The 66792-nt window shown below is 35.3% G+C and overlaps 1 protein-coding gene across 1 annotated transcript; it reads left to right on the forward strand.

The window, feature by feature from the left end:
* Positions 1-53229: 53229 nt before the first annotated feature.
* Positions 53230-54456, forward strand: LOC130859194 (melanoma antigen preferentially expressed in tumors-like). Its single transcript, XM_057746496.1, has one exon. The coding sequence runs from the start codon at positions 53230-53232 to the stop codon at positions 54454-54456; it is 1227 nt and encodes a 408-aa protein (XP_057602479.1).
* Positions 54457-66792: the final 12336 nt, after the last annotated feature.

Raw genomic sequence — 66792 nt, forward strand, 5'->3', positions numbered from 1 at the left:
CCTTCATGTAAAGTTTATGATAATCTTGTCTATATCTATAAAAATCTTGTCAGGGTTTTAATAGAAATTTCACTAATTCTGTATAACAATTTGGGAAGAATTGACATTTTTACTATGTTGAATCTTCCAATACATGGACATGATATGACTCTCCACTAATTTACATCTTTTATATTTTCATAGCGTTTTGAAGTTTTTAGTATAAAAGTCCTGCATATGTTTTGTTAGACTTACATTATTGCATTTTTAAGCAGTTATAGCTGGTATGATATTTTCAATTTCAGTGTCAGTTGTTACAGAAATAAAATTGATTTCTCTTGTATTCTTGCAATGTTGCTGAAGTTACTTAGCTCCAGGTATGTTTTTCGTTTGTTTGTTTTGTAAAATCATTGGAATTTTTTTGCATAGATAATGTCATTTAAAAATAGAGTTTTATTTCTTCTTTTGTGTTCTGTGTGCTTCTTATTTTCTTTTCCTGCCTTAATATGCAAGACAGAAATTCTAGCAATATGTCAAAAGTAACACAGTGGACATCCATGCCTTTTTCTCAGTCTCAAGGGGGAGAATTCAGTCTTTCACCATTAATTATGTTGATAACTGTAGGTTTTTATGGGTGCTCTTTATTAAATTTAGGACGTTTTCCTCTATTCCTATATTTTGGAGTGTTTTTAATCATTCATGAGTTTTTGAAATGTTTCAGATGCATTTTCTGTGTCAATTCATATGATCATGTTATTTTTCTTCTCAGCCTGTTAATATGGTGTTTTATATTGGTTTCTTTACGAGTGTTGAACAAGTCTTGGAATAAAATATCTATTGAGATAAACTCAATATTGTCATAATATATTATCTTTTTTCTATTGATATATTGCTGGATTTATTTTGTTAATATTTCATCATAGCTTATTACATCTGTGTTTTATATGGGATTGTCTTGTAATTTTCCTTTTAAAAATTTATTGGATGTTAGATATTTCTATCAAGGTTATGCTGACCTTATAAAACGTGTTGGAAACTATTCCATCTATTTCTAGTCTCTGGAAGAATCTGTGCATGTTTGTTGTTATTTCTTCCTGATGTGTTTGGCAGAATTCACTGGTGAATTATTTTCAGTCTTGGTAATTTGTGTTCTTTAGGAATTTGCCATTTTATCTCAATTTTCATTGCTTTAAAGTTGATCATGATAAATTTGTATATCTTTTTAATGTTTGCAGTGTTAGTAGTGATGCTACTGTTTTCAGGCTTGGCTATTTAAAATATCCTTCTCTCTCTCTGTTTTTCTCTCTCTCTCCCTCTTTGTTTATCAGTTATAAGGGATTTATTAATTGTATTAGCCTTTTTGAAGAGCTAAATTTTGGTTTTGTAGATTCATTGTATTGTATATATATTCTTTCTTTTATTATTTTTTCTTGCTACTTTATTTGAATTTATTTGATGTTGATACAATTTTTTGAAAAGGATTTTTAGATAATTGTTTTCTGCCTTTAAAAAAAATGTAGTAAGCTAACTTAAGGCTAAAATTTCTCTGTAAGCACAGCTGTGCTCCATCTCACATGTTGAGATATATAATTGTTTTATTCATGTTGAGTTTAATATATTTTCTAATTTTCATGGAATTCATTTTATGACACATATTTCTCTATTTAGAAATGTGTTCCTTAATTTCCAAACACATGGGGATTTTCAGATAATTTTTTTGTTTTAATTGATTTCTAGATTAATTCCACTTTGATTTGGGAATTAACTATGCATCATTTGAATCCTATAATTTGTTGAGATGGCTTTATTGCTAGTAAATGATCAATTTTGCTAAGTACTTCATGGTTACTTGTAAAAAAAATTTATTTTGCAGTTATTAGGTGGAGTATTTTTATATGTTAAGCCAAGCCTAGAGCTCTGCTGTCCAGATCTTGTATATGATTACTACCTTATTAATCTTCTTATTCTATCCATTGCTAAAAGATGTTTATTAAAGTCTCCCAATTTTTGAAAGTTGAATGATTTTTTTCTTTTAGTTTTGTTCATTTTTTCTTGAAGTATTTTAATCTTGATAGCATGTGTGCTTACATTTAAAATTATTCTGTTTTTGTTGGATGACACTTTTTTAATGAAATGTCCCTTTTATTCTATTAATTATTCTTGTCAAAGTATTTTTTGACATTCATTTAGCAGCTTCTTTTTGACTATTTACATGGTATCCACACTTGGTATCCATCCTTTCAATTTCACCATTTTAATCTTTATGTGAACTGTGTATTTTATAAACAATGTATAGACTAGTTTAACAAATTTATTTTATGGAAAAGCATACAAATTACCAATATCAAGAATAAATGCAGAAATATTACCATAGATCTTACAGACACTTAAATATGATGAGGACAAACTAACTTATGTCAATAAATTAGATAGCTTAGATGCCATACACATATGACTTGAAAGACACAAATTGCCAAAGCACACTCAAGAAGAAATAGATAATAGCATCACATTTCTAACGGAATTTGAATTATAATAAATAACACTCTGGTAATAAATGGTTTAATTTTCTTCTTCTATTGAATATTTTAGGAAAAAAAATAATTCCAGTTTACACAAACATAGGAGAAGAGTAGGCAGAAAAACTTTGAAATTAATTTTTATGCAGCCAGCATCATACTGACACCAAACCTAAAGAAGCCTTCTAAGATTTCTTTTTTATTTTAAATATGTGTACTTTAATTTCAAAAATTTGAGGAATTCATAGACATCTAATTGTTTCCATTTTATGTTTAGTTTGTTTATAATTAATTAATTTTGGAGCAGTTTTAAATTCACAGCTAATCTGAGCAGCAAGTACAGAGGTCACATATACCCTTTACCTCCAACATGCTCAGCCTCTCCCACTATTAACATCTGACACCAGAGTGATATATTTGTTACAATCAATAAACCTACATTGGCAATTCATTATCACCCATAGTCCATAATAACATCAGGGTTCACTCAAGACAATTGACAGAGGTATAGTAATTTGAATGCACTGTTACAGTGTTTTACAAAATAATTTTGTTATCCTAAAAGTTATCTGTTCTGCATATTCATCCCACTCTCCCCTCTAATCTATGGCAACCTCTAATATTTTTACTCTATCTATTATTTTACATTTTCCAGAATGTCATGTAATTAGAGTAATATAGTATGTAGCCTTTTCAGATGTAGCCTTTCTTTCACTTAGTAGTATGTATCTAAGCTTCTTCCATGTCTTTTCATGGCTTGATAGCTCATTTCTTTTAATGCTGAATAATATTCCATTTTCTGAATGTACCACAGTTTATTCACTCAATTGTCAAAGAAAATCTCGATTGCATCAATAATGAATAATAAATTGGTTTGACAATAATAAATAAAGCTGCTATAAATATTCAGGTGCAAGTTTTTGAGTGAACATAAAAATTTCAGTTCAGTTGAGTAAATACCAAGGAGCACCATTGCAGGATCATATGGTAAGGACATGCTCAGTTTTGTAAGAATTTGCCAAAATGTCTTTCAAATTGGGAGTATCATTTTGCATTTCTATCATCAATGAATGGTATTCCTGTTGTTTAACATCCTTGTTGGAATTTGGTGTTGTCAGTGATCCAGATTTTTGCCATTCTAATAGATGTGTAGAGGATGTCATCGTTTTAATTTGCAATTTTATAATGACTAATGATGTTAAACTTCTTTTCATAACTCTTTTTGCCATCTGTATATCTCCTTTGATGTCTGTTCAGGTCTTTCCCCACTGTTGAATTGAGCCGTTCATTTCATTATTGATGAATTTAAAAATGTATTTGTATATTTTGAGTAACAATCATTTACCAGATGTATTTGAACAAGTATTTTCCCTCGGTCTATGGTTTGTCTTTCCATTCTCTTGATAATTATTCCTGTTGAGCAGAAATTTTTAATTTCAATAAAATACAGCTTATTAATTATTTCTTTCATTGATCATGGCTTTGATGTTATACCTAAAAATTATTACCATAGCTAAGGTCATCTAGGTTTTTGGCTATGTTATCCTCTAGATGTTTTGTTGTTTTGCATTTTACATTTATGTCTGTGATCCTTTTTGAGTTAATTTTTGTGAAGGGTGTATTGTTTGTGTCTAGTTTCTTTTTTTTGCATGTGATGTCCAGTCATTCTAGCACCATTTGTTGAAAAGACTATTTTACTCCAGTATATACTCTTTGCTCCTTTGTCAAATATTAGTTGACTATATTTATGTGGGTTTATTTCTGTGCTCTAATTCTTTTCCATTTATCTATTTGCCTATTTTTTGCCAATACTACACTGTCTTGACTACTGTAGCTTTATAGTAAGTCTAGAAGTGTGACTTTGTACTTTTCCCTCAATAATCAGTTGGGTTTTCTTTCTTTTTTCTTTCTTTTCTTTTCTTTTTTTTTTTTTTTTTTTTTTGGTCTTTTGCTTTTCTATATAAACATTAGAATCAGATTGTTGATAGCCACAATTTTGATTGGGATCACATTGAATCTATAGGTCAAGTTGGGAAAAACTGAGATGTTGACCATATTGAGTCTTCTTATCCATGAACGTGGTACATCTTTACATTTATATAGGTTTTAATATTCTTCAACAAACTCTTATAATTTTCTTCATGTAGATTTTGTACATTTTGTTGGAGTTATATCTAAGTATCTCATCTTGGGGGGTGCTACTGTAAATGGTAATCTGTTTTATTTTATTTATTTATTTTTTTTATTATTATTTGGGGGTACACCAAGTTCAATCATCTGTTTTTATACACATATCCCAGTATTCCCTCCCTTCCTTGACTCCCCCCCCACTTCAAGTCCGCCCCACCCTCCTCTCCCCAGTCCTCTAAGGCATCTTCCATCCTCGAGCTGGACTCCCTTTGTTATACAACAACTTCCCACTGACTATTCTACAGTTGGTAGTATATATATGTCTGTGCTACTCTCTCGCTTCGTCTCAGTTTCCCCTTCACCCCCTGCCCCCTCCCATACCTAGAGTTCTCCAGTCCATTCTCTGTATCTGCATCCTTGTTCTTGTCACTGAGTTCATCAGTACCATTTTTAGATTCCGTATATGTGAGTTAGCATACAATATTTGTCCTTCTCTTTCTGACTTACTTCACTCTGTATGACAGATTGTAGTTCTATCCACCTCATTACATATAGCTCCATCTCATCCCTTTTTATAGCTGAGTAATATTCCATTGTATATATATGCCACATCTTCTGTATCCATTCATTTGTTGATGGGCATTTCGGTTGCTTCCATGTCCTGGCTATTGTAAATAATGCTGCAATAAACATTATGGTACAAGTTTCTTTTGGGATTATGGTTTTCTTTTCTTTCTTTCATCATCTACTGATATAATCATGCAATGTTACTTTTGAACTAGCATTACATACCTGGGACAGATCCCATTTGGTTTTGATATGTAATTTATTTTATACATTATTGGATTCAATTTACTAATATTATTCAGGATATTTCCATTTATGTTCATGAGCAATACTGGTCTGAGTTTTCCTATAATGTCTTTGTCTGGTTATGGTATTAGGGTAATGTTGGCCTCAAAGAACAAGTTATGAAGTATTTCCTAAGTTTCTGTTCTCTGAAAGAGACTGTAGAGAATTGATATAACTTCTTCCTTAAATGTTTGGTGGAATTCACCAGTCAACCCATATGGGCCTGGTGCTTTTTATTTTGGAAGGCAAGTAATTAGTTTTAATATCTCTAATAGATATATTTAGATTATCTATTTCTTCTTGTGTGATTTTTGATAGGTCTTCTCTGTCAAGAAATTGATCCATTTAATTCAGGCTACTAAATTTGTGGGCATAGAGCTGTTCATAACTTTACTTTACTATCCTTTAATGTTCATGGAATCTGTAATAATGTACCTTCTTTCATTTATGATATTAGTCATTTGTATCCTCTCTATTTTTTCTTAGCCTAGAGGCTTTTTTTATTGTATTGATCTTTTCAAAAAAGTGATGTTGGTTTTCTTAATTTTCTCTACTGATTTTCTGTTTACAGTGGCATTGATTTCTGCTCTGATTCTTAATCTTTTTCTCTGCTTATTTTGGATATAATTTCCTTTCCTTTTTCTAGTTTCCTAAGGTGGAAGCTTAGTTTATTGATTTCAGATTTCTTTTTTCTACAATGCATTCAATATTATAAATTTCCCCCTAGGTTCTGTTTTGGCTGCATCCCACAAACACGATAAATTATATTTTCATTTTCATTTAGTTCAAAATATCTTAAAATTTCTCTTGAGATCTCTTCTTTGACCCATCTGTCATTTAAAAGTGTCTTGTTTAATCTTCAAGTATATTGAGATTTTTTCAGATATATTTCTGTTATTAATTTCTAGTTTAATGTCTGTGGCTGACAGCAGACTTTGTATGATTGCTATATCTTTAAATTTGTTAAGACGTGTTTTGTAGTCTAGAATATGAACTATCACTGACTGTTTCATATGAGCTTGGGAATAATATATTCTGCTGTTGTTGAATGAAGTGTTCTATAGATGTCAGTTATAACTGCTTGACTAATGGTATTAAGTTCAGTTATGACATTACTGATTTTGTGCCTAATGGATTTGTCCATTTCTGATAGAGGAATGTGAAATTCTTGAACTGAAATTGTGGATTCGTACATTTCTTCTTTCAGTTCTATCAGGTTTTGGCTCACATATTTTGATGCTCTGATGTTAGGCTAGCACATATTAAGGATTATTATGTCTTCATGGAGTATTGGCCATATTATCATTATGTAATGCTGCTCATTATCTCTAATAACTTTCCTTGATCTGAAGTCTGCTGTGTCTGAAATTAATAATAACTACTCCTGCACTCCTTTGATTAGTGTTACTATGGTATAGCTTTCTCTATCCCTTTACTTTTAATCTATATAAGTCTTTATATTTAAAGTGGGTTTCTTGTGGACAACATATTGGGGTCTTGTTTTTTGATCTGCTCTGACTACATCTGTCTTTTAACTAGTGTATTTAGACCATTGGTGTTTAAGGTGATCATTGATTAAATATAGTTCCTTATTTGATAGTTTTTCATTTGTTGCCATAGTTCTTTTTTCCTATTTTTTTATTCCATCTTTTTTTTCCTTTGCCTTTTATGGTTTTAATTGAGCATTTTACATGATTCAGTTTTCTCTTCTTTCTTAGCATATCAGCTACATTATTAGTAGTATTATTATTATTAATTTTACTTTTTTTAGTGGTTGACCTAGAGTTTGCAATACACATGTACAACTAATCCAAGTTGATGTTTTTTTTTTAATTTATTATTTTTTTGGGAATACACCAATTTCAATCATCTGTTTTTATACACATATTCCCGTATTTAATAACACTGCACCACTTCATGGGTAGAGCAAGTCCTTTTCTTCATTGCTGTCATTCATTTCACTTATATATAACCTTAAGTAATCAAATATATTCTTGCTATTATTTTGAATAAACTGTTATCTTTTAGATGAATTAAGAAAAGTAAAAAGTTTTTATTTTACCCTCACTTATTCATTCTTTGATGTTCTTCCTTTTTTTTTTTTAAACAAAAAACTAGTTTTTGACCTATATCATTTTTCTTCTCTCTGACAAACTTAACATTTCTTTTGAGGCAATATTGTCTGGTGCTGTTACTTTGTGTTTACCTTTCTTGAGCTCTTTGAATCTATAACTATATGTCTTTTACAAAATATATGACTATTAGGCTCCCATTCCTTTAAATATTGGGTGTTCCCCTTTCTCTGTGTACTCTTTTTCTAGGACTGCAATTACACATGTATTAGAATTTTTTGTATTGACCCACACATTCCTGAAATAACGTTACTTTTTTTCTTTATATTGGATTGTTTCTACTGATATTTCTACAGGTTCACTGATTATTTCCTCAATTATCTTTATTCTGTGTTTATATAAATCCAATGACTTAAAAACAATTCTTATATTGTAGTTTTTTGCCATAAAATTTTCATTTTATTTTAAAATTGTTTCTATTTTTCTGATGCAATTATCTATATTTTATTTATTGTAAGATTTTCTTTATGATTTTTACATAATTCTATTTTAAAATTCTTTTCTGACAAATCCAATACCAGCATCATCTCAGCAGTTGTTTTTGATTGCCTTTTCTCTTATAATTGGTCACATTTTCCTGATTCTTCAGATATCTAGCAATATTGGATTTTATCATGGACATTGTGAAAGTTATATTAGGAATATTCTGGCTGTAATTATATACATGTGCTTTTTTTTTTAATTTTATCTTCTTTAACATGGAATTAAATTGACTGGACTCAAACTGTAAACTCTTTTCCTTGGCTGGCAACTCAAACTCAGTAGTTATTTTATGTTTTAGGATACATCCTATACTTGATTATTTAGAGGTTAACCTGAGATTGAGAAAAATTTATATACAAATTTTGGAGTTTTCCCTCTTTGATTCACTCCTTTTTGGAACACTTCCCAATAACTTACCAGTAGCTGTCGTTTACTAAATCTTTGTCCTATGGTCCTTCAGGCAAGAAATTCTATATTAGGCAACCCATGTGTAGATTTTACCTGCTCTAAGTTAAAAGCCATAAAAATTGGTAATGCACTTATTCCACTTCCTCATTCAAAATGTCAACTTCCATCCAGAAATGGTGAGCTTTGGTTCACTCTACAATGCCTTCATGTCATTATGGGTTTTTTGCTTATATTTGTTTCTTTATATTTTTCAAAATGTATAGTTATTATAGGTGTCAGGGTAGGATCCTATAAGAGCTGCTTGGTCATATCAGAAGTAAAAATCTCTTGTTGGACTATTTTACACAGTTTTCTTAAGGTAAATAAAAATAAAAATAAAAATAAGATTGATTCCAAAAGATCCATTTACTTAAATATAGTGTATAAATATTTTAAAAATCAATTTATACCATTTTATATTTGACTCTATAAGTATATTATCCCTTAGAAAAAAGGTTAAGTCAAAATGACAAGTGCTAATAGTTTAATCCTTTCTAATATGTTATTGCTAATTTTGTCATTAACTAACATTTCTCTAATCATAATTGATATTTTGGTCTATCTATGAATTATCAACCACTATACGTAAGAAGTACAAATGTTTTGCTGGTTACTCACAATCAGTCTTTGAAACTCTTGCAATTAAATCCAGTGCTATTAGCTTTTGTTTGTTTTGTTTAGTTTAATGATCTATACACTGTGTGGCCAATAGATTGTTTACCAAAAAACAAAAACAAAACAAACAAACAAAAAACCAAAAAAAGGATGCACAGAATTTTCAGGAAATCTCTATTAAGAGAATATAAATATACATTTATTGGTTTAATATGACAGTAAACAGCATGGGCTCTACAATTAGACAGGTTTTCCTTCTGATTTTTGATTCCAGCAGCACTGCCCTCAGCAGTCTTCTCTAGTCACCACACTTTACAATCAACACTCATTCACACATTATTTCCCTTCCTACTTTACTTTCTTCTTTACATTTATTACCTCACCAGCTAATGTGTGACATTTTATTATTTCCTTCCCCAAAACCAACCAAAATGGTTGACAGAGATTATGTTTTGCTCATTGCTATTTCTATTGTTTCTACAAGAATTCTGGCACATAGAAATTTTATGTGTTGAATCAAGAATTCCACCTCCCTTACTTACTAGGTATGTCATCTTGGGCAACTTACTAACCTTCTCCAAAACCTCAGTTTCTACAATTTAAGAATGAGGATATTAATAACAACTATAATGTCCTGCTTTATTGAAAAAATGACAGGAAATCATTCATCTAAGGAATCTTACACCATGCATAGTGCCCAATCCAAATTATGTGTGTGTGTGTGTGTATATATATATATATATATATATATATATATACACACATATATTCATTTGATAGCAGCTGATTCATAGGAGCACTGTTTGTAATAGCCTGAAACTAGAAACCAACCCAAATGTCCATGTAGAGTAGAATGAATAAATGCATGTTGGTAAATTAATATATTCATTCATTGTAATACCATTACATAAATAAGAGTGGGTGCAACATCATACAACATGGATGAAAATTAAAAACATTTAAATACACATTAATTACAGTTTACAAAATAAGCATGTGTTGTTTATGATTTGAGAAATGAATAGAGTGTTTATCTTTCAGAAGGGAAGAAGTGCCTTGGAGGCTATTAAGGGTCTTTTATGGGGTGCAGGCAATATTCTGGTATTTGATCTGGGTTTTGGTTGTGCAGTTGGGTTCAGTTTATGAAAATTCATTGAGCTCTACACTTATGATTTATTATTTTTCTGTAAGCATGTTGTATTTGAATGAGAAATTTACTGGAAAAAACTAAGTTACAAACTGAAATGGCTTAATTGTTCTGTCACCTAAATGACCTCTCACATGGACATTAATTCCAAATGTTATTTGATTCTGCTTTCTCAAGAATATCATGTAGACAGTTTACTTTCTTGTAGAACAAATGATTTCTCTTTCATTGTCACATTGCTATCAATTTTTTTCCATGTGTTTTTTATTATATTTAATAATAATTAATTGATTTTTTTAACAGAATGTCAAAATAGCTTGTAGCAACAAAACAAAGCCAAAAGACATATGGCAAACAATAAAATTACAAACAAGAAACAGGTGAAGAAGAAAAGTGGCTGCATTACAAAAAGTTTCTCAAATACCTAAATTCTATTTTAAATTGTTAGTAATAAGGTTTCTACATATAAATCAATATTCCATTAAATATTGACACAGCTAAATCACTCTCATTATATTGTGCTACACATTAAAAGTGCCTCTATAATTTAATGGACTTCATTATTCTTTTATATGGCTAGTTAAGCATTTTTATTTTTTAAACTCCGATCATAAGGTTCATTAGGGCAGAAACTGTGTATGTGAGTGTGTGTGTGTTTAATTTTTTTTTTTTTTTTTTTAGTTTACTCAGAATTTAGCACTGTGTGGTTCAACAAAAAAGTAGTTGACTAATTCTCGGATACAGTCATTTTTATTTATCTAATTCTTTCTGTTAGATTTATGAGGCTTACTTTCAGGAATCAAATAGGATGTCAGTAAGTTGAAAACTAGAAAACATGAGTGTTTGGAATTCATTTTCATGATTTTCCCTCCTTCTAAAAATACTGCTTTTGGCCTATGACCCTACCTACCTCTAACAGCCATCTGTCCTTGTAGATTTATAGCTGTTTCTGCTACATATGGCTAGTAGTTGCACAGATGGACAGATGGACAGTAGTTAAAGAGAAAATGAGTAGAGAATTCATAGTTTAGTTACTTCCTAATGAGGAAAGCAGAAGGAATGATAGGTCAATTAATTATATTGACATCCCTTAAGATTTGACATTCTGGACACAGCCTGCTTCCCTGTGGCTTTGTCTCTGATTATCTTACATCCCTACCACTCTCCCTTAGTTTGTGTTCACATGTCCTCATACATAGATAAGAGCTGGCCTCCATGACAACACTGTCTTCTCTCTGTAATACATGGTACAGATCTCCACTCAGATAACTTTCTATAAAAATTTTTTTTCATCATGTCACTTCTAATTGTAAAATCCCCCAGAGATTTCTGATACCTAGAAACTCACCCTATTCTCATTTGTTTCTTATTCAAATATTTTTGATTAAATATTTTCTGATAGGTCTGACCATAGGCACTTTGGAAAGGGGGAATTAAGGCAGAATCTTATCCCACTATCAGTTATCTAAGAAGTCTAGTGGAAAAGCCTGAATTTTAGTGACATCAATCTAGTCAAACTTACTCCTAAACTCTCATCTCAAACTTTTTGAGCTTATCTTAATGCTTCTTAAATATTCAGTATTCTGTTTTTGATGCTTTAGCCCATGTTTTTCTGTCACTTTAAATGACCTCACACCTTCCACTCACCTCTTATGCCTATCACAACTTCATCTTTTTTTTTAAGATTTTTTTTTTGATGTGGACCATTTTTAAAGTCTTTATAAAATTTGTTACAATAGTACTTCTCTTTTATGTTTTGGTTTTTTGGCCACGAGGCATGTGGGATCTTAACTCCCTGGCCAAGGATCGAACACATTGGAAGGCGAAGTCTTAACCACTGGGCCCACAGGAAAGTCCCTATCCCAATCTTATCTTAATCTTTTGAAGTTCCAACTTTTCAAAAGGCCTTCCTGGAATATAGTGTTACTCACAAATATCTCTTGAGTATCATGGTGGTAATGGTGACTCTACTAGTTATCTATTGCTCCGTAACAAATTACATGAAAATATAATGACTTAAAAACAATAGACATTTATTGTATCAGAGTTTCTGCAGATTAGGAATGCACACACAGTGTGCAATCAATATATCAACCAAGGCTGTATTCTCATCTGAATGCTTGATTGGAGAGGATCTACTTCCAAGCTCACTCACATAGTTATTGCAGAATTTATTTTCTCATGGAGCCTCTGTTTGGCCAGAGCAAGCAAGTAGAAGGACAAGAGAGAAAGCACTAACAAGACAGAAGTTATGGTCTTGCTTATCCCATCATATTTCATCACTTTTTCTATATTCTGTTTATTAGAAGCAAGCAACTAGGTACAGCCAATACTCATGTGGAGGTGATTATACAAAGGCATAAATACCAAGCTGTGGGATCATTGGGATCCATGTCACAAGCTGCCTACCCAAATGACAACGATAATAATGACAAAAACAATTATAGTTAATAGAGATTGAGAAATAATTATTTGCCAACATTGTGTCATATGCTCTGTATCTATTATTCATTAAAACTTTGAGCAATTTTACAAGATAGATGCTATCATATTTCCCTTTTCACTGATGGAAAACTGGAAAACAGAAGATTATGTAACTTGTCAAATGTCCCACTTATAAAAGCACGTAAGAGCCTGTTTCTAATGACTATGTGTGTATAAATAAGTACAAAAACCAATGTATAAATCATCAATTCAGTAATTAATTATTTATTCTACCATTATGTTATTTATTATTTGATGCAAACTAGTTATGTTTTTCTGAAGTTAATGCAATCTTTTGGAACGAAGCAAATTGCATATATTTATTCTATATCTGTTTCATGTAGGCACTGTCCTGTACTAATCAGGTCTTCTAGCAAAAATCCAACTTAAAATTACTTAAGTAAAAAGGGAATTTCATGACTCATGTAACATATTCTCCTCCACACCCTGAATCACTCTTCTTTTTCAGTGTTTCCTTCTTTCTCAAACAAGTTCTCTCTCCACACTGTGCCTTTGGAAATTCTAAGCTTTGTTTTCCCATTTTAGCAACTTTAGAGGAAAGAGAGTTTAGTTAAATAACTGTCCTGCAACTGAGTCTTTTGCATGACTAGGGAACCATGCCCCTCTTTGGAATGAATCACTGTCATTTGGCAGATTGTATACTTTCATTGATCAGATATTCATAGATACTATGCTCATTTCATGTGATGGAGATGAGTAGTGTTTTGTACTTACTCAAACCAAATGTTCTTACAATGGGGTTTTTCCCTTTTCATTATTAAAATTTGGAGGGAAGATTTTCCTGGGCATGCAAAAGATAAATGTCTATTGAGGAGTCCATTCAATCTTCGGCAAAAAAGTAATTCCTCAAATTAAAATACAATTAGTCTCCCAAGTACACTTACACATTCTTAAACCCATATAGAGTTCCTGAGATTCCACCAATATTTAAAGACTATTTAATTCTTACTAATGCCTACTCTACTGTTAGCTAAAGAGTAATATTGCCTTCAATGGTCCATCAAGTAGAAGATTCCAGCTGCCATACTATTCTACCTATTTTTTTCTGAATATTTTCTCACTTATCTTTATCCCAATGAAAACTATTTCTATAGTATCAGGAGGTGGATATTCCATGGGAAATGAGACTGATGAGGAATATACTGGAATTGTACCTCCCTGAATCTAAGTTCTTTACTTTTCTTATTAAAGATTTAAGGTTATTGCATAAGCAGTTGTGACATGCCATGAGTTCTGACAAGAAGGTAGTAAGAATGCAGAGGAATCTGGGAATATTGGTTTCATATTGGGAAACTGACACTACTGTATATTTGTCAGAACAAGGATGTGGCCATAAATCCATACTATGTTGTCAAATAGGCAGGAATTTATATGGCATATTTCTAGTTGATGTTGGTAGTAGAGGATGGTAGAAGAGTCATAACAATTTCAATCCTTTAATCTAGGCCATGTTGTTAGGTCCAAAAGGACCTTCAAGTTTAGAACAGAATCCTGAACACCGACCAATTAAAAATAGGAAGCTGGAATCAGTCTTGTGGGCAGGAAAAATAGTTAACAGTAACTAAGCAGTCTGAAGGTTTCCACCATTGACAAATCTTAAGTCCACCGTCTTTTATCTGGACTGTTGCAACACCCTCTCCACTAGTCTTCTTGCTTTTACTTTCGTCCATTTCTTCTAGAGTCCATTCTCTACAAAGCAAGCCAAGTTATCTTTTTAAATGTAAATAAGATAATGTTAATAGCATACAAATGTTTAAAATTCTCTAATGCTTACCTACTGTAGCTAGAAATCCTTACTTTGGTCTTTGAGGCCCTCCAGAATCTGCGCGCCCATCTGCTTCTCTAATCTCATCCCCTCTTTTGTCCATTGCAGTATCTTTGGCTTCTTTTTGTCCTTTGATCATGCCAAACTCATGTCCAAATAAAAAAATTTTTAGCTACTATATACTCTGCCTAAAATGTTCTTCCTTTGTAGTTTTGTATAACTGACTGTTGATCATCATTGACATATCAACTAAAATGTTGCTTCATCAGAAAGGGCTTTCTGGAGCACCTCACCTATAAAGTACATTATTCCACTCACCACCCATCCTTTTTTGTTCCATTACTTTATTCCATTTAGTTTTTCAGGAACCTTTTCAAGACTAAAGAAGAATCTTTTTTTTTTTTTTTTTTTTTTTATTGTCTTCCTGCCCTTGGTAGTAAGACTGTGAACATATGGATGTTAACTGTTTTGTTTTTGTTTTTTATTTTTTTATGGGTGTATACTGGTTCCAGAACAGTATCTGGGCATAAGAGGGGCTTAACACATATTTGGTAAATGGATTAACAATAATTTCAAGCATAACATAGTAAATTCTAATCAAAAACTGTTTAGTCAATTGATAATAATTCTGTGTAGTTCAGTAAATAGTAACCTTTAATTATTTTTCTGTACCTCAGTTTCCATATTTTTAAAACAGGTAATTATTATACCTGCTTAATAGAGCTGTTATAAGGATTAAATAACAATATACATCTAACTCTTAAAACTGTGTGTACAATAAGGAGCTCTCAAAGGAAGATCTTAGAACCTGTAAATATTCTATAACCATGCACAAAATCACACTGTACACAGAGGTCTCTCTCCCATTTTAGGTATCATTTCTAAATCATTATTTGTGAGTTAACTGAGATGCTAATTTGTGCTCTATATTTGTATATGCTGGATTAATAATTTACAGCCTCTGCTTCTGCATACTATTTTGGGTTTGTGATATAATACTGAAAGATCACATGAATAGACATTAATGGGAAAGATTAGGTCACATTTTAAACAATGAACCAAGTTAACCAAGATGAATAAGTCTAGATTTATCTTTATTCTAATTGTATGATATTATTGTCATTTAGGTAAAAATGTCTTAACTGTGTTCATTCTACTGATTTCTTGATATTAATGTTGACCTTTCATATGAGTATTTGCATTCACTTGTATTAGAATGTGTTGATTGAATGTAGTTGGGATTTTGCATTTGTTGCATCATTTGGAATGTGAGACAAGATAAATTTAAGGGCTGCACCTGCTATGAAGTTTTTAGTCACCACTGACTGCTTATTTAGTTTCAATTTCACAGCTACATTTCTATTTGTAAATATGTTAATACTAAAATTCAACTAGGCTTTCGACATGGCTTATATAAGATGAACCATGTATGACTTTTAATTTATTACCTGAATTAGTGCATTTCCCTGATCTCAGTGCCCTAATCTGTAAAATAAAGTGGTATGATTTGATTCTTAGATCCTCTCTATCTGAGATTCTTTGGATCTATTAAGAGATGGGGGAAATTATTAGCTACAAGCATAATTGATATATTGGTGACAGTAATGTTATATAAAGAGTACATTAACATTTTTTTCTTTTTTAAAATTTGATACTCTTGTATATTGGGAAATTATTACCACAGTAGGGTTAGTTAACAGTTCCATCATCTCCCACAATAACCATTTCTTTTGTGATGAGAACATTTCAGAGTCACTCTCTTAGCAACTTTCAAAGTATGTAATAGAGTATCATTAACTAGAGTCACCATGCTGTACATTAGATGCCCAGCACTTATTCATCTTGTAACTTTGCCTTTGACTGATGTCTCCCATTTTCTCCACACCCAGTGCCTGGAAACCACCATTCTACTCTCTGTTTCTATGAATTCTGCTTTTTTAGATTCCACATATAAGTGATATCATACGGTATTCATTTTTCTCTATCTGACTGACTTATTTCACTTAGTATAATGTGCTCAAGTTTCATCCATATTGTCACGAATGGCAAGATTTCCTTCTTTCTTGTGGCTGAATATTTCATAATATAAATAATCATTCTATATTATATATATCATATATGTATTACTCTTATTATATATTCTTTATTCACCCATAGATGAACACTTAGTTGCATATCTTGGCTATTGGGAATAATGCTGCAGTGAACATGCAAGTAGACATCTCTTTGAGATCCTATTTCATTTTCTTTAAATGTATACCCAGAAGTGGGATTTCTGGACCATATGATACTTCTATTTTTAAGTTTCTGAGAACCCTCCATACTGTTTTCTATAGTGGATGTACCATTTTATAATCTTGCCAACAGTGCACATGTTCCCTTATCTCCACACTTTCACCAACATTTTTTATCTCTTGTCTTTTTTTTTATTGGAGTATAGTTGATTCACAATGTTGTGTAGTTTCTGCTGTAGAGTAAAGCAGTCAGTTATACACAGACATATATCCACTCTTTTTTAGATTCTATTCCCTTATTGGTCATTATAGAATATTGAATAGAGTTCCCTGTGCTATACAGTAGGTTCATATTAGTTATCTATTTTATATATAGTAGTGTGTATATGTCAATCCCAATCTCCCAATTTATCTCTTCCCCCATCTCTTGTCTTTTTGATGCTAGCCATTCTAATAGATGTGAGGTGCTACCATGGTTTTGGTTTGCATTTCTCTGATAATTAGTGATGTTGAGCACCATTTCACATGCTTATTAGCTGTTTGTCTTTTGGATAATGTCTAATCAGTCCCTATGCCTATTCTTAAGTCAAATTTTCTTACTATTAGTTTGCATGAGTTCCTTATAATTTTGGGTATTAACCCTTTACCAGATTTATGGTTTGCAAATATTGTGTCCCATTCTGTAAATTGCCTCTTTATTTTGTTGATTGTTTCTTTTTCTATGAATATATTTACTTTGACGTAATCCCACTTCTTCATTTTACTTTGTTTCTTGTGCTTTTGGTGTCATATACAAAAACATGTTGCAGAGACCAAGTTAAAGGATATTTTTCCTTATGCTTTCTTTTAAGAGATTTACAATTTCATATCTTACGTTTAATCTTTAATCCATTTTGAGTTAATTTTTTCAATGGTGTAAGGTAAGGGTCCAATTTCATATTTCTGCAAATGATTATCTAGTTTTTTCAGCATCATTTATTGAAGAGACTATCTTTTCTGCATTGACTATTCTTACTTCTCTTCCAAATATTAGTTAACCAGATAATGAGGGTTTATTTCTGGGCTTCTAATTTGTTTCATTGGTCTATATGGCAGTGTTCATGCCAATACCATACTGTTTTGATTATAATAGCTTTGCAATATAGTTTGAAGTGTGCTGCCGCCAGCTTTGTTCTTCATTGTCAGAATTATTTTGGATATTCAGGGTCTTTGTTGTTCCATACACATTTTAGGATTTTTTTTCTGTGAAAAATGCCATTGGGATTTTGATAGAGATTTCATTGAATCTATATATGACCTTGAATAGTATGGACATTTTAACAGTGTTACTTCTCCTGATCCATGAAAAGGGGGTGTCTTTTCATTCATTTGGATCTTCTTCAATTTCTTTTATCAAAGTCTATTGCTTTCAGTGTATAGATCTTTTATCTCTTGAGTTAAATTTATTTCTATGTATTTTATTGGTTTTAATGCTATTGTGGATGGGATTTTTAAAATCTCTTTTTCAGATATTTCATTGTTAGTGTATAGAAATAAAACTAATTTCTATACACTGATTTTGTATTTTTAAACTACACCAGAGAGAAAAGATGGCGGAGAAGTAGAGGGATGTGGAATGCATCCCTCTCCACAAATGCATTGGGAATGCACCAAAAGATGCAATAATTCCCACAGAGAACCAACTGAACACCAGCAAACAACCTCGGACACCAGAAAGGACCACAAGGATCCCAAAATAACCAGTAGGGAGGCATCTATGATTGCTCGAAAAGGGTGAAGTGGCTGAGCTGTGGCAGACAGGAGGGAGTGAGAAACACATAGAGGGTCCACACAGCAGCCCAGCGTTCCCAGACTGAGATGTCAATTCACAGCTGAACAGAGGGTCTGGGAGCAGGAGCATGGGAACCGGAGAGCTGGTTCAGGGTGGGAAAAATCGTTCCCAGTAAGGTGACGGACCAAGAGGACAGGAGGGAAGAGGTCTGTGGTGAGGAGTGCCTACCCCTGAGAGCAGCCCAGCCATGATGGCAGCTGGATGCTGCAGGCTCACAGGTGGGGGGGAGAAGCCATGGGCATAGCCTTTCTCTATCTTTTGGCACCTGCAACAGGCAGTGGAGGGACCCCTGTGGGCCACCTAAGGCACTAAGGGATAACAAGGACCCTCAGGCCCTTGGGCAGGGATAGCTTAAAGACCCAGCAGGCATCCGAGAGAAGACTTGGTACACCGGCAGCAGGGAGGCTGCCAAGAAAAAAAAAAAAAACCCAGAGAGGGGCCCAACTCTGAGACTTTCTGTTTACACCTGAGCCACTGGCATCCCTCTGCAACAGGCACCTCCAAGCCTGACTGAAACAACAGTGCACCACTGCTCACTCACTCCCAGGGGAAGGAGCCACTATTGTACCCTCTCCCTTCCCATACACCAATGCTTACACATGAACAATGAAGGAAGCTCTGCTGGTCACAGAATAATACAAAAAACCCAAGGTAAGTAGAAGGACACTTACAGCTTAGACTCTAAGGAAACAGAAATATTAGTATCAATTCTATTGAACTGGTCCATTCTGGGATCAGTTCTAGTTGTTGTTTTTTTTTTTTCTTTATTAATTACTATCTTAGTCCTAAGGGATCTGTAAGTTTTATGACATATTTCTTATTCTATTATTTATTCTATTTTTATTTTTAGCCTTTTTTATAATTCTATTTCTAGCTAAGTTTTTGGTAGTACAGACTATATATCTCTCCTACGTTCCTTTCATCTCTATCCTTTATACATTTCTATTCCCTTCTTTTTATTTCCATATTTCCAGTCACACTATGCTCTTCTGTTCCCCTGCCTTCCATCCATTCTTAGTTTATTTTATCTTAACATACTTATAAGCAACACTATCGATCTACTCAGACTCCTTGCTCTATTCTCCACATGACACACAGTCTTGGTATTTAATATTAGGTTTTTTGGGCTTCCTAGGTGGCGCAGTGGTTAAGAATCCTCCTGCCAATGCAGAGGTCATGGGTTCGATCCCAGTTCCAGGAAGATCCCACATGCGGTGGAGCAACTAAGCCCGTGTGCCAAATAAATAAATAAATAAATAAATACATAAATAAATAATATTAGGTTTTTGTCTTTGTCTTAGTTCTTAGTACAATTGCCTAATTTCATTCTGAGAATCTCCATTTTGTCTGGTGGTACTCTAGCTCTTTTTTATATTTGATCCTAGCTTACAATAACTCCTTGGATTAGTGTTTGTATGTGTAAGGTGTTATTTGTTTGTTTCTTTGTTTTTGCTTTTGTTTCTGTTTTGTTCTGTTTTGGTTTTCAATTTCTGTTGGGTTTCTCTTTGCATATCTGATAGCACACTGGGGTTCTTCTGTCAGGTCTTTCCAGAGCCTTATGTCCTAATGGATTCAGTAATTGTGTGTCATACATATATGTGTTTCCTAGACTTAGTATTTGTTTAACCCAACCCTTGGACATTAGTCTGGGGCTTGGACAGTCTTCTATAAACCCCTCTATCACCGGGATAAGCAACCCCAGAAGTTTGGACTACCATGACGAAACAAAGAAACACCATGCAGGCAAAGAAGCAGGAAAAAACCCCACAAGACCAAATAAATGAAGTGGAAATAGGAAAAAATGCCTAAAAAAGAATTCAGAGTAATGATAGTAAAAATCATACAAAATCTTGATAACAAAATAGTGAAAGTATAAGAAACAGTTCATAAGAACTCAGAAGAACTAAAGAACAAACAAACAGCAATGGATAACAAAGTAACTGAAATTAAAAATACTCTAGATGCTATAACCAGCAGAATGACTGAGGTAAAAGAATGAATAAGTGAGTTGGAATATAGAATGGGGGAAATAACTGCCACAGAGCAGGAAAAAGAAAGAAGAATAGAAGACAGTCTCAGACACCTCAGTGATAACATTAAACATACCAACATTAGCATTATAGGCATCCCAGAGAAGAAGAGGAGAAGAAAGGGTCTCAGAAAATATTTGAAGAGGTTATAGTGGAAAACTTCCCCAACATGGGAAAGGAAATGATTAACCAAGTTCAAGAAGCACAGTGAGTCCCATATAGAATAAACCCAAGGAGAAATACTCCAAGGCACATATTAATCAAACTAACAACACTTAAACACAAAGAAAAAATATTAAAAGCAGCAGGAGAAAAGCAACAAATGAAATATAAGGGAAAACCCATAAGGATAACAGCCGACCTTTATACAGAAACTCTGTAGGCCAGAAGGGAAGGGTAAGATAAACTGAAAGTCCTGAAAGAGAGAAACCTACAGCCAAGAATACTCTACCCAGCAAGAATCTCATTCAGATTTGACAGAGAAATCAAAAGCTTTACACACAAGCAAAAGTTAAGAGAATTCAGCACCACCAAACTAGCCTCACAACAAGTGCTAAAGGAACTTCTCTAAGTAGGAAACATAAGAAAAGGAAAACACCTACAAATACAAACCTGAAACAATTAAGAAAATGGTAATAGAAACACTCATGTCAATAATCACCTAAAAGATAAATGGATTAAATGCTGCAACCAAAAGACACAGACTGGCTGAATGGATACAAGAACAAGACCCTTCCATATGCTGCCTACAAGAAATCCACTTTAGACCAAGGGATACATATAGACTGAAAGGAAAGGGATGGAAAAAGATATTCCATGCAAATGGAAGTCAAAAGAAAGCTGGAGTAGCAATACTTATAGACAAATTCGACTTTAAAATAAAGACTATTACAAGAGACAAGGAAGGATACTACATAATGATCAAGGGACCCATCCAAGAAGAACATATCACAATGGTAAATAGCAATGCCCCCAACATAGGAACACCTCAATACATAAGGCAAATGCTAACAGCCATAAAAGGGGAAATTGACAGTAACACAATAATAGTGGGAGACTTGAACACCCCACTTACATCAGTGGACAGATCATCCAAACAGAAAATAAATAAAGACACACAAACTTTAAGTGAGACATTAGACCATCTTGACTTAATTGATATTTATAGGACATTCCATCCAAAAATGACAGAATACACTTTCTTCTCAAGTGCACATGGAACATTCTCCAGGATAGATATCTTGGGTCACAAATCAAACCTTGGCAAATTCAAGAAAATTGAAATCATATCAAGGATTGTCTCAGACTACAACATCATGAGACTAGATATCAATTATAGGAAAAAAACTGCAAAAAATACAAACACATGGAGGCTAAACAATTCATTATTAAACAACCAAGAAATCACTAAAGAAATCAAAGAGGAAATCAAAAAATATCTAGGAACAAATGACAATGAAAACACAACAACCCAAAACCTATGGGATGCAGCAAAAGCAGTTCTAAGAGGGAAGTTTATAGCAATACAGTCCTACCTTAAGAAACAAGAAAAATATCGAATGAACAACCTAATCTTACACCTAAAACAATTAGAAAAAGAAGAACAAAGAAACCCCAAAGTGAGCAGAAGGAAAGAAATCATAAAGATCAGAGCAGAAATAAATGAAAAAGAAAGAAAGGAAGCAATAGCAAAAATTAATAAAACTAAAAGCTGTTTCTTTGAGAAGATTAACAAAATTGATAAACCATTAGCCAGACTCATCAAGAAAAAAAGGGAGAAAATGTAAATCAACAGAATGAGAAATGAAAAAAGAGAAGTAACAACGGACACCACAGGAATACAAAAGATCATGAGAGACTACTACAAGCAACTATATGCCAATAAATTGAATAACTTGGAAGAAATGGATAAATCCTTAGAAAAGTACAATCTTTCAAGACTGAACAAGGAAGAAATAGAAACTATGGACAGACCAATCACAAGTACAGAAATTGAGGCAGTGATTAAAAATCTCCCAACAAACAAAAGCCCAGGGCCAGGTGGATTCATGGGCGAATTCTATCAAACATTTAGAGAAGAGCTAACACCTATCCTTCTCAAATTCTTCCAAAATATAGCAGAAGGAGGAACACTCCCAAACTCATTCTACGAGGCCACCATCACCCTGATACCAAAACCAGGCAAAGATGTCACAAAAAAAGAAAATTACAGGCCAATATCACTGATGAGTATAGATGCAAAACTCCTCAACAAAATACTAGCTAACAGAATCCAACAGCACATTAAAAAAATCTTACACCATGATCAAGTGAGGTTTATCCCTGGAATGCAAGGATTCTTCAATATATGCAAATCAATCAATGCGATACATCATATCAACAAACTGAAGGATAAAAACCATATGATCATCTTAATAGATGCAGAAAAAGCATTTGACAAAATTCAACATCCACTTGTGATAAAAGCTCTCCAGAAAATGGGCATAGAAGGAAATTACCTCAACATAATAAAAGCCATATATGAAAAATCAAAAGCCAACATCATTCTAAATGGGGAAAAACTGAAAGAATTCCCTCTTAGAGCAGGAACAAGACAAGGGTGTCCACTCTCACCACTATTATTCAACATAGTTTTGGAAGTTTTAGCCACAGCAATCAGAGAAGAAAAAGAAATAAAAGGAATATAAATTGGAAAGGAAGTAAAATTGTCACTCTTTGAAGATGACATGATATTATACATAGAAAACCCTAAAGACTCTACCAGAAAACTGCTAGCACTAATTGATGAGTTTAGTAAAGTAGCAGGATACAAAATTAGTGCACGGAAATCTCTTGCATTCCTATACACTAACAACGGAAGAGCAGAAAGAGAAATTAAGGAAACTCTCCCATTCACCATTGCAATAAAAAGAATAAAATATCTAGGAATAAACCTGCCTAAGGAGGCAAAAGATCTGTATGCAGAAAACTTTAAGACACTGATGAAAGAAATCAAGGACGACACAAACAGATGGAGGGACATACCATGTTCCTGGATTAGAAGAATCAACATAGTGAAAATGACTCTACTACCCAAAGCAATTTACAGATTCAATGCAATCCCAATCAAATTAGCAATGGTATTTTTCACAGAACTAGAGTAAGAAATCTTATAATTTGTATGGAAACAGAAAAGACCCCGAATAGTCAAAGCAATCTTGGGAAGGAAAAATGGAGTTGGTGGAATCAGGCTTCCTGACTTCAAACTATACTACAAGGCCATAGTGATCAAGACAGTATGGTACTGGCTCAAAAACAGAAAGGTAGATCAATGGAATAGATAGAGAACTCAGAGGTAATCCCAAACACATATGGGCACCTTATCTTTGACAAAAGAGGCAAGAATATACAATGGAAAAAGACAGCCTCTTCAAGAAGCTGTGCTGGGAAAACTGGACAGCTACATATCAAAGAATGAAATTAGAACACTTCCTAACACCATACACAAAAATAAACTCCAAATGGATTAAAGACCTCAATGTAAGGCCAGACACTATCAAACTCCTAGAGGAAAACATAGGCAGAACACTCTATGACATCCATCAAAGCAAGATCCTTTTTGATCCACCTCCTAGAATCATGGAAATAAAATCAATAAACAAATGGGACCTCATGAAACTTAAAAGCTTTTGCACAGCAAAAAAAACCATAAACAAGACTAGAAGACAACCCTCAGAATGGGAAAAAATAGTTGCAATGAAATAACGGACAAAGGATTAACCTCCAAAATATACAAGCAGCTCATGCAGCTTAATACTAAAAAAGCAAATAACCCAATCCACAAATGGGTGGAAGACCTAAATAGACATTTCTCCAAAGAAGACATACAGATGGCCAACAAACACATGAAAAGATGCTCAACATCATCAATTATCAGAGAAATGCAAGTCAAAGCCACAATGAGGTATCACCTCACACCGATCAGAATGGCCATCATCACAAAATCTGGAAACAACGAATGCTGGAGACAGTGTGGAGAAAAGGGAAGTCTCCTGCACTGTTGGTGGGAATGTAAGTTGGTACAGCCACTATGGAAAACAGTTTGGAGGTTCCTTAAAAATCTACAAATAGAACTACCATATGATCCAGTAATGCCACTCCTGGGCATATACCCAGAGAAAACCATAATCCCAAAAGAAACATGTAGCATATTGCTTATTGCAGCACTCTTTACAATAGCCAGGACATGGAAGCAACCTAAATGCCCATCAACAGGTGTTGAATGGATAAAGAAGATGTGGCATATATATGCAATGGAATATTACTCAGCTATAAAAAGGAATGAAATGGAGCTATATGTAATGAGGTGGATAGACCTAGAGTCTGTCATACAGAGCAAAGTAAGTCAGAAAGAGAAAGACAAATATTGTATGCTAACTCATATATATGGAATCTAAATATGGTACTGATGAACTCAGTGACAAGACAAGAATAAGGACGCAGATGCAGAGAATGGACTGGAGATCTCGAGGTTTGGGGGGGCGGAGGGTGAAGGGGAAGCTGGGATGAAGTGAGAGAGTAGCATAGACATATATATACTACCAACTGTAAAATAGCCAGTGGGAAGTTGCTGTATAACAAAGGGAGTTCAACTTGATGATGGATGATGCTTTAGAGGACTGGGACGGGGAGGGTGGGGGGGAGTTGAGGAGGGAGGAAATACGGGGATATGTGTATAAATACAGGTGATTGACTTTGGTGTACCTCAAAAGCTGGTAGAAGAGTGTAATGCAATTATATTCCAATAAAAAAAAACTGGAACCAAAAAAATAAAAAAATAAAGAAAATAAACTTCATCAAATTCATTGATAAGTTCTAACAGTTGTTGGGGGTGTTTTTGGTGAATACTATAGATTTTCTATATTTAGCACTATATTAGTTGCATTCACAGACAATTTTGCTTCTTCTTTTGTACCTTTTTTTTGTCCTAGTTTCTCTGGCCAAAACTTCTAGTATCATTTTGAACAGGAGTGGTGAGAGTCGTACCCTTGTCTTATAACTAACCTTACAGGAAAACTTTTCAAACTTTCACTATTGAGTATGATATTATCTGTGGGCTTGTCTTGACCTTTATTATATTGAGGTATGTTCCTTCTATACACAGTTGTTTGAGAGTTTTTATCATGAGTGGATATTTTATTTTGTCAAGTGCTTTTTCTGCATCTATTGAGGTTATAACATGATTTTTATCTCTCTATTAATGTGCATATCATTTTTATTGATTTGTATATGGTTAACAATCCTTGAATCCCAGGGGTAAATCTCACTGATCTTGGTGTATGATCCTTTTAATGTACTGTGCTCAGTATGCTAAAAAGTGGTTGAGAAATACTGCATCTATTTTCATCAGTGATACTGGCCTATAGTTTTCTTTTCCTGTAGTGTCCTCATCTAGATTTGGTATGAGAGCAATGCTAGCCTCATAAAATGACTTTGGAAATGTTCTTTCCCCTTAAAATTTTTTGGAAGTATTTAAGAACTACTGGCATTAGTTCTTATTTAAAAGTTTGGTAGAATTAACCAGTGAAACCAATTTGGTCCAGGGCTTTTCTGTGTTAGGGAGATTTTGATTATTGATTCAATCTCCTCATTTATTATTAGTCTACTCATATTTTTTATTTCTTCATGATTCAGTCTTGGTGGGTTGTATTTTTTAGGAATTTACTCATTTCTTCTGGATTATTTAATGTGTTAGTGTTCATAGTAATCTCTTATGAGCCTTTATATTTCTGTGGTATCCATTGTAATATCTTCTTTTTCATTTCTGATCTTATTTACTTGAATCTTCTCTTTTTCCCTTCATTTAGCTAAAGGTTTGTCAGTTTTGTTTACCTTTTTAAAAACCAGCTTTTAGTTTTGTTGCTCTTTTCTAATTTTTTTTGTCTCATTTATTTCTGCTATAATCTTTATTTCCTCCTTTCTGCTCACTTTGGTGTTCATTTGTTCTTCTTTTCCTAGATACTGGAGGTGCAAAGTTGGGTTGTTTATTCAAAATCTTTTTTTTTTTTTTTACTGTAGGTATTTATCACTATAAAATTTCCTTTTAGAACTGCTTTTGCTGCATCCCATAAGTTTTGATATGTTGTGTTTTCATTATCACATTTTTAGGGATTTTTTTTTTAATTTCTTTTTTGATTACTTTATTGACCCATTGGTTGTTCCACATATTTGTGAATTTTCCAGCATTCCTCTTGCTATTGATTTCTAGATTCATACTATTCTGGTCAGAAGATATACTTGGTATGATCTCAGTGTACTTATATTTGCTATGATATGTTTTGTGACTTGTCATATGATCTATCCTGGAGAATGTTCCATGAGTACTGGAGAATAATTGTGTATTCTTCTGTTGTTGGATGGAATGTTCTGTATGTGTCTGCTAGGTTCAGTTGGTCTAAAGTATAGTACAAGTTTAATGTTTCTTAATTGATTTACTGTCTGGATGACCTATATATAGTTGAAAGTGGGGCACTGAAATCTACTATTACCATATTGTTGTGTTGCTGCCTATTTCTCCCTTCAGATCTGTCAGTATTTCCTTAATACATTTAGATGCTCTGATGTTAGTTATATATATATATATGTATATATATATATATACATATATATATAATTATATTTTGTTGATGCATTTACTCTTTTATAAGTATATAATAACTTTTATCTCCTGTTACAGATTTTGAGTTAAAGTCTATTTTGTCTGTTGTCTGTATAGCTACCCCTGCTCTCTTTTGATTTATGCTTGCATGAGATATTTTTTTCTATCCCCTCACCTTGAGCCTATATGTGTCCTTAAGTTGAAGTGGGTCTCTTTCAGATAGCATATAATTGTGTCTTGTTGTTGTTGTTCATTTTTTTGTTTTTATCCATTCAGCCACTCTGTCTTTTCATTAGAAAATTCAAGCCATCTAAAATTTAGAGTAAATGTTAATAGGTAAGGGCTTATCAATGCCATTTTATTCATTCTGGCTGTTTTATACTTTCCTTATCCTTTCTTCCTCTTTTGCTGCTTTCCTTTGTGAAGTATTGATTTTCCCTAAGGAGGTGTTTTCATTCCTTCTCTTTATTTTTTGTATGTTTACTGTAGGTGTTTGTTTTATGATTACCATCAGGCTTACACAAAGCTTCTTATAGCTATAACAATAACTGTTTGGACCTTTTTAATAATTTCTATCTCTTTTTTATACTTCTCACTTTTTACTGCATTGTTTTCCTGATTTCAATGAATTGTCTGTGTTTTCTTGTAGCTTATCAAAGTGCCTTAAAACAGCTATTTAGCATTCTTTATCAAGTAAATCACCGATCTCTATGTCTTTTAGATGATTAGTGTTATCCCATAGTGATATTATTTTTTTTTCTAGATTTTCCACATTGCTTCAAATTTTGCATTGCTCTTTTCACATTTCAAATAGCAGTCACCTCTTTCAGTCTTTACTAACTAACTATGGGAGAGAAATACCTTCCATCAGTATTACTAGGGATTCTGAAGCTTTCTCAGGCCTTCTACATATGTACCTGCCCCATGCATCTTGCTCCCTCCTGTGGTAGAATTCTTAAGCTTGTATGCCTTCTCTTGATCCAGGCAACATACCAGGATGAATCCTGACAGCCTCCCTTTTGCTTTTCCAAATATGGAGTAACATTCAAATGTGATCTTTCTTTGATCTGCATATTGAGGCTGATTTTCTGTGCATGCTTACTAGCTATCTGCTAAAGCTCACTCTCATTACCACTGGGAGCCAGAGGGAGCCAGCTACAGGTGGGAGTGTGAAGGTGAGGGTGAGGTGTGCAGAGCACTGGGAGTGCCCATGGGCCAGTTGACAGATTTACATGCAAGGCATCCCAAGTGGCTCATGGATGGACATCTCAGTTGAATCTGCAATGCAATTAGTAGGATCCTTGTCCCTTTAATGCCCTCTGAGAGTACTCTCTGCAACTCTCCCAGCTTCCTCTTGCTTCTCATTCATGCAGCACATTACTCAATGCTCTGAATGGGATGAGGGATAAATGAGCCTCTTTGGAAGCATCCCACACAGCTGGGGAAGCTGGGCACTCACTCACATATTCTCAGTTTCCCTCTCAAGAGAAATCAAGAACCAAGAGGGTCTCTTGGCACTGAGCTGTGCTATGCAGTGAGAGGTGCAATATGGGTAAAGCAAAGTTGTGCCTCTTACCCTCTCCCATGTGTCCAAACTCATCTTTATTTCCTCCATCATTGTGCCAGAAACTCTTCACTGAAAATCTGGACTTCCACAAAGGGCTCTCACATCTGTGGTGGGTGTTGAAGATAATGTTTTCCTGGGGCTTCCAGACTGTGGCCAAGAGGGGTCAGAGCTGGTTTACAGTCCACTGCAGGGCCCATAGTCAAGATTAAGTTACTTGATGCATGGGGAGGACAGGGAGAGACTCTTTCTGGGTCCCTGGGCATATTGTGCTGAATTCCACAACTCCCACAGAGGAACATTTTTCCATGGATGAATGCCAAATTGTAGTTGTTGAGAGGGGTATATAAGCAAGGATGTCTTATTCAGCCACATTGTTACCTCACCCTATATTTTTAAGTCATTACTAATAACTCAATCAATCCATCATTAAATGATCTTAATAAGTAAGTCATAGACAAATGACTGGAATTCATGTATACTAAAAACAGTACTATGATATTCTTTTCCAAATTAGCAAAGTATATAAAATTTATAATAAATTATAGTATTAAAAAATTGACATGTTCATCAATTATTGATTGTGGTACAGGCACTACATCTCCTTTGGGAAAAAAAATATCAAGGGTTTCAGATTCTTTCACTTTCAGAAAAAAGAAAACCAGCTCCAACTGACATAAGAAAAAAAGGGGAGTATTACCAGGGTCATCATGCTCCTCATCATGTCTGTGTTGGACTATTGCTCAGGTTGACTTCTTCATGGATCTCATTGTTTTGATTTGTGTTGTTTTTCCTGTAGTGTCACATACAGATCTATTGAAGAACATATCATTTGTTTGATATAGGTCTCATGGCCATTCTTGAAGCATCACTTTGGGCAGGTGTGATGATATGATAAACAAGATAAACTTAGGTCATGAACCCACACTTATATCTGGGTGATGGGGCCATTCATTCATTCTTTCTCCCTTTAGGAATTTATTTAACAAATGTTTATTGTACAATAGCGATGTGTCAGGTACTGTCCTGGGTGCTGAAATATAGCAATGAACAAGCCAATCTTTCTTGTCAAGTAACTCACATGTCAGTGGGTAAAGAGAAAACAAACAAAGAGCAATATAACTTGTTGGGTGATAAAAAGTGCTATGAAGAAAATTAGAGATGCTAATGGGATAAAGAGGGTTTTGTCTATTTTTTTGTTTTAGAGACTAATACATTACTCCCTGAAAAGAAGACAGTTGAACAAATGAATTAATTACATGGGGAAGTAAGCCATGTGATTATGGGGAGCTGAGTGTCCCCATAATCCATGAGGAAAAAATAAATGCAAAGACCCTGAGATGGGAATGTGCGTGGAACGTGTAGGGAACTATAAGGAGAGGCCAGTGTGGCTTGGAGTAGAGAAGGTGGATTAGAGAGAACATGAGGTCAGAGCGGTCTCGGGGCAAGGTGTTGTATGTCTAATAGGTATTTTTAAGGGCTTTAAATTTCATTCTCAACTGAAACACCTTGGGCAGGAGATGTTATAGATTAAGGTTTTAGACTGAAAAATGAACAAAAGTGGTATCCCAAATGAGAATTTAAGTACTGGAGGAGGAGGAATGAATGTGGAAGGAAAATAAAAACATAAAACTCCTAACTGTTGATCCATTAATACATGTGAACTTATTCTTAACCACATGTGACATGAAAAAATATGGTGATTGCTGTCTAATTTAACAGAACCACTAAAAATTTGTCACGTTCCCAAAGGATTAATTACATTAGTTATGCAGTCTATACCTACATTTCCTATGTGTTGGAATTTAACTGGTTTTCTGGAATCTTCTGATATCTGTCATAGTTCAGTTGTTCTTATTTTACAAGGTTACTCCCCAGACCTGTATAATTTTGAAAAAGTCTGAAAATTGGATTTTTCTAAATAAAATTGTTTTCTGTTCATAATTCTTTCCCATATCCCTTTGGAAATATTTCCTCCATTTCATATAGTTTCCATGGGGATTTCAATCAAGGCACTGTACCATAATCTTCCATCTCTTTTACCTCTACTACTACTGGGATGTTTGTATTATTTAGACTGGGCTGCACAGAGTACTATAGCTTCTTTTCTTTATTAAAAAATAGGCCTAAGCCCAAGGGAGACTTTCTCCCTTTAAATTTCTATTGGAGCTAGAAAATCATAAATTTTGGATTTTACGCATATACAATATTGTCTCGGAATCATTAAAATGCAGAAATCTAGTCTTTGTGGTAGCGAAGCAGATAATTAGGCCAACACAGAAAAGATGCAGCACTGAGAAACTGAGGGAGAAAAAGAAAGAGCAGACAACGTGGTTACATTAGCAATGCTTTAACTAAACCTGAAGATAATTATCCTTTCAAGTCCTGGTTATCTGAGGCAACACTTTTCCTTTCCTATGGTTTTACCTCTCTGAGAGGATTTCTCATTTTCAATGAAAAAGTCTTGACTAATACAGGGCAACAGAAAGCAAACTGAAGAATGTATTTCAGGTAGTTTCCAAAGTTGAAAAGGAATACATTAGTTGTCACTAGGAGAAGAAGCCAAAGAATAAAAGTATATTTCTCAACCAATGTCCATGTTTATTAATTATTGGGAAATAACCAAAATTATAGCCAGATAAACACTAGAGACATTAATAAGCAGGACCCAACAACATCTGAGGGATTGGGACAAGACTCTCTTGGGCAGGTTTATTCCTAAGTATTTTATTCTTTTTGTTGCAATGGTAAGTGGGACCCAACAATTCCACTACTGGGCATATGCCCAGAGAAAACCCTAATCCAAAAAGAAACATGTACTGCAATGTTCATTGCAGCACTATTTACAATAGCCAAGACATGGAAGCAACCTAAATGTCCATCAACAGATGAATGGATAAAGAAGATGTGGTACATACATACAATGGAATATTACTCAGCCATGAAAAATAATGAAATTGAGTTATCTGTAGTGAGGTTAATAGACCTAGAGTCTGTCATACAGAGCGAAGTAAGCCAGAAAGAGAAAAACAAATACTGTATGCTAATTAACATATATGGAATCTAAAAAAATGGTACTGATGAACCCAGTGACAAGGCAAGAATAAAGATGCAGATGTAGAGAAGAGACTTGAGGACACAGGGTGGGGGATGAAGGGGAAGCTGGGATGAAGTGAAAGAGTAGCATCAACATATATACACTACCAAATGTAAAATAGAGAGCTAGTAGGAAGCTGCTGCATCGCACAGGGAGATCAACTCGATGATGGATGATAACTTAGAGGGCTAGGATAGGGAGGATGGGAAAGAGTTGCAGAAGGGAGGGGATATGGAGATATATATGTAAATACAGCTGATTCACTTTGTTGTACAGCAAAAGCTAGCATAACAGTGGAAAACAATTATACTCCAATAAAGAACTTAAAAAAAAAAAAAGACTTTCTTAGGATGTGAAATGAGACTGATGGATTATTCCCTTATAGTGTAAGTTATTAAGGCCTGATGATGGGTTGGAAGTAGGATAATCAATAGTGACAGCTTGAAGGTGAAAGGAAGGTAAGTGACAACTGAGCTGTCAAGAATGGGATAAGATGTTTACCACATCTTCTTTATCTACTCCTCTGTCGATGGACATTTAGGTTGCTTCCATATCTTGGCTATTCTAAATAGTGCTTCAACGAATCCAAAAAAAGAGTGGATATATGTATATGTTTAAATGATTCACTTTACTGTACACTTGAAACTAACACAATGTTGTAAATCAACTATACTCCAATAAAAATTTTAAAAAAAATGGGATAGGATGAATCATGGGTATCTTATCAAGATTCTTTAGGCCTTTACCAAGGAGAAGCAAAATGGGACATTCTCTGTCAGTGGTAGTTTTGGGGTGGTATTTCAGACCAGAAATATAAGTAAATAAGAAAAATGGGGACTGGGGTGATGGGAGAGAAGTTGAGGGAGAAAAGGGCATGTAAGAAGGAACTAGGGCCTAAAAGGGAGAATGCATGATATAAGAGAAATATAAGATAATATGTATTTAAAAAGGGTTAATGGAACAGCTAAATGAAGAGAAATTGTGGGGTGATGGAGGAGAGAAAGAGAGAGAATGAGAATAAACTAAAAGTTTTGATAAAGTCAAACTTACACATTTTTAAACAAGTACTTGAATTGAATATTTGGGGAACTCAAAGATATTCTCTTTTCCTATCTACCATCTAGGTCTAATTATGGCTTTTTCTATACCGCTAGTTAAAAAAAATTCAGATCAACATTTTTTTAAAAGAGTTTTCTCTTTGCTTCAAACCTTGTCTCATAAACTAAAAAGTCCATGCAAATATCTAGAATTTACTATAAAAAGTTATTTGGTAATCCTGCTCACTAAAGCATTAACTTAATAAATCAATTTTACATGTTTTTTTCAACTCTGGCTTTTGGTTTACTAAAAACATTTTGATTTTTTTTTCATGTTAAGATTGTTTCTTAAAATTCTTCATTAGCTGTATACTCTTAAAATATTTAAAGAATAATTAAAGAAGTTCTGATTTTTTGTCATGGGGATTTAAAGTCTGAAATCCTAGAAAGCCAATTTTTGTAGGCACAGGACAGATAATTGACAATATTAAACTGCCTTAAACTCGCTTGATTTCTAGCAAATAGATAAATGCTATTTATACAGGAAGGGATATCAAATTATAAATTCTGTGCATTTACTCTGTTTATCCATGTATCCCAGTTGCCCATACAAAAGACTTCTCAGTTTTTTTCTTTAATAGCTGGAGTCCAATATTTCATTTTATACATATGGAAACTGAGGTCAGGAAGTAGAATAATTAGCCCAATATAATGCCCCTTAGTGAAAAAATGATGATGAGATTTCAAATTTTTTGATTCTCCATCCAATTCTCCTTTCACAGCTGCATCTCCTCACCTTGATTAAGAAGGAAAAATATCTAAAAGTATCTGAATTCCTACTTCAACACCAAAATATTTATTTTAATTATGAAGAATTCAGAGACCATTTTGATCTTTTATCAATGTTAAGCCAAATATCCAAATTTTTCAAATGTTAATTAAATAGATTATACATTGAAGAAAATCAGGATTAAGTGTTTAATAATCTCTTATGATCTATTCCAATTAGTTAATTTAGCAATGAACACAATCTCAAAGGACTAGATAATTAAATTTTGTAGAGAATCCTGTTTATCATTACTTAACACGTCACAGTGTTAGTACTTTCCTCAAACTTCTTTAATGGTCTTTATTATTCTAATAAGGTTTTAAAACTAAAGTGGATATTTTGCCTTGTTTAAATTTCTTTTTCCCCATCAGTTTTTAGTAACTTTTCAAGTCTGTCTTCACTGTCCTTCCTAAGCCTTTGGAATCACTGCAATGGCCTCTATGCTGAATACAAAGTTCCCATGTACATTTAGATAAATGTCACTACTCCACAAAATAAATTTTAAAATGTGCATGTCATTTTCATGACTATTTGTCATTCTTGAATATTTTGAAGGCCCCATAAGCCTTAGTGACTAAGGCTGTTATTCTTACTACGGAGTTAGTATGTTGTAAACATGAAATTTTATACAATAATGGAGTTGAAATTGGAACCAAGTGATGCCAGAGGCTTGCAGATTGGCTTGAATTAATGTCTTGCTTAAGCAGGATGTAGAAGCACCAATTCTAGGAATTTCATAAGTGGGAATAAAAGAAAATATATGTGAAAATAAATACAAACTGCCATAAGTCACAACCTGCAAAGTAAGAAGCATAACATCAAAGTAGAATCTGATTGGATTGGCAAGTTTACAGTCTCCTCAGCATTAAATAACACTCTTAGCTTGTGACCCAGTCCAACTCTGTGTCAAACTTTAACTTGACCTTTCAAGAGCCTGGCTTGTTATGATTTATTCTTCAATCGTAGACTTGAGAGCATAGAAGGACTTCACAAGAGAATCTAGTTCATTTCTCAGTTTCCCAGCAAAATTGTATTCGAGCAAGACCAAGAACAGGGGACACTTAGCCTCTTCTACGTTTTTTTTTTTAGGAGTTAGATTTTGTTCCCCCCAGTCCTTACATCCTGCAGACTAAGGCTCATTCCAATAAAATTCTCATGTCCTTTTATTCAAGTGTGTTTCCAGTCTTTTTTTTTTTTTTTGGTTGTTGGTTGAAATTAAGAACAGTCGATTACTGTGCTCCTTGCAGTGCTTTCTCAAAGACTTAACCACTTAAGTGGTTTTCAGATTTTTTATTCTGATACATCAAAACAGATATTTTAGTTTTCTATTGTGGCTGTAGCAAATTACAGCAACAGATGGCTTAAAACACAAATTTATGATCTCATTTCTATAAGTGAGAAATTTGTCATGAGTCTCACTATGCTACTACAATCACTGTGGCATTGGGGCTGCATTCTTTTCTGGAACCTCCGATTGTGAATCCATTTCCTTGCCTTTTTCAGCTTCTGAAGATCATTCACATTCCTTGGCTTATGCCCCACTTCCTCTATCTTCAGAGCCAACAAAGGCGGGTTGAGTCCTTCTCACATGCAGCACTGTGACACTGACTCTCTTCTGCTTCCCGCCCCTCCCCTTCTACATTTGAGGACCTTTGCAAACACCTTAGAACCATTCAGAAAATCCGGGATAATCTTTCCTATTTTAAGGTCAATGGATTAACAACCTTAATTCCATGAGCAATCTTAATTTCCCTTTGCCGTGTAACATAATATATTCACAGTTTCTAAGGTTTAGGATGTGGATATCTTTGGGAGAAGCATATTCTGACTTCCTAACACAAGACTGAAAAATGTTTGTTCCTTTTCTCTATCGTACACATAAACACAACACACGTGCGCACATGTGCACACACACACGCGCACACACACACACTTAAGAAAAAAGATAAAACAAGGTAAAAATAGTCCCTGCTTTTATGTAGTCAATTTCAGAATGTCAGTATTCCCACCTAACAAGATTTGAAGGGGAGAGAGGTAAGACAAAGAATAGAAGTTAGTGAGAATACAGATATGAGGTTAATGAGGGTTTCCCAGTTATAGCATCATCTCATAACCTTCCAACAAATAAGTTTTTAACAAGATATTAAGAAAGTTAACCAAATATGTTTTCTTCTTCAGACAGAATAACCCAAAGTAACAAGAAAGTTTGGTATTCAAAATTCCTCTCTCTTCTGGCTTTTGGAATTTCCCAAGTTTCCCTATAGTTCTCATAAGTGTAAATTCTCTCAAATGAAGAAAAACTCTATGAAAACTCTTCTCTGAAAAATATTTCATTCTCAGGAAAGGAAAACTTATTTTCCAAAATTTGCTATTTTAAAATGCACTATAAAAGTAATAGTAACATGAATATAAAAAATTGGATTCTACAAAAGTCCCCAAGGATTGCTGGCATGGAGTGGGTTTCCCTTGGCTGTATTTGTTACTTCCTGCCCTCCAGAAATAAAACACCCAAACATTACCCTCAGGGTTTCTCTTCATATCCCTCTGCCAACTATAATACACTGTAAATCAGAGATGTTGGCTGCTATAGAATATTGACATAATAAAGCGTACTGCTCACAAAAGTTCTGTTTATGTGGATAGGAGATTTCTTACTAAGAGAAAGATAGCTGCTAACCGAATATTTGAAGAAATAATCCTCTGGCACCTTCTTTTTATATTCCAAATTGTTGCATCAAGATGAGACTCTTCTATTTGGCTAACTTTGATCATGCCGTTCACTTTTATTATTATTATTAAATTTATTATTTATTTATTTATTTATTTATTTTTGGCTGCATCGGGTCTTTGTTGCTGTGCATGAGCTTCCTCTAGTTATGGCTAGCAGGGGCTACTTTTTGTTGGGGTGCTCAGGCTTCTTATTGCAGCGGCTTCTCCTGTTGCAGAGCACCGGCTCTAGGCATGCAGGCTTCAGTAGTTGTGGCATGAGGCCTTCAGTAGTTGTGGCTCATGGGCTTAGTTGTTCCATGGCATGTGGGATCTTCCCGAACTAGGAATTGAACCCATGTCCCCTGCATTGGCAGGCGGATTCTTAACCACTGTGCAACCAGGGAAGTCCCATGATGTTCACTTTTATTATTTAATTTTTGTCTCAGCTTCTAACAAACTTTGGTGAATTAAATTTAATACTATATCAAAACACAAACACTTTTACATTAGACTCTAATGGAAATACCACAGAACAAAAAATGCCATGTAAAATTGTATTTATTACTATGTTCTAGGTGATGCTGAAATCTTAGTGACTTCAAATTACAAAGGTTTCTCTCTTTTTTTTAAATTTCTATTTATTTATTTGGCTGTGCTCCGTCTTAGTTGCAGCATGTGGGATCTTTAGTTCTGGCATGCAAACTCTTAGTTGTGGCATGTGGGCTCTAGTTTCCTGACCAGGGATTGAACCGGGCCCCCTGCATTGGGAGTGTGGCATCTTACCTGCTGGACCACTAGGAAAGTCCCACAAAGATTTATTTCTTGCTCGTGCTAAGTCCCCCGTGCACCCAGGTAACTCTCTATGGCAACTGTCCCCCAAGTAGCAATTTGCTGATCTATGATCTTTCAAACTGTTATGCCACCATCAGAATATGTCTTTTTCCATGACTGTTATAGAAGAGAAGAAGAGTACTGGGGAATTCATACCAGCAATTAAATGTTTTAGCCTAGAAGTGACCCAGAGTCACAACTCTTTGACCAGAACCAGCTGCACAGTGATGCCTAGTGCAAAGATAACAAAAACGAATCCTTTCAGAGACCTGAAAAGAGAGGAGAAACACATATGTGTGAGCACTCGACATCTCTACCACAACTGTCAAAGGACAAATAAAAATAATTCATCTCTGTTTTAGTTTCTTTAAATTTTATGTTTCCGCATATAATATAATTGTTATATTGTAGACCAATTTTCAGTAAGCCCATAGAATAGAATCTTTTTTCTCAAAAAGTCGTAAATCACTCATATATGCTTTGCAGAATTGTAGCTCAATGCCATTTACAACCAATAAAAAACGCTTTTGATGTAGTGAGACAAAAATTGTCTATTCAATTCCCATTTAATCTGTCAAAATAACAACTGGCAGTGACAATGATATATATAAAACAATTCCTCCAAATTCACCACTCCAGTAGCCAGTACGGGCAAAAGAGCATAACCTTTTGCTGAATACAGTTTTTCACAAAAGCTATAAAGAATGTGAACTTTCCAGAGAGGGTTCCTGTTAAAACCCAAATCTGTGTATTTGTACCATGAACATCATTTTTATATTAAAATATTTTGTTTGAAACATCTCTTCTATTTAGGCTTAAAGTTGCACATGTAAAATTGCTCTTGTAAGATATATATCCTGGGTGGAGGACCTCAAATACCATAATTTCTTTATAATGAAAGTGATTTTTTTCTAATATTAAGCTTAAATACCTCATACATGAAGGTTAATTACACTGTTTTGCTTTTCTTCCAGGGATAGTTTCAATCTGCTCTATAGTGATCACTGCTCTAAACTGCCACTTCTGGAGGGCATGTCACATAGGCAGTATTGCTCAGGACCACAGGTCATTTATGCCCTGAGTTCTTTTGAATTTAAAATACTCTAGGCAATTTATTCTTCTTTCTTTTGAGAAGTATTTCCTCAAAAGTTTGGGTTTGTTTTAATTTGTTTTTGTTTGTTTGTTTAAGATGATTTCCTGGGTGTAGCTCTTGAGCCTGTATTCAGTTTGTAGAATATTAGTTTAATCCCTCTGTCTTTGTTTTCCTCTGCTGTAGGGGACTTGATGACATAAATCTGGGCATCCGAGAGTGTTTTCCTAGAGAAAGGGAAGGGAAACCCTGATTAAGGCTGTGTTCTAGTATGATTTCACTTTCACTCCTCCAGCGCCTGCGTGCTCCTAGCTCACCCCATGGCTCAGTTTCATAGAGTGAGAGGGGGATACCCACGCCCTCTAGCTGGCCTCCATTACTCTTACTCTCATCTCACTGATTATTAGAGCTCCTGAGTTACATTACATTACATTTTTCCTAAAACCAGATAGAGATCAGGGCTTAGAAAAACACTATTAGAGTTCTGTTGTCTCTCTCAGTTGCACTTTCCTACCTGATTAAAACAGACATAGAAACTAAGTAAGGCCCAGCTATTGGAACACTCCCATAGAAGCCTTGTTCTCAGTGCCATACATGTTCTGTAAACATTTTCAATCATCCTCACCATAAAAAAATGAGGACTTATGATAACAAAATACTTATTTGTCTCCTTAAGTGCTTGTCTGTAATTTAGTTTAATGATGCTACACTTTCTTATGGTCTCTCTAGACCTCAAGGGCCATTTGTATTGATTTAGCCATTCTGTTTGTCTCAGTAACAAACAGCCACATAAAACAGACTTGAAAAAGGAACTTTCCTGAAGTGGAAAATCACATTTATCAGTGTAATAAAACTTTTGATTCTGGATTACATCTAGGAAAGCATTCTGATTCTTTAAATATAAATCCTGAACATGAAACAAATTTTGTGATTGCTAATTTCACATTTTTAAGATCACCCCCCAAAATCCATTGATGGTAAAGCTTGTTGAATTATTTTGCCCTAGCAATCTAGGTTTGTTCAAAGTGTTATATAATATGATTTTGGTTAATATATAAGAGAATAAATGAAAGCTGGGTCAAAACAAAACAAAGCAAATAAGCTGACAAAAGGAGACAAGAAATCAGCAAAGGAAGGAGACTGCAGATTATACCCCATGGTTTCTGGTGCAACGGTCTTGAAAAAAATATTACTTTATTATTTCAACATAAAACAGTGATGGTTTTAATTGTTGATGTTGATTATAATGGTTGCTAAAATTATTACCTTTTTTTCCTAACATATATCATCCTTAGCTTAGTTAACTATATAACTCAAATCCAGGAGAACTGAAGTTTGAAATCATAGAGAGCCTGACATTTTAGATGCTCAAGCACTTTATTGCAACTTATTACCCATGACAGGTTTTTCATTATATTTTTAAGTGGTTGAAATATTAAAGCATTCATTTGGATCCATGTATGTAGTTGGAAAATGAATTTAACTATCAATCATGGATAATCCCCAAAAGACTCTTGCACTACAAGGAGATGATGGGGTCAGGAAATAGCGTTGTCAAAATGTATGGTACGTCATGAATGTACATTCTGTAGGGAAATAGCACGCATGCTTGAGAAAAAAAATCACCTCATGCTTATTTGCAAATGGTCAGAGAATCATTTTTATTCATTTCAAATTATTAGGACCATTAACCATGACTTTAATTAAGAACACAGAATTCAACAATCATTCATGGTATGCCTGCTATATACCAGGAACACTGAAATTAATGAAACATGACACCGTCACTCCATCAGCCAAAAGTCTATTGGGATAGACAGACACAGTGAGCACTCAATACTCTCTTGCCTTCGTGGGGACTGACAGAGTTCACCTTTACCATCTCAGTGTCCTGTGTGGCTCACCAACACAGCCAATTGATTTCCCTGCCATCATCAAGATTCCTTAAAAGAGCATGCTGCAGATTCTGGACACCTTCCCACAAATGAGTTTGCAAAAGGCTTTTCGCATTAGCAGCAAACCTGGATACACAGACAAGTAAGATCGCTCTACAGTAAATATAGTTCATTTTGATGTGTACATTCTGTTGATTTCTTTAAAACTACCAAGTCCTATTACTAGAAGAAGCATGGTCCAAAAAAGAAAATAAAAATTTCAATAAGCAGATCTGCATCATATTTTTCTCTAATAATGGTTTTCTGTGAAATACTAAGAAGAATTCTTAATATTCCCCTTTTTAGAGCCAAAAATAGTGTTTTTTCTCCTTCTTTATGCTTTTAGGGCTAATGTACGTATAGTTAGTTAATGACAAGAATTTTTTTAAATGTTAGCAATATTTTTCAAGTCAGGCACCAAAAAAGAAATGCAGTGGAGTCTCATCTAACTCAAGGTTAGGTCCTAAAGCCAGAGTATGAGGCAATTATTGGATGTGGTTAAATCACCCTTGAAAATTATTCAAGATTGTTTAATGTTTCATATGGTCTCTATAATTTTTAGTTCATTTTTTTATCCAGAAGTGTAGTAAGATGTTTCTATAGATGAGAAGAACTTAAGTAGTTGGATTACTGTTTAGTATCTGGTGTATAATAATATATATAGATCTATAAGTATTCAAGTTACACTAAGATAGCACAGAGGGAAAAACCAGCTCAGAAAGCACTCCAATCTCTGTGTGTCTCTTTTCATCCTACCTCCAGTCCCAGAGGAGGAAGTGTAACCACTTCAGTTGAAGATAATCCCCTCCACTTCCTCGCAGACCTGTTCCAATCAATCCTTCACTCTTTGTGCCTGTATTATATTTCACCTCTGTTTCTCTATGGAATCTTCCCCTGCAGTAAATGAACATATGACTCCTCCAGCAAAACTTATGATCTTGGTTTCAGAAATTTTTCTTAATAGAAGAAAAAGAAGAAAAACTTTCAGAAATAGCAGAGAACTGAGTCATCATTTGTATCTCAAAGAAGAGAACTTAATCCAGGAGTCAAGGTCTACCAAAAATATCCTTCAGGAATGAAGCAGAAATCAAGATGTTTTTGGAAGATGAAAAACTAAGAATTTTTTTTTTTTTTTACCAGCAAATCAACCCTTAAAGAATGACTAAAGAAAATTCTCCAAACAGAAAATAAATGATAACAGAAGGATACTTGGAACTTCAAAAAGGAAAAAAGAACATGGGAATTTATAAAAATAGGGATGATAGTCTATCCTTCTCATTAGTCTCTTAAAACATGTTTGATGGTTAGAGAAAAAAATGTAGCATCGTCTGATGTAATACTCAGTGAATATAGAGGAAATACTTAAGACAGCTATATTTTTATTTGCAGAGAAAATAAAAGGACCTGAAAGGAAGTAAGTTTTCTATACTTCATTCAAGGTTGTACAATGTTGATGCCAGTAGACTATGATAAGTTATACAAGTATAGAGAAATCACTAAGAACTATACAAAATGACATACTCAAAAATTCTGTATATTAAGATAGATTGCTAAAACATGTTCAAGAAACCCACAGGAAGACAATAAAAGAGAAACAAAGGAATAAGAAAAGAGAGGAAAGAGAAAACAAATGATAAAATGTAGACTTAATTTTGCTTTATGGGAAACTGTCTTAAATGTAAAGGATTTAAAGACACCAATTAAAAGATAATAGACTTCAGATCGAAGAAAATGGCTAGAGACAAAGCGGGGCATGACATAATGGTAAAAGGACAAATCCAGCAGGAAGACATAAAGATTCTAAATGTGTCTACAGCAAATAACAGGGCAGCCTATTACGCAAAAGCACCGTTACTAAAAAAGAAAAAAAAATGCATTACAGAAATAATTAATGCAATTTTATATTATGCTCCAAACTAGCATTTTATCTCAAAAATTAGGCTTGAGTCACCTGAGTTAAAGTTATCTGGGTGCTTGTCAAAAATGCAAATATTTCATCCACATTTTAAACAGGTTCCCAGATAATCCCTCTGCGGGCTAAAGTTTGAATTTTAGGAGTGAAGAATCATGCCTTTCACTAATTACTGCACAGGACTTATAATCCATGGAAGGATAGTTGGTATTAAAGAAAGAAAATGAGTATATTTGCCGGCTGAGGTAGTAATAGGGTAAGACCTTGTTGTGGATTCCAGCTGAAACAGGCTCTTTTGGTCACAACGGACACACTTATGAACACAGTAGGATGGAGAGAAACAGGTGAGTGGAGAGGGTAGAAGAAGAAGAGAGGTATTGCACGAGGAGCCTCAGGTACATGGGAGGATCCTTCAAGGAGAGGCCACTCATAAGCTGCGGAAGGGAAATGGTGAGATGGAAATCCTGTTCCTGTTTCTGTGCCTCCCTGTGATGAACATGACAATGACACAGACTGGAACTGACTCCGTGAGACAGGAGATAGCAAAGTGGCTTTCAATTTTAAGGTCTGAGGTTTTGTAAATGTTATCCTTGCCATGCTCATCACCAATGTTACAGGGGACCACAGCAGTGGTGAGAAAAAATGAACCACGCTAGGCAACAAAAATCTCTGAGGATGAGCAGGGGAAATTATTTAAAAAAAAAAAAAAAAAGATGGTATTGCTCCTTAAATCATATAGCGGGGTTGGTTTGTGGGATCCAAAATTTAATGTGATATGAGTAGATTCGACCAGTAAAATTTGGCTAACTTGTTAATGTGAACTTTGTTTATTGCCAGAGATAGACATCTAGTCATCAAATGACTGAAAAATGAATCCTAATGTGATGGTAATTATTTGTGAAAACTTACAGCATATCTTACAGAGAACTCTGTATTCTAGTTTGAATAACTGAACTTCACACAATTCAACAAATTAAGTCTACCATGTGTCAGGGAAGGACAACTTTTCTTAATGAATAAACAAAATAAATTGTATTTTTAGAGGATGCAAAGGTACTGAGGTGTTGTCTGTTTTACAAAGCAGTATGAAGTTAAAAATACTGAAAGTAGTAAAAAAATATTATGCTCTTTAAGTTATTTTCATACTCTCTGAGCTGAATCAGTAACTTTAAAAATGGTCCCATGTATAAAGACCTAAATCCCCAAAAGTGGGATAAGAGACCAGTTAATCAAGCCTCATATATTGAGTCATGAAAACAATTTTGTGAAGATTCACAACATGATAAGTTGTGTCTTTTCTTTTCCATAAATTGGTTTCCTTTAGACTTTAAGTAAAGCTGCATGATGGAAGACATTGTATTTTCTCATCCTCTGCTGCATCTTAAGTATCTTTCATAGAGTCTGGCAACTAGGAGTCACTGAATAGCTGTTGAAAAAATAAATGTATTTCTTTCGAAAGTGTAACCAACAAGTCTTTTGTATGAACTATAGTCCTTGGAGGCTGGGGTAGAGATTAGAGAAAAATCAAATTTTAAGAATAATTTTTAAGATACTAACCATATGCTACCTACCCTATTTTCTGTTCATGAACTTACAACCTATAAACTGTTTGCTGGAGTTTAGCTCATGTCTTGGGGGAAAACAAACAGTGATATCAAACTAATATGAGTAAAGGAATGGCTCAATTTCTTAACTGACCATTGTAGATGTTATTCAGTTTGCCTATTTTCTGAACTCTCGACATGTAATTATTATAGTCTGTGTTTCATAGGTTTGTATTGACAAAAATTTCTCTAACTGTTGATTTAATAACATGTAGCTTGATAAAAAACAACTATAAAAACATGAACAAGGGGGAAAACATCTTTCATCCAAAGAGACTTAACATCAGAGGAATGTAAAAGCAAGTTGCCTTGAACATATGTCTTTTTCTGAAAAAGTGCAGATAGGTAACTAGATAAGCCACACACACACACACACACACACACACACACGATAAAATGGGTTTACACTAATGTATTGAAAGTACAGAGTTTGCAAATGATTTATTACACTTGGGAATTATATCTCAGAGATAAAATTCCAAAGTCTATACCAAAGTATCCATTTTCCACAAACTTTATTCTATGCTATGTAGTGACTTTCACACCAAACTTCTCTTACATCAAATCAAAGGGAATTTACTCTCTAAATAAAATATTTGATAGCACTATAACCTACTTTCAGAAAATGATGATTAATGGGGATCTGTAGTACTGTTTCCAGAAATTTAACATTATAAATAGAGCATTCTGCCAGAAAGAAAATTGTTCATAGAGAATCAGCCTGCTCAAATCTTATCATAATCAAAAGTGAGAAAACTCAAATAAGAAAATATTACTTAAATAAGAATAAAATATTAGAATATAAGTAAAATGAGAATAAAGTCTTAAGTTCCACTTTTTTTGATACTCAAATTACATCACTTCTCTGACACTTTTTCTGTTTCACATTATCACAGAAGCTGTGAAATAGATGTGAAACAATGATCAAATCCCTAACAGACCACAGGGTGGTTCTGGCACCTGGAATACAAGTAGATTACACTGAATAAGAATAAATTTTGTGGGTCTTAATTTTATACAAACAGCTAAAATTTCTAATGAAAGAATACTAGTATTTTGTTGTTAGAAGTGAAGATATATATGTTTTTAGAGCTACTGAAGAAGTAATTGCTTTTACTTTTGAATCCCCTAAACCAGGACTTTGTTTAGTCTACTACATCTAAACTAGGAGAATTTGCCTTTTTAAGGCTTTGTCATTAGACTGTGATCGCCTTAGAAAGACAGACTGGATCTTAGTTTTGTTGTTGTTATTAAATCTCTCAAAATGTTTCCATAAGAGCAGTCAGTATGTTTATAGATTCGATTGCATTATATTTTAAACTTATTTTCCTCACCCATACAGTTAACAAGAACTTTATTTCCGTGATCTTGTAGGTTACTACATTTATGAACAGCATAAGAATATTCGTACTAACTCCATGTTATGTGGGAGACCCTCTCCAGTTCTTAACAAGTTGTATAAGGATAGTTTTTATTATTTCAATGAGGCACCCAGCTTTTCAAGAAAAACACTCTGGAATGGGCACTGTTAATCTAGAGCCTCAGAGCTGGATTTCTTTCGCTTGTACCCATGGGTTATCACAGCGAGTGGCAATAGCACCAGTCAATCTCGCCACTGTGAGATTTCTAAGATAGTTTTATGAATGAGTCTTATGGAATACACAAAAAATATACCCTAAACTATACAATCAAGATGCTAGGATTTAATTTCCAAAGCCGTTTTGCTTTTTGCATCATGAAGAGTACATGTTCACACAGATAAACAGTTCAACCTCTATAGCTAACTCATCAACAGTTCCTTTCTCTGGAACTTTACTTTAACTCGTTAAGCTATTTAACTGAACAAACCCCTTCAGTCAGTCCAATTGGTTGAGCCATGTATGAATTTTAACCTAGACACAATTCTACAAATATATATTTAACAAGATTTCTATACTTGATAATATAGCTCTTATGGCCAACGTACTTAAAATTCAGAAGAACTATGCATTTGATCTTCAAAAGTATCCAAAGCCATTTATTTAAATACACAATCTTTCTACATAATAGACCTTAGTAAGAAGAGAGATCAACTGAGCATTTTTTTTCTCTCAAGATTGTATAGTAAATACCTGTTTTAGGAGTATCTGCAGAAGGGCTGTGCCTAGTAGTATAGGTGAACCCAGAGCTCATCGCCTTGCTTGGATCGGAGGTGGGGTTAGGAGTCTGCTAAAAGAGAAAAGGATCATTTATTTGCCTGCATAAACATATATTCATTCAGTGTGTTTGTGCATAACTAAGCCTATCCCTACCTCCAAAGAGGAAATCAAACACAACAGATTGCATGTTGTACAAAAATCACACACATCTCAATCCATCTTTACTAGCAGTAGGTTAAATTTACTTTGCCTTAATGTGTAACACATTATCTGATTCACTTCAGTGAGTGATCCATCCAAACAGCTTCTATATCAGATTTATAGCAATATAGAGGAAATGCTTAGAATGAATCGATTTAAATGCAATATTGAAGAATAAGAGATATTTGTGCAAAATTCAGATTTTATGAATGTGCTTTGTTTCATGGGAGCAGAAAAACCAGTGATAAATATAACATTAGCATAAGGAGTCACACCGAACATTAAAAGCTTTAACAGGAAGGGCACTTGAAATAATTTAGTGCTGATAAACAGCACTGCAGGCAAGTTTTTGGCAATTTGTGATAAACCACAAATTTTAAAAGACTCACAGAAATCCTTCTAAATGTGCATTATGTTGGAGTCGCAGTGAGTTCATGGAGGTTCTCAGAACAGTATTTTCAGAGCTGGACATTTTGCCATGGTTAACAAGAAAGTCGTTTCAGTAAACAGTGGGAAGTCTGCATACTTTAACAGTGTTCTGAGCCTGGATGGTGGCAAACTAAGACAGTGACAGCTCAGTCAAGCAAGGTTCTGATTCTTGATCATGGCGAATTATCACAAGTAGCAATTCTCTTTGCTATAAAACTGTGGGAGGGGAATATAAGGAATAAATAAAGAGACAAAAATCTTAAATGCTAATGGATTTCCCTGGTGGCACAGTGGTTAAGAATCTGCCTGCCAATTCCAGGGCCACATGTTTGATCCCTGGTCTGGGAAGATCTCACATGCCTCGCAGCAATGAACACCCGCGAGCCACAACTACAGAAGCCCGTGTGCCTAGAGTTCATGCTCCACAACAAGAGAAGCCACTGCAATGAGAAGCCCTCACATCTCAACTAAGAGTAGCTCCCACTTATGGCAACTGGAGAAAGCCCATGCACAACAATGAAAACCCAACGCAATCAATAAAAATAAATAAATACATAAATTTATTTAAAAATATCTTAAATGCTGGATATAATTGATTATTTTTTCTCAACATTTTTGTTCTCCTGTATTTTTTTACTGCTTACCTTGAACAAATGCAGGACATGATTACATGTCAGTTGATATGAAAAATAGTTCTTAAAGTAATCCAGTTCCCTAGAAAAATGAAAAGTATTGATAAATACCTTCAGGTGATGACTATTATTGAATTTTAAAATTTTTTATTCTATATTAGAGGATAGTTGATTAACAATGTTGTGTTAGTTTCAGGTGTACAGCATATACACCCTGCTATGTTTAAAATAGATAACCAACAAGAGACTACTGTGTAGCACAGGAAATTCTACTATTGAGTTCTTGCATGAGGGATTCTCCATACAAAACTGAATACAATATCTGAGCCCATGGTTATTAGGTAAATGGCCAGGAATAGCCCTTTTAAAATTTGATGACATAGCAAAGCTTTCTAAGATATATAGAAGTTTAATTCTATTAGGACAACACAGAAAAGAACAATTTATAGCTTCTAAAAGAATTAGTAAAGGCATAACAATTTTGGATCTCTCTCTCTTCCTTTGATTTCTTCAATTTTTTAAAAATTCGTTTCTTGTGGGAAAGATAAGATGAAATTAATTGCATTAAGACTTTGGCACCTCTGGACTTGTGTCTGTTTTTGCAGCAATGACTAGACTGACATTTTCTCTAGATGCTCGTTTGACAATATAGAAAATAGGCAATTTACTGAAATTCTAGGAAGGCCAGGGAAAGAGGGTTGGCCAGTTGGCATTGATCCCCAAAGAGGAGAAGAGAGCAGATCAAGAAATCTGAATGATGGCTCTTTTTCAGGGGATGGTACAAAACAGTGAGGATGCTGCACTGCCAGCACATGTCTGAGAGGGCAGCAGAACATGAATACAAACCTAGAAAGCTAGCAAAGGGCCCGAAGGAGAGGAATTCCAGTTGTCCAAGAGATGCTGGGATTAACCAAGATGTTTAATGGAGTTTTTGTTCAGTGTTTTGATGACTGGGCTGTCTACTCTTCGATCACTTCTTCATAAGACAAACTCGAAATATCATTTTCTATAAAAAGAATAGAAAGAAAATCTGGTAATCCTCATGAATGGACAAATTTTGTTCTTATTTTTAATTATAATTGTTATGTAAATTTTAAAATTGTTGTCAGATGCAAATGAAACCCTGTCAAGTTTCTATCATATCTGCAGGGTTTCAGGAACTTTCAAGTTTCTCTTTTCGTTGTCCAATGTTAATTACTCTTGTGTTTATTATATTACTGTTCACTTGTAGAGTATTTTGTGTAAAATCAACAGAAAGATTTAATTCTTTTTTACAGTGTTTATAAATGATTGAATTCTCTTCATTAATTAGGTTATCAAAAATTCCAAGAAACTGTTACTAATTCTATTAAAAACTTATCTCTTCCTTTTCATAAATTACCATTTTGGGTATAATCTGGACATGTTTTAGTTGTAATTTGGGTCTCAATATCAGAATAATTTCTATTTAATTTCATTGCTCATCTTTGCCACTTTTGTTTCATATTTCATTGACTTTATACCAAAATGTCCTAACTCTTTAATCAATGAACTTAAATTTGACAAAGAAGATACACTTGATACATACCCAAGACTAAAGCCTGTAATTTCTCCCAAAAATTCTTCTAAACATTTTTTTTTCAAATTGGAAATAAAATTGTGAATTCAAGATTAAGTACATATTCCATTTCTGTTAAAAAACATCATGGATTTTAATTGAATATGCTGCCTTGCTAAGAATATTTCTGAAAGTGAAAATTTCGCTCTCAAGTAGGCTTTGATGAGAAACAAATTCTCTGCTTGTAATTTTACATTTCTGATTTCTTGAAGGATTTTCCACACACTAGCTTTCAGCTCCATACAAGTAAAACCTATTTTTCCTTCTTCTCTTCTCACACATTTCCAGTACTGTATCTCACGAGTCCCATTCACAGCACAGTGCAGCCCTGGCTGCACACCTTTGTGTTACCCCAACAGCTGTGTGGGCATGGCAAACAGGAGGGTATCCCCCAAAGCCGTTCCCAACCAGTGCACAGAAGTGACTGGGCACCACATAAAAACCCCCCACTATAAGAAGTTAAAATTAAAAGTATTCCTAACTTGACTTCCCCTTAGCTGGGGAATACCATGGCCAAACAAAAAAAGAGAAAATTTAGAGTGAAAAGTATCTGCTGTCTTAACTAAATGTAGGCAAAATATATTACTTTTGAGAAAATTATGTGAACATATGTCTATGTAAACACATAGCAAGGGCATCTCCCAAAAGTCCTGGAAAAAGCTATGCAAGTGAGGGATCTTGAAACTTACTCTTTATTCACTTTACTATAAATGGGACTGTGGTAGGTAGCATTCTAATATGGTCCCTCCAAGATTCCCCACCACCAATGTACTCACCTTCTCCTAGTTAATTTCTACAGCAATTCAGGTACTGTAGTTAACAGATTTTATATAATATATATATATAATCAATAGACTTAAACCAGTAGAACTTGAGGTAGGGCTACTATCCAGGTGGAACTGACCTCATTTCATGGGCCCTTTGAAAGCAGAGTTTTCTCTGGTAGGTCACAGAAGAGAAAGTCCAAGAGACATGCACTGGCCAGCCTGGAAGAAAGCAAACATAAGTTGTAAACTACCTATTAGATACATGAGGCAAGGAACCACAGGCAGCCTCTACTTACTAGGAGCTATCTCTGGCCATTAGCTAAAAGGAAAATGGAATCTCCATCCCACAGCTTTAGTGAGATAAATTCTGCCAACATCAATGATTTCAGAACAGAACCCTGAGCCCAGATGACACTACAGCCTGAACTGGCACCTTCATTTCATCCCAGTGCGATCTTGAGTGGAGACTCCAGATGTGCCATGTGCAATTTTCAGAACTACGGAAACTGGGAGATGATAAATTTGTGTTACTCGAACCTGTCAGCTTTGTGGCAATTTGTCATGCAGCAATAGAATGCGATTAAAATGCTTCTCTTCATAGGAGTTAGATAAAAGAGATAGATTCTAAATTGGGGAAATCTCAATTTATGCAAGCAAAACCTGGGTGTGAGAGAGACTATGCATAGCAAGATGACATAGAGAAGGTCTTATTCAACACAAAGGCACTTGGTCTAGGGAACACTGAGAGGTCTGAAGGGGCACACAGGGTGAATAGAGCACTGAACTCACCTTCCCAGGGATGTGAGAACAGCTCAAGGGTGGCAAGTCAGGGGTGCTGGTTTTCAGAAGGAGGACAGTTGTGAGCACTGTATCCAGGGAGAAGGAATCTTTGCGCACAGCTGAAGTGGACATTTGAAGGGTGCAAAAGTAAAGAACAGGTCCAAAGTAAGTGTTTTTTCCTGTGTGGTTTCACATAGACTCTCCAGCTTTCCCCTACAAAATCTTTACAAAAATATACATTGCTTAAAGATGATTTTGCTGTAAGTGGAGGCTTCATGGTGAGAGTGAAAAGGATTGAATTTGGTTTCAAGGCAGGAGGAGCCAGCTGCACCTGGGAAAGAACTGTTCTTGGACAAGGATGCTCTAGGAGTCAGCTGACTTCAATCACGACCTCAAATAGAGAGTGTAAGAGAAGTGTGAGTGAAATATTTATGATAATCACATGTAACTGTAGATGTCTGAAAAAGAAGGACACGCTGTGAGATCAGAGGTGCCATTAGGGAAACAAGGTGGCATTTGCTTTGATGAATTCTCCAAGGTTTAGGGTCTGAAGCTCCACTTCGATGGCTTTCATCTCAAAAGCTTGATTTATTCAACAGCTGAAAAGAGGATGTATCTCTGGGAAGGCGCAGGGGAGGGACATACAGAATAATTAAACTCCCTGGAAATATGTTTAGACAAGAATGCAAATTTACAGTGAGAAATATAATGTCAAGAGAACTGGGATATTTCTGTTGGTGTGGCCAACACAATTTTTTTTTTCCTGTAAGCAGATCTACACAGGAATTTGAACTGTAATGGAAGGTACCATGATAAGCTTAGAATCAGAGAAAAGATCAAGGTGACATTTCCAATGTTTAATAGCATTAGGCTCTGACAGCCATGTATGACCATCTTAACATCAGGAGTACACCTGCCACTCTACTTGGAGTTACACGTTTCTGCCCCAAATAATCCTCATGCTATATTTTCTTGGCTAAATAGATATGCACTGGCATTGAGGATATCCCTCCAATGTGAATTCCCGCCTCACTGTCATCATGCATCTAGCATAGTATTTATTACTTTATATTATTAGATGTCATGCTTACTTAGACCATAAACTCTTTGAAGCTGGCGCGAAACACCCAACAGCTAGCATAGTCTCGGACACATTACAGACCCTCAATAAGTGATTATGATTTAGTTAGCTGATAATGAATGAGTGACTGAAGGAACGAAGTGTATGGGTGATATTTTTACATATAATTATTTTTCTCTTTTCCTCTTCTACTCTACACCTGATGGGACTGGGTGTACTTTATTTTTCCCCTAATTAAACACTGATAAACTAGTGCCAGTTCTATGAAGATTATGCAAATGTGCTTAGTAACCTCTCATTTCAAAAGTAACACAAACATCTTTGTTGTATGGTCTTTGAGTTGTTCTCTTGGTGTTCAGTGTCAGCAAAGTCCTTTCCCTTTTCAACATAGATCCACTCACCTAACTTACCTTGGTTGTACACATTCTGCTCTTGAAGCATATTCATAGAGGCAGAGTTTAATTAGGACTTTATTTTTTAGATGAATATAAGAAATACTAGTACTGACATAGAAGCTCTCTTCTGTAAATCTCGAAGTAGCTCAAATTTTAAAAAGTTAAAAAATAGCAATTATGTTGACTACTACTCATGGTATCCTTGCAGAGTACTTGTTATTCACAACTTCAAAAAAAAAAATAAAAAACAACCCAGGAACAAAAGCTCATTTCTCTGTTATCAATTATTACTCGCATGTATGAAGCCATTAGCTTCACACAGTATTTTGTATGGTAATAACTTGACAAGATTTTAAGGGGAAGTTAAAAAGTGAACACAAATTAACCCTGAGTTACTACTCAAATCTCCAAAAAGAATCTCAAGATTTGCCTTTACTTATGGTCAAAAGACAGAATGAGGCTCATGTCATTCATCACTCTCCATTAAGATGAGGTTCTTTCAAGACCCTGGAATTCACATAAGAAGTGGTCACTTAGCCATTCTGTCCACAGATAGTAATGGGATATCTATTATGCCCACAACCCTGAGTGAGACGCTGTGGGCAACTATAAAAATTAACCAGATATTGTTATTGCCCTGGACAGACTTATATTCACTAAGAGATACATCGGTATAAATAATATTTATTTAACTAGATCATTATTTAAGATAATACAAAATTAAGGACTTTTAAACAAAGATAGAGAAAGTTTATGACTACTGACTGAAGGAATTACTAAAATCATACACTAAAAGAGTATGTTATTGATACTAAATGATATGTATACTTCAGTAAGAAAAACACTGATCTCCCATGAAGCTGTGTGATACAAGCAGTCATAACAAGGAAAGAAAGTGGTAAACTTATTGATAAATCTAAATCAGAACCTCTTGGGAAAAAATAATGGCTACGGAGAGGAAGGGACTGAAAATAAATTGGACTTGGCAGAATCTTCTGGCCCCAGAGTCACCTGCTCGGTTCTTCAAGGAATCTGAGGTCTGAGCATCCCGCCAATATCATCAGAGTTGGATTCCTTTCAGAGCAGATCAGAATGAGTGTCTGGAACCCATCCAGACTCCTGGACCTGGCGGGAACAAGCCTGCTGAGGGATGAGACCTTAGCCATCGCGGCTCTGGAGGATCTGCCAGAGGTTCTTCCCACCCCTGTTCAGGGAGGCCTTCCATGGGAGATGCACTGAGACCCTGAAGGCCACGGTGCACATCTCGCCTTTGTCTGCCTGCCTCTAGGGGGCCTCATGGAGATGCCTTACCTGGGAACCTTACAAGCAGTGCCGGATGGGCTTGATGTCTTACTTGCCCAGAAGGATCGCCCCAGGAGGTGCAAACTGCGGGCACTGGATTTAAGGAATACTGGCCAGGACTTCTGGAGCGTGTGGTCTGGATCCAATATCCGTGTGTCCTCAAGCTCATTGATGGCACCAGTGACTGAGGACAGGTCAAGGACAGAACAGCCCTTGGCTCCCTTGCAGGTGTTTATAGAACTTTGCCTCAGTGAAGGGACCATGGATGGATTCTTCATCTACCTTGTACAGTGGGTAGAGAAGAGAAAAGTCTCCGTACACCTGTGCTGTAAGAAGCTGAAGATTGTTACTATGCCCATGGAAAATATTATGAAGGTCCTGAGTATGGTGCAGCTGGACTGTACCGAGGAGGTACAGGTGAATTGCACCTGGCATCTGTCCACCCTGGCCATGTTTGCTCCTCTCCTGGGCCAGATGAGTAATGTACAGAGACTCTTTCTCTCCCGCATCCACTTGTCTGCACTTGATGGGCAGGAGGAACACCACATTGTCCAAATTACCTCTCGGTTCCTCAGGCTGCACCACCTCTGGGATATTCGAATGAAATCTCCCTCCTTCTTCCAAGGTCGCCTGGACCAGATCCTCAGGTGTCTGAAGACTCCCTTGGACAACCTCACAATAACTCACTGCCTACTTACAGAATCAGACTTGACCCATCTGTCCCAGGGTCCGAACATCAGTCAGCTAAAGGGCCTGGATCTGAGTGGTGTCACACTGACCAACTTTAGTCCTGAGCTCCTACAAGTTCTGCTGGAAAAAGTTGCAGCCACCCTCCAAGAACTAGACTTAGATCTGTGTGGAATCATGGACTCCCAACTTGACGCCATCCTGCCTGTCCTGACCCACTGCTCCAAGCTCAGGACCTTCAGCCTGTATGGGAACCTCCTCTCCATGGCCGTCATGGCGAAGATTCTACATCATACCGATGGACTGCCTGGTTTAATTCTAGAGCTGTATCCTGCCCCACGAGAGAGTTACAACTCTCAGAGAATTCTCCACCTAGGGAGACTTGCCCAGTTTCAGGCTGAGCTGATTGATATTATGAGCGATTTAGGACGTCCCAGGAACATCTGGATTAGCTCTAACCCCTGTCCTCGTTGGGGCAATGAGATATTCTATCATGAGAAGACCATTATATACTGCTGTTTTGTCCCTTCTTAGTTGGTTACCTCAATCAAAAACTTTCTTCTGGGCACTGGAAACTGAAACCTAGGACATTGGTGCATTGTGAAGGGAACACAGACCCATGGTTTCAGACATCTGTTCAATGTGAATGTGAAAAGGAAAGGTGATCCAGCATGGGTACAAGATTGAAGGGGAAATGTTGACTCAAGGAGTTGATGGGACATTCAGTGTGCTGGTGGTTCCAGGGATGGAGTGGATATAGGGATGGAGGAACCTTAAGCGAAAGCCTTGGTTTCCTTGCAAAAGGAAGATAATGATACAGAGTCAGCTTATTAGACATTTGTAAGTTCCAATGAGATGATGCACTTGAGGGCTTCACCCTGGAGCTATCATATACTAAGAAATAATTAAATGAGTCTTTTCCTTCTTTTTCTCTCCTAGTGGAACCCCCAGTATCTACATTCCTCTAGCTTTACCCCCTATTGCTAACAACAGGAGGAGAGCAAACCCAGGGCCTGAAATGGGTCTCAGCTTTCACATGTAGACAACAATGAATCATGATTCACTCAAGCTGCTCTATCAGCCAGTGCAGGGAGTGGGAGGAGAGGGCCTAGGAGAGATTGAACTTATCACTAGTGATAGACATTCTGGGCCTCAGGTCTCCTAGGCCACCAGTTGGTAGATCAGACCAGAGGATATAACTCAGCTTTGTAAGCAGGTCTGTATACATCAGTACTTTCTTAAAATTTTGTTGTCCCATTAATACTAGTTGAGTTTAAATATTTGCGCAGTGATTTACATAAATATCAAATATATGAAATTTCTTTGAAAATTACAGAGGTAATTTAGTACTTGTAAAGAATGCATGTGGCTTTTTTAAAAATGTTTAACTTCCTTTGGAGTCTCAAAACAAATAAGACATGAAAACTGATTTTAAAGATCAGTGAATGAGATTTTTTTCTCCATTAAAAATATTTAGAATAATAAAATTTTAGAGCTAAGATTACAATTACGTTTTTTAAAATAGACTTTATTTTTAGAACAATTTTAGATGCACAGTAAAATTGAGCAGGAAGTATAGAGAGTTTTCATTTATCTCTTGCCCCCACAGGTACAGCCTCCTTAGATATCCAAATCTCCCACCAGAATAGTACATTTGTTATAATTCATGAATCTGCATTGAGACATCCTTATCACCCAAACCTCACAGTTTACACTAAGGGTCACTCTTGGTGGCGTGCATTCTATGGGTTTTGGTGAATGTATAGTTGCATGTATCCACTACTGTAGTATCATATGGAGTATTTTCATTACCCTAATTTATAAGAACCTACTGTATAGCACAGGGAACTCTACTCAATACTCTGTAATGGCCTATATGGGAAACAAATATAGAAAAACAGAGTGAGAGTGGATATAGGCATACATATAACTGATTCACTTTGCTGTACACCTGAAACTAACACAACTTTGTAAATCAAGTATACTCCAATAAAAATTTTTGTAAAAAATAAATAAATAAATAAATTGGACTTAAAATGTTGGACTGAAGTCCAAATGCATTAATAATTAAAACTTGAAAGACCAAATTATCATTTATAAGAAAGAAATTTTCAGTTTTGATCTTCAAAAACAACTAGCTATACACTGTTTATGAGAGACACATCTAAAAATAAGTTGACTCATGCATATTAAAAGTAAAGAGGTAAAAAGATATAAAACAAATCTTGTGTATTAATATTTTTAGATAAAAATAAACTTTATTATGGATAAAGAATTTTCTAATTTAATGATAAAATGAAAAATTCACCAGAAATTTTTAATTTCGAACTTGGATACAACAAAATCCTAAATATAAGCATAAACTGGCAGAATTATGATTAAAAGTAAAGACACTAATTGGTAGAGATATTAACATAATTCTCAGAAACTTGATGGATTAAGCAGCAAAATGATTCTAAAAATATGGAAGCTTTAAGCAACACAATTAATAAGCTTCATTTAAAGGAAATATACCAAATTTCCACATAAGTTTTAAAGAATACAAATCATTTTTAAAAGTGCATGCAGGGCTTCCTAGGTGGTGCAGTGGTTAAGAATCCACCTGCCAATGCAGCGGACACGGGTTCGATCCCTGCTCCAGGAAGATCCCACATGCCGAGGAGCAACTAAGCCCATGAGCCACAACTATTGAGCCTGCACTTTAGAGCCTGTGAGCCACAACTATTGAGACCATGTGCTGCAACTACTGAAGCCCACGTGCCTAGAGCCTGTGCTCCACAACAAGAGAAGCCATGGCAATGAGGAGCCTGCACACCACAGTGAAGAGTAGCTCCCACTCACCACAACTAAAAGAAAGCCTGTGCACAGCAAAAAAGACCCAACATAGCAAATAAAATCAATCAATTAATTAATTAATTAATTAAAAAATAGTGCATGCAAACTTTACCAAAAACAAAAAAAGATTTTAATATGCTTCTCTCAGATACTTGACAAATCAAGTAGCAACAGAGCTAATAAGGATGTAGAAGTTTTGAATAACATAATCAATAAACTTGACATGAAAGAAATGTAAAGGACAATTTACTTAGCTCTTTGGGAACACTGATTATTTTTAAAGATATATGGAGCCTTTACAAAATGTGACCAGTGCCTAGTCTGACCAGAGACCACTGCTTTCTACCACTGTCTTCCCCCTTGCAAGCTTATCATATAATACCTTTGCCTGCAACATATGGCACTTTGAGATCCCATTGTCAATGATAATTCAGTATCTCTAATTTATCACTTGATCTACACAAATCATCTCTTCTACCTGACTTCCCATATTCAATTTGTTTTATTAGTCTTTCCAGTTGTTGTACCTTCTTTGCCTATTCCTTTCTCTTACCATTTATTTCTATCTATAATCCACATTGTTTTTTAACCTTTTATTATTTCACAATGCATGTCACATATAACCTTCATTTTTATTCCAACTACCTCTACCCTGGTTATGGGATTTCAATAGGTTACTCATTTCTCTCTCTGGACTTTGTCTAGTCAATACCAAGTACATCTTCTAGAACTTTTTCATCATGCCACTTGCTTGTTCAAAATATACAGTGGTTTCCAGTGCTTATGAGACAGAGGTTGGACTCTAGAATTCAAAAACCTCCAATAATTCCACAAATGACCTCTCAAAGTTCATACTCCATGATGTCCCTATAAGAATATTTTCTCCAAAAAGGAATAACCATAAAACTGCCCCTGCTATGTGTAGAACATCTATTTCTCTCTTTGATATTGTTCTTGGCAATTTTTTCCCACTATCAGTATATTTCCTACTCGTCTCCCCATCCATTTTTCAAGGCCCACATTTCTACTTGGATATTCTCTAAACACCTTCCTGAAGAGATGGTGCTACCTACTCAACTCTTATGGCATCATTTATATTATAAGCCTATGATTTCTTCTGAGTCTGTTGTGTGATTTCTTATATTGTCTTAACTACAATCATATTCCATAAGTTTTCTTATTGATCATCTATTCAAGAAGAGGAACCTACAAATGGTAATGTTAGAGCTGAAGGGCAATGCTTCCTCCATCTAACAAACACTTATAACAGCTACTCTTATAAACCTTAGTGATGAAGTTGACAGACATTGTGCTTGCCTTCATGGATCCCACAGACTGGTGGCAGGGAAATATAAAATAGTAATAAGCCGAAACATAACAGCTTTGGATGAAAGTTGTGAAAGACAAATTTAGTGTGAATAGAGAGTATTTAATAGGAGGGCCATTTTATATTGAAAAGGAGCAGAGGTGATAAGGAAAGGTCTCTGAGAATGTGACATTTAATGACATTTTGAGCATGTGTAAATCTCAAATCTAAATTTTTCAAAAACAAGAAAGAGGAATATGTTATCAGAGACACATAAGATATGGCCAGTTTTAAAACTCTGAATTTGTGTGATTTTGAACAGAATATTATTAAAAAGAGATTAACAGCTATAGGTTTAAAAATGTTTTATTTTATCCAAAGAGGACAAAACATAGAAATAATATTTTTCTCTTCAGAGATTAGCAACCAGTTATTATACATCATTATAATTTAATACATCCTATATTTTACCAGAAGAAATATTTCCTGTTTTTCTGAAATACCACAGTCACTTTGGAAGTAAGTGTTGGGTAGCAAGTTTATCAGTGTTGATGACATCTCTGTTTTGGGGCAGGGAGGAGCTATTCAGAGAAACGTGGAGAGTGATATCCACAGGTGACCAGCAGAAAGGGGCTGTTGCAGTTTCTTCTTTTCCTACTCCTCACCCTTTGGGGAGTACTCAGATGCCATGTGGTCACCTATGCAAAGGTTGTTCCTTGCACATCCATCAAGTCTGTAACATCTCTGAAGACAGTGCACTGCCAGTCATGTGCCCAGGGTTACAATTCAAGCCATCCTTTTGGGAAAGTCCTAGACCCCAAATGTCACAACATTTGGGATTTAGGCCAAGATGATCAATAAAGTCTTATTCAGCCCTAACATACACTCTTTTATGATCAACCAGGAACTCATAATCAACTATGGTCAAGAAGATAAAACAAAAGGAGAAAGCATTAAAAAAAATTAGACATAAAGAATGAGAAAAACAAACTTTGGGAAAGTAGCACTGATAACAAAATTCATTACAACTGAAATTATCAGCACTATTTGGGTTTTTTTTTTTATAAATTTATTTATTTATTTTATTTGTTTATTGGCTGCATTGGGTCTTCATTGCTGCACACTGGCTTTCTCTAGTTGAGGTGAGCAGGGCTACTCTTCATTGTGGTGCACAGGCTCCTCATTGTGGTGGCTTCTCTTGTTGCAGAGCATGGGCTCTAGGTACATGGGCTTCAGTAGCTGTGGCACACGGGCTCAATAGTTGTGGCTCACGGGCTCTAAAGCGCAGGCTCAGTAATTGTGGCGCACAGGCTTAGCTGCTCTGCGGCATGTGGGATCTTCCCGGAGCAGGGCTCAAACCCAGGTCCCCTGCATTGGCAGGTGGATTCTTAACCACTGTGCCACCCAGGAAGTCCCCAGAACTATTTGTTGAAATTATTTTTGTATTTTTTTCCTCCATGGAGATTATTCAAAAGAGGACCTCTAAAAGAACAGGTGATTCTTTCCCTAATATTTCAGAAGCCTGATCTCTAAGATGTTTCAAAATTGACTGTAGGACACAGGAAACTGTTACAGATTTCTTCACCAACAATTGTAAATAGCATAGGAGTTTGCAATTCCATCACTCTTCTGGAGCTAGGAAATCTAAGTAATTTGATCTATATTTCCTTGCAAAGAACTATTAAAATAACCTCCAATACTGGAATTGTACTGAGAAGGTAACTGGGGCTCAGTCATCTCCAGGGCTTCTTTACTCCCATATATGGGTCCTAAACCTGAATGACTTGAAGAGCTCTGGGCCGGAACAACTGGGGTACCTTGGACAGAATTCTTTATCGCTATGCTGTTTCTCTACGTATTCTCTCCAGCATGCCTGCTTCAGGATGGTTGAATTTCTTACATGTTGGCACAAGACTTATAAAAATGCAAGAAGAGAAACATAAAAAGAGATTGATTGAAGGGGGGCCAGGCAGAAGCTAACATCTGAGGTCACACAGCATCACTTCTGTAAAGCCCACCACTGTTGTTCAAGGGGAGGAAAGCTAGACCCAATCTCCTGATAGAGGAATGTCAGTGTCATATTTTAGGAAAAGCCTCTTCTGAAAATATAAACGGCCATGCTCACAACTCATTGGCCATAACTGGTCACATGGCCTCATTCATTGACAAAAAGGCTGAAAAGGAAAACCAGAAATAGATTTTGAATCGCACTAATACTGACCATAGAAGGTCCCCCCGCCCCCACTCCATAGCCTTCTTTATGCTGTGTTGAAAAGCTAACCACATAGTGTATCTTATTTGTTAGCTTTATGGAGTTGGGCTTTAATAGTTTGCTTTTGGACATGTGACTCATAGTCACAAAGAAAAATAGCCAGCTAAGTAAAATCTGTGTTTGCTTTTGCTATAGAAATATTGCTCAGAATGTTAACCATTACATCAGTACCGTCTGTGTAAAACTTCACAGAGTTATTTCTTTAAGATTTAACACCAGCAGAAAAGTTCTCTTCATTGAGGAACTGGCAGGAACTGGCAGGCATCCTCCTTTCTAATAATGAGAGCTGTGCCATTCATCATGCTCTCTTTTTCACCCTGAATGCCAAGAATTTCATAGTCAGTTCTGAAACTTAAACATAGCGACTATGTTATCATTCACTAAGGTTAACTTGCTATGCCTTTCTATTTTCAATGCTCCCAAATTTTGTATTTGTGTTTCTTCAGCCTCATTATTATATATATCTTGACTGTGGTGGTGACTACACCCATTCACATGTGATAAAATAAGATAGAACTATACACACATTTTACACGAACCATTTTCCTGGTTTTGGTATAATACTATCATTAAGATGTAACAACTGAGGGCACACAGGTGAAGGGTAGATGGGAAGCTCTGTACTATCCTTGCATCTTTTTGTGTATCTATGATTATTTCAAAATAAGAAAGTGTAAAAAGCCACAAACTTGTACATTTCACATGGGAGTTTTATTATATGCAAATTACACCGCAAATAATGTTGATTACAAAAAATAAACATCATTGTCATTAACTCCTCAATAATGAACAAGCATAACGGAGTGACCCCAGGTTTGCATTCCCTAAGAAAATTACATGCCCCTGGAAATAAATAACACACCATTTGGTTGGTTAAACCATCTCAGGAAAAGACCTAAGAATATTTACATTCAGCCCACTTGTATACATGAATATAGTGCTGACAACATAGAACGTAAGCAGACAGTCTGAATCAGATGGGGTTTATCATCAGGGTACAGAGTGATAGAAGTGCAAATAAGCAGAAAGGAAAGCTCTCAGAGTGAAAACAAAAGTGCTTTATCTGCCCAGCCAGCAACACCAAGGCCAGAAGCCAAGCAGAAATGTGGGTAGACACAGGTCATCAAGACCCACAGACACCTCTGAAATAAGAGAGGGGCTGTGGGAAATCTTGCCCCAACCTTTACCCACCACACCTTTGTTTGTTCCCAAGGTGTGAGAGGATAGCAAGAGAAGATCAAGCAAAGTCTGTCACTTACCTGGGCCCCAGGTTTGAGGCAGGGGATGTTCATAACCAGGATTTTCTCTACGTTAGCACCATCAAGCCAGCCAAATGAAGAGACAGCATTAATATGTAATTTTTAAGCTATCCCTAACCACCTCTTCGGATCACTAATTGTTAATAGGCTTTTAGAGAGATTACCTAGAACTCTTGAGAGCCAAGGCTGTACCAGCTGCTCTCATGGGACTGAATCACTGGTTTCTGAGCAGCAGTGAGATGATTCTTCTAAAAACTGCTCAGTTAGCATAGATGAAAATCATTGGCTTGAACTGATTTCTAAAGATCAGGCTTCTGACAAAGGAAAACAGACTGTTTGGTTTCTCACAGTGTAGCCCTCAGGGATTTCCCATAAAAATTAGAGATCTCAGACCCACCACTGATGGATCTCAGGAAGCAGGGCCTGGGAATCTGCATTTTGATAGGCAACAGAGTACAGCTTATGCTGGGACTCACAGGTAGTGTGTAGTTGAAAGCAGCAGATTGATCAAAAACTTCCTTTTTTCCCCAATAGTGTTCTTACCATCCTTTGTATAAAGTTAGAGATGCCTGGTAGAACAAACGAGACAGATCTGCCCTCCCCTTCCTGCCCCCCACATTGCAGAGCCCCAAATCAGAAATTATCAGGAGGTATGAAGATGAGAGGAGGAGCCAGAAGCCTCGGGCTTCCACCCACGGAGTAATTGGCCGCTGTGTAACATAGCATTACTAGATTCTGAAAAATCTTTGAAGTGCACATGGCTCAAAAGAAACTAATAATGTAATTCTAGAAGTCCCCAGTTGTTCCCTTAGATACATAACATTGCACAAACAATTTGGTTGCAATTTCAAGGCAGTGGTTTCACAGTTATTTGATTAAACTATGATGCCTTTTCATAAGAAGGAGATGGACTGATAGCACTTCAAGGTTTCTGCAAGTGCCAGAATTTAAAATTATAACTTAGCCTGCTCTATTTTTAGCTGGTTCCTCCTGCTTATAAATACATTTCCATATATTATTCCCATAACATTTTCCTCATGACCACAGAGGCTTCTTTCTCAATGAAGTCAATACACAAGCTTTCCGGAGACAAAAAAAAAAAAAAAAAGTGAAGAAAAGAAACAAAGATAACATTTAGCTCCTGAGAAACATGTATTGTCAGCAAAGATGTTGCCTCTAAATTACTGACAAGAAGTACTTCCACAAACCATGGGTTTTCCTTAAATTTGACCATTTTTCCTTAAATTTGACCATTCTTCCTAAACCCCAGGACCTTCAATTAGGTGACCTAACCTTGAGGGCAAAAGGTAAGGGACAGAGCTGTGAGATTCAGAGCAAGCGGGCAAGAAAGCTGGAAAATGCTGATGAATCACTGTGTATTCTGAAAGAGTGAGGTCATGCATTTTTCCCATGAATAGTTATCTCCATTTTGACTGTGGGCTACATCATCCATTTTATTTGGGATTATTTTGTTTGGGTGTCAGGGATATTTGTTCCTGTGACCATCCTCCCCCCATGGAAACGAACATTTTATCTGCAAACACAAGACACTGTATCCTGTGAAACAGGTAGCCCCAGTGCTGCTCAGCTGTTGCCCTTGACCTTAAGAGAACTTTTATTTTTCTCTCTACTTCTCAGCCCGGATTCTATTTTCATGCCACTGTGACATTGTGGCCTTTCTTATGAAGAGTTTGCCAGTTGTGCTGAACTTGCCAAGTTGTAGCAAAATATTTGGTATAAGTTTAGTATATGTTAAGTTGAACTGCAAGGACTTACTTTTGCCAAATACATTGCCTTTGATAGAGCAGGCAGCTTGATCTAAGCCAGATTCTGTATTAAAAGTGTGTGTGTGTGTGTGTGTTGATATTAAAAAACTTAATAAAGTAGAAATCTCCTAGTTCTTTCATCTTCAACTTCAGATTTAAAATAGAAGCAAAGCAAAACAAAGTGATTTATTCAATAAAATCAGTAGTTATTCTGTATTATCAGCAAGCCTGTTACTTTTTAAAAAATTACAGAATACTTAGAATTTTTTTCCATTTTAACTTGGGGACAATAAAGGTACAAAAAGGAACAAAATAAATAAAATGAACATGCTCGTAATTATCTGTTCCTGGAGAGACATCCAGACCATGGATTCTGCTTATATTCATTCGCTAGTTGTTAGTATTATTAAGCCCACATAACACTATCAAGTACAGTATTGTTTTATTTTGATTTGATTTTAGAGGGTGCACTTTTAGTGTTATAAAAAAAGCAAAGTATATTTATTTCTATGAATTAAAATGAATTGAAATCAAAATACTTGTGATGAGGGCTGTAAATGAATATATTTTTTTCTTCCTTCATGTTTTCATTCAATCAGTTTTCAAGTGCCTACTGAATGCTACGTAGCAAGTCAAAACTGAGAAACACTTCCACTATCATTAAATAATTCTAAAGGTAAAGTTTTTTACTAATGTTAGAGAAAACACTATCATCCCTGTGATATATAATGTTCTACAGAAATGAGTAATTAAAATATTAATTTGAATTTTAAAAATTGCTTTCAAAATAAAATAGAAATAAACTTTTTTGTTATGTAAGTAATGTTTCCATGTTAAACCAGAAAGATCATCAAGACATGATTTTAACAATTTCTAATTACCGTATTGTTCTCCATGTCCTCCATATTCTTGTGCAGGTCTGTGTACCAACCTTCTCTATTCTGCTTTACGCTACAGAAGGTAGACCTCTATGGATCCCACCATTGAGCTACCATACTCTCTGGCTTGGATTGGGCCAATGAGAAGCAGTCGTAGTTTGAACTGAAAGAGGAGACTGTGGTCAGAGTGTGTATTTCAACGTAACTCCTCTTGCCAGGTGGCCACAGTGTGGCTGTGTCACTCTGTTAAAGGCCATAGTGCTTCCTAGGCTGTCCAGCCCACACATCCGACATCTCCATGTTCTGGTGACCCCATCTCTCTACTTCTGGTGAAGTGGTTACAGACCCTTAAAGCTGCTAGGCCTATGTGTGCTGACCCATCCCTTATTGGTTTCTCTAAACCCTGCCCACACTGCTTGCAAAAAAAAAAAAAAAAAAAAAAGAGTATCTTTATTAAAAGCCCATCAATTATATCATTTGAAAGAGCCATCTATTTCTGTCAGAACCCTAACATGACACATGTCTGGACTATTAGAATTAAGTTCAAGTAGCCTTCATACAGAGTGTTAAAAACAAATCATAAACTTTGCATCAGCTCCAGTGTATTTTTTGTATATTCTCAACAACTTACATATATTTATCAAAACTTACCTGCATTTATAAATGAAACACCTAGTGTTCTAATAAAAATATAATTGCTATTTGTTAGCATCATTGTAATAGTTTTTAAAAGCAGATTTTATTGCTTTCGTTAAAGAAAATGTTAAATGGCTATTGATTAGAATTTTTAAAAGCAGTAATATCCAAAACACATAATTTGATTAGACCTACTAGCCTTTTAGTCAGCTCAAGTATCTGCTTCATGTGGAGGGCGAGAAGTGTTCTCCTTGCAATAATCCAAGTGTCTAGCTGGGGTTGGCCCATGATAGATTTTCAATAAATTTTTATGTGTTGAATTTATTAAAAAAAGTTTATTTCATTTTTTGATTAACTAAAAATGAGACTAAAAGTTTAAAGTATGATAACTACTTTAAATGCTATAATGTTTCTTTTAAAATTAAACTATATATATCTGAGATAGAAATGTATATCTACAGTTATCATTACATTAGTAAGAGACAAAAAAATTAATTGAGGTATTATGATTAGGGGATTAGATTTAAAACACCCAATACTTTAAATTTCAGAATAGCAAAACAGAATCTTATACCTGGAAGAGTTCTCTGAGAACTCTAGCTTAACAGTCATCCTTTAGAATTTGAAAATTTAGACCAAAATAACCTAAGTGAATCAAACACAAATGACACACAACTGATTAGAGATTTAAATACTTCCCAATTTTATAGGTAAATGTAAGCCTCTGGATTTTGATAGATGATCTCTAAGAAATTCCAGCTGCTCTGTAGATGAAGTACTCAGAATTTGCTGTGAAGAGTAGGTACCATTTGGGGAAAGAGTATCTTTGAAGCTACTAGAACATCATCCTGTGTAAGGGAAGGGACAAGGGACCAGGGAGTTGTCCTAACCTCCTCACCTCTCAGGACCTGCATAGACTGATTGATCCCTGGCTGGATTTCTAATGACTTTAAAGGGTGATTGATTCCCACTGAACTATTATCAAGCAAGTTGGGAGTTTCAAGATGAGGTGGAGCTAAGACAGAAGATCCCAGAAATAATACCACCCAGGGCTCTAAGAAAGATTTACCTTTCTTGCTGCTCATTCTACTTCTCCTCTTCTTGTTCCTCCTTTCTTTTATATCTCTCTAATGTGTCTTTTTTCATGAACCTCTCTCAGCTTCTCTCTTTGCCTCTTCTCATGCTGTCTTCCCAACAGTAAATTATCAGAGCCATCCTATTCTTCCTCCCATGGATAATGTTAACTGTATCAATTCCTTAACCTAAAAATTGACAAATAGAATTCAATTTATTTCAACCAACTTTTGTTGAAGGTCAAGCAATGTTCTTAGGAATAAGTTACAATTGCTGACCTCAAACTAAAAATCTGGAAGAGGCTTGTGTTGGAGCAGGTCCTCATGACCTCTGGCTGACCTGAGAGCAGGGCCAGTGCAGTCACCCACACAGGTGGAGGCCCCTTATCTCCTCCCTCTCCTTGAAATACATATTGCCTCTGTTATTTGCATACTAGCAGGTGTTTCAAGGACCTACTCTTGAAAGATAAGGTGTTGAGGCCATCTGAACTGCATACATGATTGAATCCAGTTAAGGCCTCTATATAAACTTTTAAGATTCTGGAAGGCAGGTGCAAAGATCTGCCCATCTTGCAGCTGCCCAAAACAAGCCTCATAAGTTCCCTTGCTTATGAAAACCACCACCTACTGACCTGGAGAAATTTGCCTCTTTCCTGGGTCTCTCCTTGCCCTCCTTGTATGGGAGCCAGTTTTGCATTTCACTCAGGGAACTACTGCGGTTACAAATCAATAGCTAGATATAAGTAAACACGTAATGGTTCTTCAATTTCCATAAGTAGAGACAGATTTGATCATGTCTACCTGAGGGAACCAGAATAAACATCAGGAAGTAAATAATATTTGAA

Source organism: Hippopotamus amphibius, chromosome 8 (genome assembly GCF_030028045.1).
Source record: "Hippopotamus amphibius kiboko isolate mHipAmp2 chromosome 8, mHipAmp2.hap2, whole genome shotgun sequence".
NCBI lineage: Eukaryota > Metazoa > Chordata > Mammalia > Artiodactyla > Hippopotamidae > Hippopotamus > Hippopotamus amphibius.

Coding starts and splice junctions, on each gene's coding strand:
- LOC130859194 (XM_057746496.1), top strand. CDS start 53,230: ATGGAGATGCCTTACCTGGGAACCTTACAAGCAGTGCCGGATGGGCTT.